The sequence below is a fragment of the Hibiscus syriacus genome, unplaced genomic scaffold (genome assembly GCF_006381635.1).
Source record: "Hibiscus syriacus cultivar Baekdansim isolate YM2019G1 unplaced genomic scaffold, ASM638163v2 tig00001818_pilon, whole genome shotgun sequence".
Lineage (NCBI taxonomy): Eukaryota > Viridiplantae > Streptophyta > Magnoliopsida > Malvales > Malvaceae > Hibiscus > Hibiscus syriacus.
The window spans coordinates 1,438,226-1,510,314 of record NW_024061892.1 but is presented as its reverse complement, the minus strand read 5'-3'; the positions used below and the strand labels follow the sequence as shown (position 1 = coordinate 1,510,314).

The window sequence follows — 72,089 nt, the reverse complement described above, 5'->3', positions numbered from 1 at the left end:
CAAAATATAACCACGGATAAACTCTTTTAACGTTTTTGTTGGTTTTCATTTGAATTTCATGTTCTTAGGAAAATAATATATAAAACTATTACATTGATATATAATTTTTTAATATATTTATTTATTCAATTTTATGAGCTTGTCATCTTAAAAAAATGTATGTAAAGTAATAGAATGATTAGAAAATATTTATTAATTTACTGATTAATAATGGTTTAAACTGAGGATAAATAGTATTACAATATTGATTATATGTGGAAAATAATTCATATTAGTCGATATTCCAAATATATTTATGCCTATATCATCATTAATTTAGTGGAGTGATCTAATTATTTAAATTGGTGTAAAATTCAAGTTTAAAAAATTAATTTGAGATTTATCGTCAATCTTTGTGTTAGGTATGTCAAATACTTAAAAATTATCTTTTAAAATAATTTTTTAACACCTCACGCTACCCAAAATTGATACCAAATCAATTATACATCATTTAAATAATGAAACTTATAAACTGGAGTATACATTTAAAGCATGATCATTTTGATTACTTGAATTTATTTTGATTTGAGTGAAATTTATAAAATAAAAAGGATTTTGACATAGAAAAATGACTCATTCCACTCAAATTTTATTTTCAAACTCATGTCCTTTTAATTCAAAGAATGTGCGATGATTTTGTCATCCAGAAAATTACTATCTCGTTAATTTCCGAATTAAACAACGTTATCGTTAATATATTAAAAAAGAAATCACGATACGTAAAATATATGATGAATGCAATAGTTAAGAAACAATAATTCAATTAACAAAGTAATAATATATACAAAATATATATACATATATACAAAATATATTTATTTAAAATTACTTAAAAAGTATATTCTTTCGATCAAACAAACTTCGAAAATACGCTTATAGAAGGTTAAGATTCATTTCCATAGATTCCAATTACAAAAAGAGTATTATTTTGGTTTTAAATTAAAATAGCATCTAATATATTAAAATACAAATTTACATTGAAAATCATTCAAACAAAAAAAATGCATTTTTCGTTCGAACAATCCTTGAAAACACTATTAATTAAGAGGTGTTTCCACGTATTTTTCTTACAAAAGATCATTGTCTCAGTTTTAAAATTAAAGTATGGGTAAACTACACCAATGGTCAATAATGTTTGAATAAGTTTTCATTTTCCCTACAGAAGTTTAAAAAGTAACAAATTGGTCACTAATATTATCGATTTGTAACAAATCAGTCACTCACCGTTAACTATCCTTATTGTTGGTAGCAAAAAGGCGACATGGTGCGTTAACCGCTGATTTGACACCCTTTGACCATTATTTTGACCAATATCTCTCTTTCATCTCCACACTTTTGTTGTTTCTTGCTCTTCTTCGACTTGGGTTTCAATCCACCTTCTCATTTTTTATCCTCATCATCTTCTTCTTTGAACTATGTTTCTGTTTCATCCCCGTGTTCTAATTGAAGTTGAACCTTAGTTTAAACCTCACCTTTTCTTGCATTCAAAGAGAATATTGAGGTTGACGTGAATTGTACAAAAAATCTTTAAACACCATGGTCATGACTTTTTTAATGATGGCGATAAATTCCTTCAAGAACTCGATTCTTCTTATTTCAGATGCACCAGTATTTAAGGAAGAAGAAAAAGAAAGGCTTCTCAAAAGAGGAGATGATAGACTTTTTAAAGGGTCTATCATAACCAAAAGAAGATCCTACCACGTCATTTATTACATAATTTGTGTTGGTTTATTCCCTTTCCTTTATTGTTTTTCTTCATTTTTCTCCAATTTTAGTTACCCCGGTCTCTTTGTTAATGAAACACAATCCTTGAATTTGAAAGTAATTTGATGTATTTTTTATACAGTGTTTCTGAATTCTGATACTCTCAACAAAGCAGATTAATCTTTTTATGGTTTCCCATGTGCCAATGTAATTACATTCTTATCATAAAGATAAAGAATTACATTGCTTGAATTATATCATTTGTATATATATTTATATTTTTTTATGAAAATTTCTTTTATCATTTTGGATGACAAGTTAGTGTGCTTTCTTGTATGCACTAAGACTATCGAAGATGATATCTTTTGCAAACAATGAATCTTTAATCATTACCGATAACTATACGAGTTTAGATCCTGTTAAAACTGTAACATCCCAAATTTCGGTTAGGTGTTCGAGTTAGTTCGAATTGGGCTTTGAATAAAACCCATAGCTTGTAGGAATGTTTGACCCAAGAATAAGTGAAATTTGGGCTTGGATTGAACCCAATGATGGATAAAAAGGACATTTTTAGTTTGTAACCAAAATCAAGAGGACCAAGAGAGTAATTAGACCATTGTTCAAATTAAAAGCTGAAAATCGTTAAAATTGGATGATATCACATCTGAACCCCCAAGCCCATCTTTCTCATACCAACTCTTGTCTTATTCTCGTCTATTCTCTTCGTCTTCTTCCTTAAGCCAAGGAAAAATATAGAAGCTTTAAAGACTTCTAGGTGTTGCAATAAGGAGTTAAGGAAAGAATCAACATCCTCTCACCTTTAGCTCCATTTCAAGCTCTCATTTGTGAGTTTTGGTGAAGAAAACCAAAAATGGGTTCAGTAGAGGTTTCAGAAACCTAAGTAAAACTAGCTCATTTTAAATGGTTTTGGACCTTTAGGAACATTTTAATTTCCTTCTAAGCTTCCCAACAATGTTAATGACTTTATTGCTTGATTTTGCCTTAGTGAGCGAGGTTGGGGAAAGCTCCAAAGCAAATGAGAAGGAGAAGCTCACCTTGGGTTGAGTTTTAGATGTTTTTAGCAGCATAGATTATCAAGGTAACTCAACTCTAACTCAACTATACCACATGTAGCTCATTTAGGTGAGATGGTAGGTTGCATAAGCTTGAAGCATGTCATAGTGGATTGCATTGTTTGGGTGTTTCCAGCATGTTTATAGACTCTTTATGACCCATAATATCATATAAAACACTTAAATATCAGTTAAGCACCTCACTAGAGCTTTTGGGTAGAAATATAGATTTTTTCATGCCAAGACAAGGCACCCTGTAGCAGTGGTATTGATACTGTAAATATTGTATCGATGCTATTCTTCATTTAGGCAAAAATGAGGGAATTTAAAATGGGAGTATTGATACTAGGGCCATGGTTTCGAGACTGATCATATTAGTATCAAAACCAATAATCCAGTGTACAATTTTGGAACCGATACTACCAAGGCAGGGGGTATCGATACTCAAAGGAAAGTATCGATATTGGGAATATTTTTCAGAAACATCGAACCTAAAATTGGAACGATACTCAGACCAGTATCGATACCCAATTACCAGAGTATCGATACTCAACCATGATTATTAATACTACTTTACCTAAATAGCCTATGTCAGTCAGAGGGTATCGATACCAACGGGTGGGTATCGATACCACAAGTTTAGTATCGATATTATAGGGTTAATATCGATACTGACGGGAAGTTTTGGATAAATAATCCAAAGAATCATAGATCAGACCTAAGGTACCACAAATACATTGGAATAACAACAAATAAGTCTTCAATTTAAAACAATAATTAATATCATAACAATAGTGTAGACACTCATTTTTTACCAGACTTAAAAAATATTATATTATTATTATATTAATATTATTATTATTATTATTATTATTATTATTATTATTAATATTATTAATTACAATTATTACAATGTTTGCAGGCCTCACCCAGAGCCCAATTCATATTACAAATATCCTGAGGCCCAATCCAGATTACATCAACCCAGCAACCCGATTGATGAAGCCCAGTACCATACCCAGGACCCGAAACAGGCCCAGATCTGACCCAACTCTATTAGGGCGTCAAAACCCTAGCCAGCCGCCATCAGTGGAGTTGAACAACTCCGATGATGATTCCATTCCTAAGCCGTCGTTAACACCAGCTCAAGTCGAGCCATCACATCATCATCCACATGATAAATCAAGTCAAAGACAACAAATCACCACAAATCCACCGAAAATCCAAAGTCAAAAGTAAATTAACCTAATCCCAAAAATTTCGGGATCTAATCCTACCAAATCTCACCAAAAATCCGGAGTCAAGCAAACATTAAGGGTATTCGGTGAAAGTAACCAAGGGGGAGGAGTTTCGAACATGAAAAAATACAAGGGTTATTCGAAAGAAAGAAAAATAGAGAAAAAAAAGTGATACAGTGGGGGTCTCGAACAAGGGAAAAAAGAGAGAAAGATTCGGGTTTTGGGAAAACTGAAAAATAGAGAAGGAAAAGAGAGAGCTTACCGAGGGGTGTTGTTTGTCGGAGGATGTGGAACACCAAAAACCGCCGAATATCAACGTTTATTCGAAAGGTAAACGTGTAGATCTGGGAGCCTATAGTGAGTTTTAGGCTAAACTAGGTTGAGATTAAGCTTGAGGTAAGAATGACGAACCTTTTGAGAGGGGTTGGGTTTCTCCAGCCACCGTGCGCCGCCGTGAGTGTCGACGCCGATGAACGGTGGCTCTCCTTCTTCGGTGAAAGAAATCGAGAGAGTTCTATGAACTTTCTCTCCCCCTATTATTTTGAAACTGAGGCAAATGAAGAAGATGAGAAAATTGTTCTTGTTATTGGGCTTAAATACCCATGCGAAAACCTAGTTGTTTTGCCCTTTAAACCCATCCGTGTATTCGAGCTATGGGATAATTACACTTTAAGTCCCTTATGCTTTGAAACCTTATATATTAGCAATTAAATGAAATTATAATTTCTATTTCGAGCCTTAATGTTTCATTATTTATATTTTTTTCATGTTTTATTTATTTTGATATTATTGTTAATATTGGATTTCAACCACAATATTTATCAATGTCTTATTTCAGTCATTGATTTAAAGTTTTGTGTATTTTTATTTTTATTTCGAACTTGGCCATGACATTTATAAATATCTTATTTTAGTCACTGTTGGTATTTGGTTTATTTATTGTTAGGTCCTTCATGTTTCTATTTTAATGTATATCAGTCCTTTATATTATTTATGGGTTATTTTAGTGCATGTAATGTTTAATGTTTTATTTTGGCTCTGTTTTTTATATATATTTGTGTTTTAGCCCTTTACTTTTTATATTATTACTATTTTAGTCATTTAATTTTATACTTTTGCTATTTTACTCCTTTAATTTCATCTTTTTAAAGATTTCTTATATTGTTAAAGGATTTTCATTAATTAGTTAATTTGAAGCAAATTATTTAATATTCAATAAACGGATCATATTTTAACTTGATATTTGATGCAAGATTTCCACCAGTACGACAACGTATAAGCGACACAATACCAATTTTGGGCGATATGGGGGTTTTAATCCTTCCCCACGCATAATCGACTCCTGAACCCGTTGTAATCGAATCTCTGTAAACGCATACCAGTTTTTTGTCTTAAAACGATTTTTCTTAAAATTGTTTTTTAAAAGACATTTTTAGGTATTCGACCTACCTAACCCAAAGGTCGATGGCAACTCTTTTCAATTTAATTCAAACTGATCCAAAATCGTTCATTTTCCAAATTAAAGGTCGTAACCATTTTTTAAAACAATAAATAATTATTCCAACCTAAAGACGGTTATGACAGCTTGACGACTCTGTTGGGGACATTTTAGAGAGTCAGGCTATTAGCCGTTTATGCATTGTCATTGTGGTGGAAATTATGAGTTCGAGTCTTTAGTTAACTTATGATTCGTTTATTGAAGTTTTAATTGCTTCATTTTTTATTGTCATACTAACATTTGAATCTTTGCTTTCAGATCTGTCCAACTTGTAGAGTGGTTTTGATTTCCTTTCGAGTTAAAGGGTTCCTCATCACACACATCATGAGCATTTGTATAACATAAGCTCTATACCCGAGCTCCAAACCCTTTCTAAGTGGGGGTGAAAGCGATGTCTTCGTGAGAATTTATTCTCCGTATAGGCCTAGCAAGTAACCTTCGGGATTCATATACCTTATGTCTTCGTGTGAATTTATTCTCCGCATAGACATAAAGGAATGTATCCTCTCGAATTGAACTCGTTCCACTTAAAACCTGTAATGGATGAGGATCGAGGGTTTGGCAGCCCAAGGGGCACTAACATCAAGGATAATTCGAGTACCATTTTCCATATAGAGTCGAAACCATGCATATAGTTAACCGTAGAAACGGTCACCACATGTATAGTTATATCGAACCTTTGTCCGCCAGTAGGTACCCAAATTAAGTGTACACAAAGGAGGAGCATTTATGAACCTTTTCTTTTGCTTTAAATTTAGTTGAATAACAACATGCGAACTAGATACCATGCGGTTAGGATTAATTTCTTGAAAAATCATTGTGGGTAGAAAGCATGTCTGGTTAGGATCACTATCTAATTAAAACATGTGGGGTAGGATTTTTTTATTTTCATTATTATCTTGATTTACCTCATTAACTCTTTTCATTTTTATTCTCTTCCTTTTTATTTTCATCATTTACAACATTCAAAAGAGGTGTTGGTCCATAAAAACGTGTTCGTTAAACATAAATAATTTGCATTAATGGACAAAGGGGTTATAATACAATAGGTAAAAAGACTCAGAATGGACCGGGATTTACACCGAGCACACCAAAAGTCAATTTTAAAGCTGGTAAAGGTTGCATGGGCAAACAAGAGAAAGGTTACTGACTTGGAGAGACCCTTTAAAAACAACAAGAACAAGATGTCGAAACCCTAGCTGAGTTAGAGGCCATTGTGGACGGATTCAAGAGACAAGCAAATGAATTTCAGATAGTTCCCATCGATGGAGGGCTCCAGTGGTGTTTCCGTTAGGGAACGAAATCAATAGATAGTCAAAACCAGATATGCAACCATTCAAGACTTCTTGGGACAAGTACAAAAAGCATCTCAAAGAGGCTGGAACGGTTCGACAGGTATTCAACCGGTGATAGAAGAAGGCAGAAGACTAGTCAACCTGTCAGAAGATTTCAGTATGTTTTTATCTCTTAAGAAATAACACTTTTGTCCCAATAAAGATTATTTATAATAATAAACATATTTTCGGATCAATGCCTCGAACATTTCATGAATTTTTGCATTTTGCATCTACATTTCATTTTTAAGCATTTACATAAACATGAAATTTTTTCATGGAGGATTCGATACAGTGTTCTTAATCACATGACACCACATGGAAGCAAGATTTTAACAATAAAAGAGAAAATTGAAATTAGTACAGTGGGAGCCTGATCAGCTGATTATAGGACTAAGCCTATCAGGATGATCTGAGAAAAGAGTCCCCATATCCTAAGGACTACGATGTTAAATCTGTGTACAGTTACCACATAGGAAGCTCCAGACATTCCTCTGAGAACTGTAAGGCACTGAAACACAAGAATCAAGATCTGATCGATTCAGAGGCATTAACTTTCAACATGTAATAAGGTATTCTGATCAGAAGTTGATTGGGGCATTCATCAGGAGTTTTGTTGCCTTCTCATACATTTCATCTTGTTTGAAATTGTTTTTCTTTCGTACTTATTATGTGTGAATGTTTGTCATTTGACGTTTAAACATTTTAATTAAGATGCTTCCTTCTGAGGAAATGAGCAGTGAGCAAATTCTAATCTTGAATTCATTGAATATCATCTTAATTAAAATCTATTTAATAATTGAGGTTGTAAATCTTTGACAAATGACAAGATTGAAAGACTGCAAAACAAAGACCCTTTGATCCTAATCTAAAAGATACACCTGAACACATACCTTTCTCTTGTAGGGACCTAGCTAGTTTTCTCTTCTCGTGAAGAGTCCATCAAGTATTTGACATTCAGGTTCGTGTTAGGAGCGAACAAAATGGGGCAACTAGCATATGAGATTGCAAAACTAATTGGTTTATACCTCTGTTTATGACGTTCAATGATGATCATGATCTTTTCAGATGAAACGACCAAGTGGGTGAATTTAGTTTAGGTCAATTGTTTGGGAATTGAACTCTAACGATGAGATTTTCTGACCTTCAACAAACACCTAGACTATAACAGGTTCTCCTCTGCGAGCTTAAGAAATAGAATCCAGTTACCCAACAAAAAAATATAATATATATATACAATAAAGTTGATCTATTCTGCTAAGGAAATTGGTTATAGAGGAAACTCGAAAGCCCTGGCTTTATGAATAGATTATATTCAAACCATGACATTGATCGGGTACCTGGAAATTCAGTGTATGCTCCACTATGATTGTCAAGTCAAAGACTTTGTGACGATATGAATCCCTCAGCTAGCCTGATAAAGGTGATTATAATATATAAACAATAAATCTTGAGATGTCCTTCTAGAGCAATTGGTTAAACGCCCCAGCTTTATGGATAAAATTCAGCTAGCTAGATAATGGCAAATTAAATCAAATTTACTAAATAAGGAGTTTCAGTGAATATGGACTAAGGCAGTTGAGGAACACCTGTTATAGTCAACTTCACACGAGCACTCAGAAATCTCATTTTTAGATTTATATTTCTGCATTACTTTGACTAGGTGAGCCTACGAAGCTTGAACAAATGAAAGATTTCAGAGATCTGAAACAGAAGTGTTCTAAAAGGTCTAGCTATTGATTATGCTAGTTGTGTCATTTTATTCACCTCTGATTACAATGCCAAACCAAGAGAGAGGGGCAAGCCGTGACCGAATTGGGGATACAAACCTTAGAATTTAGGTAGCCCACCTCTAAACTAACTTTTCGACCTTGATATTTGTCAAGGATTAGCAACTATCAAATATTAAAAGAACATTTGTTTCTTTTAATATTCAATGAACTCCTGTTTTATGATTTGCTTCAATTGTGAAACATAGAAAGAGATAATATTTTCAAAATTCATTTTGATAATTTTCAAAATTTTGAAAATAAGAAGAAGGAAAAATTCTCAAACAATATAAGTTCTCTGAAAGCATATCTTGAAAATCAATGAATATCTCTTCGAAGCTCAAGATTGAAGCTGGGGTAAGAGAAACCAAATTTTTAGGGCAAACTTTGATGAGGAAAAGAAAACAAATTGTTTCAAGTAGAGGTTTGCAAGAGTACACCCTGGTGGAAATGAAGACAAACTGAGTCAGGGATAAAATGAAGGTTGCTCATGCAACCATTCCCTTTACAGATCAACATTATGAACATCATATTTAAGCATGTTGAAGAATCCGAGATCATGAATCAAAAATTCAAAATTTCAGAATCAAGAGTCATCAAGACTAACAACCATAGATTTAGATTTCTCTCCAAATCCTAAAATAACATATTTCACATATACATTTTAGGAACACATAAGAACATTGCATTCATAGCATCGCATATGTGCATAATTTTGCATATTCATGCTATAGTCAATTTTAACTTTGCAACAAAGGATATTGGACTCGAAACAAAGCAACTTACTTGAGATTTGATTTCAATTTCACAACGAATGATATCCAACTCAAAACCAATTTGGTGAAACTTACATAAGATTGGATTTCAACTTCATATTGAAGGATATCCAACTTAAAGTCAATTCGGTGAAGAAATACTTGAATTTCAACTTCACAGCGAATGATATCTAACTCAAAGCCGATTTGGTGGAACACAAGATTGGATTTCAACTTCACAACGAAGGATATCCAACTCAAAACCAATTTGGTGAACCAATACTTGGATTTCAACTTCAAGACGAAGGATATCCAACTCAAAGCCAATTTGGTGAAATTTACAAGATTGGATTTCAACTTCACAATGAAGGATATCCAACTTAAAGTCAATTTTGAAGCTATAAAAGACTTAGTGTCACAATAATTTGTCATCCATTGACCAAACCTCCTCATCACGTAGAAATTATGTTAACCTTAGATAACCAGCCGTCCTCATCACTTAGGAGTCGTGTTATCATCCCTAACAATGGCATGATATCCTCATCATGTAGGAACTGTGTCATCCTTCGACCAGATCTCCTCATCACGTAGGAGTCGTGTCAACCTTAGATAATCAGCCGTCGTCATCACGTAGGAACCATGTTATCATCCATAATGATTGCCTGTCATTCTCATCACGTAGGAACTATGTCATCCCACAACCAGATCTCCTCATCATGTAGGAACAGTTTCATTCCAGATAACCAATTGTCCACATCACGTAGGAATAGTGTTATCACCTTTAGATGGCCAGAACTCTTCATCACGTATGGGCAGTGTTGTTCTCTATATCAAACACTATCAAGTCTCAAAACAAAAAAAGACCGGACAAAAACTTTTTATCTTTTTCGTCTTTTCCTATTCTTGTTAACATAAGAATGTGCAAAGAGGGGCAGCTGTAGACACCCGTTTTTTATTGGACTTAAAAAAATATTATATTATTATTATTGTTATCATTATTATTATTATTATTATTATTATTAATTATAATTATTATAATGTTTGCAGGTCTCACCTAGAGCCCAATTCATATTACAAATATCCTAAGGCCCAATCCAGATTACATCAACCCAACAACCCGATTGTTGAAGCCCAGTACTATACTTGGGACCTGAACCAACCCGAAACAGACCCGGATCTGACCTGACTCTATTAGGGTTTCAAAACCCTAGCTAACCGCCATCAGTGGAGTTGAACAGTTCCGATGATGATTTCATTCCCGAGCCGCCGTTAACACCAGCTCAAGTTGAGCCATCACGTCATTATCTCCATGATAAATCATGTCAAAGACAACAAATCACCACAAATCCACTGAAAATCCAAAGTCAAAAGTAAATTAACCTAATCCCAAAAATTTCGGGATCTAATCCTACCAAATCTCACCAAAAATCTGGAGGCAAGCAAACATAAAAGGCATTCGATGAAAGCAACCAAGGGGGAGGAGTTTCGAACAGGAAAAAATACAAGGGCCATTCGAAAGAAAAAAAAAAGGGATAAAAAAAGAGATTATGTGGGGGTCTCGAACAAGGGAAAAAAGAGAGAAAGATTCAGGTTTTGGGAAAACCGAAAAATAAAGAAGGAAAAGAGAGAGCTTACCGAGGGGTGTTGTTCATCGGAGGCTATGGAACACGCCGAATATCAACGTTTCTTCGAAAGGTAAACATGTAGATCTGGGAGCCTATAGTGAGTTTTAGGCTAAACTAGGTTGAGATTAAGCTTGAGGTAAGAAAGATGAACCTTTTGAGAGGGGTTCGGTTTCTCCGACCACCGTGCGCCACCGTGAGTCGACGCCGGTGAACGATGGCTCTCCTTTTAAGTGAAAGAAATCGAGAGAGTTCTATGAACTCTCTCTCTCCCCCTATTATTTTGAAAATGACGCAAATGAAGAATATGAGAAAACTTTTCTGGTTATTGGGCTTAAATACCCACGCGAAAACGCAGCCGTTTTGCCCTCTAAACCCATCCGTGTATTCGAGCTATGGGATAATTACACTTTAAGTCCCTTCTGCTTTGAAACCTCATATATTAGCCATTAAATGAAATTATAATTTCTATTTCCAGCCTTAATGTTTCATTATTTATATTTTTGTCATGTTTTATTTATTTTGATATTATTGTTAATATTGGATTTCAACAACAATATTTATCAATGTTTTATTTTAGTCATTGATTTAAAGTTTTGTGTATTTTTATTTTTATTTCGAACTTGGCCATGACATTTATAAATATCTTATTTTAGTCACTGTTGGTATTTGGTTTATTTATTGTTAGGTCCTTCATGTTTCTATTTTAGTGTATATCAGTCCTTTATATTATTTATGTGTTATTTTTATTTTTAGTGCCTGTAATGTTTAATGTTTTATTTTGGCTATGTTTTTTTATTATTATTTGAGCTTTAGCCCTTTAATTTTTCTATTATTATTATTGTACTCCTTTAATTTTATGCTTTTTCTATTTTACTCCTTTAATTTCATCTTTTTAAAGATTTCTTATCTTATTAAAGGATTTTCATTAATTAGTTAATTTGAAGCAAATTAATTAACATTCAATAAACGGATCATATTTTAACTTGATATTTGATTCAGGATTTCCACCAATACGACAGCGTATAAGCGACAAAGTACCAATTTTGGGCGTTGTAGGGGTGCTAATCCTTCCCCACTCGTAATTGTCTCCCGAACCCGTTTTAATCGAATCTCTGTAAACGCATACCAATTTTTTTGTCTTAAAACGATTTTTCTTAAAATTATTTTTTAAAAGAAATTTTTAGGTATTCGACCTACCTAACCCAAAAGTAGATGGCAAATCTTTTCAATTTAATTCAAATTGATCCAATATCGCCCATTTTCCAAATTAAAGGTCGTAACCATTTTTTAAAACAATAAATAATTGTTCCAACCTAAAGACGATTATGACAAATCGAAAAGTAACAGCTAGGTTTACATAAAACTAGCCTTGTTTGACGCTCGGGACTGAGTTACTCTTTAGTAAAAATATGACAGTTAGTGGACATCCAAGTTAGTGGACATCCAAGTCAGTGCCAAGTCATTTTAGCAGCCGACTGGGCACAAATGCCCCAAGACTCGACGGAGTAAGTTGACGGGTGTACATTTTCGATACAGATTCAAAATCTCACCCTGGTGTACCCGAATATATACCAGTAGGCTAGAGGGGTGTGTGAGCTCTGAGATGCAGAACCCTTAACCGTACCATGATGCCAACCATAACTTAGTAGTTCAGTAGTTGCATGTTTCATACATGTTCCACTTGCCAGTTCATTTAATGAATGCATGTAGTATAGTACAATTATTAGTGAGGCATTGAGCTCATAAGCTCAGCATTCAGAATGTGTTTATGTGCGTATGTTCTTATGGGATAGTTTGTGGGGAGTTATAATCCAGATATTATAGTATAATAGATCAGATCAGCAGAGACTTTTAGAGTATGTCTTGGGTCATTCTTAGAGGGCATGTATTATTTATGGACCATTATGCGTATTTAGTCATAACTTTGATTTGTATTCAATATTTGTATTATTTTGGATATATTTTTTGAGTTCCCCATATTTTGTAAACTCATATTATTATCATGTTTTATTTTAACTGCTATGGATGAACTATTATCAGTTATTTTATAAAATGATTTTCAAAGAAAATTTTGGGTCACTATTTTAGTAGTCTCGTGTAACATTGTAATCCATAGATCTTCGGGTCATAATGGATTATGGTGTTACATTTAGTGGTATCGAAGTATCTAGGTTTAGTCATTCCTAGAACCCGTGGGTTAGAATCAGTCAGTGTCTGTATATGTACATGCCTATAGGGAGTCCAGAGTATTATAATAACTGGAATGACGATAATAACCCCCTTTTCTTTCTAATTTCAGATAGAGCCCATGGAAAACAACTCAGTGTATAGTCAGGATGGCAGATACGAGAGTCATGTCTCGTTAGCATTAGATATTGATAATGAGTTCATCTTGGATATCTCTCAGTAGGAGGTTCCAGTAGATGCGGGGGTTGAGGAGGCGACCTTCTTTAGGGACCTCACCTCCGTACTTAGGAAGATCGCTAGGTCTCTATCTAGTTCTTCAGCTGCACTACCTTCCCCATCAGTACCCCCAGCTCAGCCAATGACAATACCCCATAAGTGCCCAGTAGAGCAACTCCATAGATATAAGGCCATTGAGTTCTTCGATTCAGTGGACGAAGATCCCATAGTAGCGTATCAGTCTCTCAGAGAGAATGGTTCAATCAAACCATTAACCGTTAAATTTTAACGGTGAAGGTGATATGACAGTTAAAATTTAATCGAGAGAATGACCTCTTTAATTAATTTTTTGGTATAATTATATATTTGGACCCCGTTACTTGCCCAAGAAGTTATATTTGGTATAAATTTAATCCTCTAATTATATTTGGTTCCTCCATATATCTTCTAAGCAACACACCTTTTATCGATAGGTTATTGAACTCCAATCGTGTCTCACCATCAGTTCCAGCTCAGCCTACAAAGAAAAACCATGTAAGCTCCGATGATTCGCCCTCTTTAAAATCATCTTCATCTGCCCGGTGCGATCACCAAGTTGGTCTTCACTCTGTTATTTTCCTATATCCTGTTAAGGGACTTAAAATGTCTTTATTTTTGCTATCAGGTAGTGGTATTGAGGATGTGAAGGAAAAGTAAGAAAACAAATCTCAAAAATGGAAGGTGAGTTTCAACATATAGAAAAATGTTCACATTCATTAGTTATTCAAAGAATGAAACACTAACGTGGTTAGTGATATGTAGGTGTGAGATCCTTCAGTAAAGTTTTGGCCACAAAGAAAGTGACAGTAATCGGTGATGTAACTCCCTCAAGTGTGCTAGCAGGCGTTTCCAGGGTGAAGAATGCAGCTATGGCCATCTGCTACACCAGCATTGGCTCCATCTTCTCTAATGTCCAAACCCTCTTTACTGATAAAAAAATAAATTAAAAAAACCTGAGTTTTCCCCCCTTCTTTTTCTTTAAACTAATCAAAATGCAAGCTTTTCTGGGGAATGTTGTCAGAAGTCGGAACAATAGGTTTTGTTTTTTAAAAGAGACATCGGATAAAGATGATGTTTGGTGCTCTTGTGCTTTCTGATCATCTTGGACCAAGCAAAACTGAATCATCTCAAAATATACCCTTTGTCTGAATTTAAAACCTCTAAAGTTGTGTTCATAATTACAATGCTCAATAGTTTCCATAACAAAGGGTGATGAAATTTTTGCAGACAAAAACCTTGCATCACTGTGATTCAAGATTAGATTAAAAAGCCTTTTTGTATATGGAGAGGGACTGGAAAAATAACATAATTTGGGGTGCCCCAAGCATGGGATTGAGTTGCTCGTGTGAACCGGTACTGCAATGATAAGTGCGGTAGAGATTACTTGAAGAGTTCAGGGAGACAAGTAGTGGAAGTGATTAGAGGAAAATAAATTAAAATAAACTTAACCTTCCAATTACAGATTGACTGTGTAACAATTTAATTAGAGGATTAAATTTATTTAATTGAACTAAAATTAGGATCAAATTGACATCTTGGGTAAGTAACAAGGACCAAATATATAATTATACCAAAAAGTTAACTGAGGAGTTATTCTCTCAGTTTAAATTTTAACAGTCACGTCAACTCTACCGTTAAAAGTTAACTGATAGTGGTTTGATTAAACCATTTAAATAGCTGGGTGGCCTGTTTGATCAAATTGAAACATCGGTGGTCAAAATGATTTTTGACCTTAGTTGAGTGGTCACCCGTGTAGTTTACCCTTTACTTTTACTACTGTTTTCAGGTTTCGATCATCCTGCTACCAAATCAGGAAATAAATTCCAAAAGTTGGTTTAGTAAAAAAAAAGTAAAGTTGAGATTCACATGACACAATTTTGAAGTTAGAACATCATGTGATTTTTGCAGCTATCAATGAACACGCTCTTGTTAGGGCATTATCCGAGATGGCGGGGTCACACTTGTTGTCTTTCGGAAGATCCCATGTTCCTTTCGCTTCATTCGCCTACTTCTGAACATTGAGTGTAGTTTTGTCATGCTTTGTTTTTTTGATGTCTTGTACGCAACATTAATGTTGTTTTCTAACCTTGCCTTGAAAGCTCCTTTATCCCTATTCTCGATTCGGGAAAAAAATATGATTATAAACAAAGACAAATGACAAAAGCAAAGCATGTTATGACTAGGTTCTTCAAAGAATATTTTTTTATGTACAAGTCAAACATGGATCTTGTACACAAGCAGATAGAAAAATGGAGTTAGCCGATTCATAAATTTTGGATTAGTTACTATGATAAAACACGATAATAATGAATGTAAAACGATTGCAAAAGAAAAGACAAGGGAAAATTCTTTAAAAAAAACTACATGCAGGAGAAAAAAATTCAAGGCAAGTCATCTAAATTAGTGATTTATAATTTTCTATGAATAAGAGGTTTAATGGAAGGTTTTAGTTGTTAATTCAAAAGAGGTATAAATAGATGAATTTATATACATTATTGCAAAAAATTCAAGAATTACGGGTGTTTTTTTTAAATAATATGTGCTGATTCTATAAGGTAATATATGTTCATAATATTTCTTAATTATTGATAAAGCACCCACATATTGCAAATGCGATTGTTTCAATCCATAACTTAAGGAGAACAATACTCTCTTTAATCACTAAAACCATACGACGAGTTATAAAGATGAAGATTTTAAGTTATTCCAGATACGTGAAGCTAAATATGACATAAAGACAAAATCTTGATACACCACTTTCCTTGTTAACGAATGTAATTTATTTGCAACCAAAATTTTGGAAGGAAAGTGGAATCCAAATCATTAATGGCGATATAATCAAGATTTAAGCGTTGAAGAAGAGGGTTCAATGTTCAAGGTGAAGAACTGGCAATGATGAGTGGTGACCGTTAATTTTCTTTAATTTTTTTCCTTTCTTATTTGGATTTGTTGCCATACCAAGCCTGTTTCTTAAATTAAACTCTATATAAACCAAACGACACCTTGAGAATTCATCTGCCCACAAAAAAATGGCCTCAACTTCAACTCAAAAACTCCTTTTACTTTCTCTTTTTATGCTCTTTTCAGCATTCTATGCTAAACCTTCGAGTTCAAGGCTGGCAAAGTTACAGGCTGAGAAGCTCATAAAAGGACTTAACTTATCACCAAAAGAGGCTGTTAATGGTGGAATCAATGAGGTTGAAGACGAGTCTTCCAGGATTGTTGAAAAGCAATTCAGGTTCCCTGTGGCCGTAGATCCAGGGCCCTCGGTTCAGGAGCTTGGTCACCATGCTGGGTACTTTAAACTTCCACATGCTATTGCTGCAAGGTAACCCCATGTGTTCCATGTATACAAATACTCCGTAAAGTATTGGCTTCTGTGTTTTGGATCTGTAATGTAAAACCAGGGATGACCCAGGGACGGTTGAGAACAGGGATTCAAATAGCGGTTATTATATATCCATAACGTTATCATCCAAACCTGTTATTGTGAAAAATAGGTGTGAAACGAAATCACAATAATAAAGGTATATTACAGTCGTAATTTAATGAGTAACGGTCAATTATGACAATAACATACAACTATTCTGCTATTTTTCTATTTATAAAAAAAAATCAGCTCTTTTATTTTAAAAATCAATTCCTTTAAAAAAAATTCACAATCATAATACTCACTTACCACAATAACATCTATTATGTCCGCAATGCAAGCACAACGCGATCGAAAATATCTAGTTGGGAACACTCATCGCCCTGGGAATTTTAAATTATCATATATTTTATGTATATTCTTTGTATTTTTTATTGATAATTTGTTTTCATGCCTAAAATTGTATAAGTTTCTCATTCCTTAATATTTTAGTTGATTTCTCTGACATAAAAGCATGTGTAAAACCACGTTTCTGCTATTTTATTTTCAATCTACACTAAAGATATCAACTTTATCCAATTCCTTCTTTCATATTATTTAAATTCAGAAACAGGTTGTATATGATGCGAGTGTTCAATGTATTCCTACATGTGAACGCTTCTCTGCTAAATGAAGAACATGCAATTGCAATTACATGAAACTTAGATCTAAAGTTCCAGATTCAGTTGACTTTATAGGCGCATTATATTTAGCTAGTTCTAGGAGCTATAATATGCATGTGAAACTATGAAAATGATTGCACGTCTAAAATTTGTTTACACATGAGGAATTTATTGACATACCTTGGTTTGAAAATGCCTTATTTCTTCTACAGGATGTTTTACTTTTTCTTCGAATCTCGGAACAGCAAAAAGGACCCTGTGGTGATTTGGTTGACTGGAGGTCCAGGATGCAGCAGTGAATTAGCATTGTTCTATGAAAATGGTCCTTTCCATCTTTCCAAAAACTTGTCACTTGTATGGAATGACTACGGTTGGGACAAGGCATCGAACATCTTGTTTGTAGATCAGCCCACCGGAACCGGTTTCAGTTATACGACCGACGATAAGGACATTCGCCACAACGAGACCAGTGTCAGCAACGATTTATACGACTTCTTGCAGGTCTGTTTGTTACATTCCTTTCCATACAAACAGAAGCGTTCAAGATCAGCTAAACTGTCTTTGTGTACTTACAGGAATTTTTCAAGAAGCATCCCGAGTACGTTGAGAACGACTTTTACATAACCGGAGAATCGTATGCCGGACACTATATTCCGGCATTTGCTGTCCGAGTTCACCAGGGAAACAAAGCAAACGAGGGAATCCATGTCAATTTGAAGGTGCATATCCCTTAAACTCCACCCATCCCATTTGATGGAGAATTAATCATTTGAATGTTGGAACAGGGTTTTGCCATTGGAAATGGGCTAACAAACCCTGAAATCCAGTATCAAGCATACCCAGATTACGCTTTGAACACAAGTATAATTACTCGTTCTGATTATGTCAGTATCAAAAAGTCCGTCCCTTCATGCGTGCAGTCAACCAGAAGCTGTGGTACTTAATTCTTTGCAACACTAAAAGATTGAAATCAACGTCTATGCACTTGTTTTTGTGATTTGATATTTATTGGTGTGAACTGCCATTGCAGACTCTAAAGGTGGAGATGCTTGTGAGGATGCTTATGATGTTTGCACCAGCATATTTAATCAGATCATGAGCATCGCTGGTGATTTAAATGTAGGATAGCACATATACCCTTGTTATATATTATGATGGAAAGCGAGAGTAGAAAACACAATTTTGAGTTGTGGAATTTATGATGATGTGCAGTACTATGACATTAGAAAGAAGTGCCAAGGAGATTTGTGCTATGATTTCTCAGCGGTAGAGACGTTCCTCAATCTAAAATCGGTTCGGGATGCTTTAGGGGTCGGAAATAGAGATTTCGTGTCGTGCAGCTCTACGGTATACTACGCCATGGTTACAGACTGGATGAGGAATTATGAAGTTGGCATACCTGCTCTTCTTGAGGATGGTATCAGGGTGCTTTTATATGCAGGAGAATATGATCTCATATGCAACTGGATTGGTGAGGCTCTTCACCTCAAAATTTGAAAGAAAGGATGTACATTGTTCACTCTGCTAAACTCACTTGGGTGCAGGAAATTCGAACTGGGTTCATGCTATGGCGTGGTCGGGACAGAAAGAATTCGGGGTAGCTCCGACGGTTCCATTTGTAGTTGACGGTGTTGAAGCTGGACAACTGAAAAGCCATGGTCCTCTCAGTTTCCTCAAGGTTCAACCAGCCTGCATGCATCTGAACATGCTTCTTTTTGCCCTTTTTAATGCTTACAACTGAAAAACCAAACAAATGATGGCAGGTACATAATGCTGGACACATGGTTCCGATGGATCAACCGAAAGCTTCGTTACAGATGCTGCAGAACTGGATACAGGGGAAACTAACATCGTCCAAGGCGGCAGACAAAGTCTCTCCCAAGTAATGAACCCACAGTTTGCTCTAGCACATTCTAAACATATATTGTGATTTTCTAAGTCCATCATTGTTTCAATACTACACCCCTTTGTGGCTTCTGCAATCATCCAAGAAACCAACGATTGCAGTGTAATAAAATGGGTCCAATTCTACATTCCCCCTTTTATCATGCAATTACTCCTTAACAAGGATCCTGGTATTCGAGTGAGCCACTTAGTCCACGTGTGGTGTAATTTTCTAAAAATACTTTTAATTAAAAAAAAATATCGTTTTGATCAGAAAATTAATTCCAAACTCAAAAAAAAATAAAAAAAAAATGCCGTTGAACCGGTGGTTTCAAACCAATCACAAAAGGTGGGATTTCTAGCTTTTTTAATGTTTAACCTTGTCTTTGAAAGCAAATTATAATTTTACATTTATTAATGCATAAGTTTCATTCAATTATGTATTTACATTTTATTATAGTTTAAGTTGATATATTTTATACATCATAATATTAATAAGAAAAATATAACTTAAATTCTATATTTTATACATTTTATCTTTCCAAATTCACTTTTTAACGGTGATATCAAACAATTAAATTTTAAACTCAACTTTTAAACAATACCTTTAAAATTAACTTTTCAAATGTTCAGCCAAACTAACCCTTAAAAACTCTCCATCATTTAAGGTACACGATCTGTTCTCAATCACTTTCAAAATTACTTTTTAAAAAGTTTTTATAAAAATGCTTTTTATAAAGTTGAGTTTAAAATTTTAATATTTTAACATTGTTGTCAAAAATTACTTTTGAAAAGATAAATTGTCTATTTTAGACATGATATTCTAAATTAAAAATAAGTTAAGCGATATCTAAATTCTTTAATATTGTGATATATGAAATAAATCAATTTAAATCATAATAAAAATATAAAAAAAACTTGACAAATCAGTAATAATTTTTAATATATAATATATAAATTTTAAATATTTCTAAGTAGTTAATTTGAATTATTGACTTAAATGAAAAAAAAATTGACATTTATGCCAAGAAAATAAAAAGGAAGTGTTCACTTAAATAAAAACATCAGTCTCTATATTATGTATTTCTTTTACAAGTATAAATGTTTAAATATTTCTAAGTAATTAATATGCCTTGGGTTATAAATTATGCTTGCCAATATTTGATCCCAACAAATTTTCAATAACAAATTTTGTATAATTATTTACAACGGTATAAATTAGTTGTTTATTGAGCCTATATTATTTGTAAAATTTAATTTAAATATATCAAATATATTTTAAATGTTGAAATTATATACAAAATAATCATTACATGTTCATAATAAATTTAAAATAAAATAAATGTATGCTCAGCATAAATATTATATATATATATATATATAAAGTTCTATCAACTTATACCTAATAGTAAATATAAACATTAATAAACCCTCAAAAATCAATATATAGTTATACATGTATGTGAGGTTGTATGGATGTAGCTGAAGGACTTGACTGCCATTGATATATGTTTGTTAGGTTGTAATAGATGCACGGCTCGGAATCGAGAATCGATCCACATGAATTCCTATTATTTAATTAAGATGTGGTCACTCCGAGTTAACTACCGTTAACAACAGTTAAATATTTTTATATAATCACATATTTGGTCTCTATTATTTATATATTCTCTCAATTTAGTATTAATTTAATATAAATCTTAAAAGTCGAGTTCTCATTTTGTCCCTTTATTATGCTTAATTTCGTGATTGCTTTTTCTAAAAGGTAAAATACATCCTTAAGTATTAAACTTTGACCATATTTTTGTTTTGATCATTGAGCTATAAAAAGTTAAAATTATAGTACTAAAGTTTTCTAATTCATTTTTTAGTCATCAAACCGTTAATATTTTAACGTGCTTTATGATGTATTTTTTTCTTTTGTAAAATGATCTTAAATCCTATCAATTATCATCTACCAACTTACGTGAAATAGATGGTACACCAGTGTTTACCTTTTATCCCTCATTTTTTTCTTAATAATTTTTTTCTCAAAATTCATTCAAAGTCAATGAAAATCAAGTTAAAATTTTAATCTTCTAATGCTCAAATCTATGTCGATAATGGTCCGATGAAGTTAGTTTCATAATATATTATTTTTCTTATTGAAAGCATGCTTCTTAATATTTAAATTTTTGGTTGACCACGTCCAAAACCATTAAATCTAACAAAGTTTTTAACCCTATAAGAAAGAAAGAGATAAGTGTTGAACCATGTTTTATTATATTTTGATATAACAAATTAAGGAAAAATGTTTTTTGACTTTAATTGAATTTGTTCAAAGTTTTCAAAAATAATTGAAAGTCTATTAAACTAGACTTTGAGCAAAAACCAGTTTTTCCGGATATGTAGTATCGATATTGTTCTTACAGTATCGATACTACATGAATAATACCGATATTGTTCATGTGGTATCGATACCAAAGGTAATAGAAGTATCGATACTCTCTAAGTAGTATCGATACTACTAGTTGTTTTCCAAATTGCTCAAATTCCATAATGCAAAATAGATACTGATACTTAAGAGGGTACCGATACTAATTTACATAGTGGTATCGATACCATGAGCATAGTATCGATACCATGAGCATAGTATCGATACTGGTAGGACCTAGCGGCTAGTAACGACTAGTTTATTTAAATATTATAAAGGTTGTACTGATACTCATTAAAGGAGCACTGATACTACCTATCCTGGGCAGTTTTATTTTGCAGAAAAATATTCCCCAATGACTCCAAATCATCGCCAACGGATAGAAACGACCACAAACATATTCCAAACTATAAAAACAAGTTGAGGACACTTAAAGAATGGTTAGAACACCTATCCAAGCAATAAAACACAAGAAAAGAGTTTTTCAATCTTTATTTTTCTTTCTCTTGTAAATATTTGTGTTTTGAGCTTTATTGCAAAGCTTTTATTTGTTTTTAGTGAGCTTAATTTTCTTGTAAACACCCTACCTTAGATAGGTTTTCTTGTTTACATTTTATTCCTTGTGTAAAAGGGGATTGGTTGTAGCTAAGCATGTGAAAAGCTAGGGAGTGTAAAGGTTATCTCTTGATCTTCTAAAAAGAAAGACCAAATTAGTGAATTTGTTAGAAAATCCTTAGTGAGGAGCTAAGGTAGTGGATGTAGACTTGGTTGAGAAGACGAACCACTATAAATCATTGTTCCAATTGTCTATTTTTTAATATCTTTACTCCCTAATCTCAAAAACTGATTTAACCCCTTTTGGCAAATCATTCGGTTTGTCATTGAGCTTCATCTTAAATTCAACAATTGGTATCAGAGCTTGACTTATTAGAAGGTCTAAAAACCTTGAGACAATCCTTGAAGAAGCTCTACTGATTCCCGACGCAACCGATAAAATGGCTTCCACCTATGACTATTCCCACATGAAAGACTCCCAACCGATCAACAAGCCTTCATACTTCAATGGATCCAACTACCATCAATGGAAGAAATTAATCAATATATTCATTCAATCCAATGATCTTTATGCATGGGAGATGATCGAGAACAGTTACTATTCTCCAAAGAAGAAGAAGAAGGAGTGGAGTGCCAAAAACTGAAGAAAACTCAACAAAATGCTAAGGTCATGCACATGTTGATTTGTGCATTTGGTTTCGAAGTATATGGAATTTCTTCTTGTTCAAATTCCAATGAGCTTTGGAATAAGCTCGAAGAGATCCATGGAAGCAAGAAAGAAGAATTAAAAAAGGTGGTGTGCTCAATGGCTCTTGAAGAGCCCGATGTATCTTCTAACTCTAGTGAATCTAATTCATATTGTTTTAATGAGTTACAAGATGCACACGATGAATTATTTTTGGTGTTTGAGACCATAAACTCCAAATATAAGAAAATTATTTCAAAATTTAAAGTTAAAAACGATTTCTTTTGAAAGAAAAAATGGATTTTGAAAATCTTTGAAAAAGGATTTATAGCATTCAAAAGTAAAAATTGAAAATTTTGAAAAAGAATGCTTTGATTTAAAAGTTAATCTTAAATGCTTAACAAAAGAAAAAGAAATCAATTTAAATAATTAATCTAGCTTAATAATTACAAAATGCTCACATTGTCATTATCATGGTCACAAGGAACATACTTGTCCTTTAAAGAAAGGAAACCGATATAAAATTAGACAAGTATGGGTTCCAAAGGGAACAAGGGGCATGAAAACTAACATTAAATGATCCAACGCAATTTGGATACCAAAATCCACATAAATGTCTCTTGTATGTGTGTGGGAGCAATGGTGATGAAAGTAAAGATATTCAAATGCTTTAGCCACACTTGATATGGAATGGGTAACATCTAACCTTAATTTTTTTTTTTAATTTTGTAAATTGGTTGTCTATTGAATTTTAAGCATGCATAAGTTTTTGATCTTAAATGAGCATGCATTGTTTTTCATCTCATGTATGTTGAAAAGTCTATTATGATGGACATTTTAAAGTTTTAATGATTTTTCATAATTTTTAGTTCTTCATAATGAATTTTGATCAAAATTGATTTTAATGCTTTGTTTTTACAAATTTTAATTTTGACCTTAATTTAAATGTTTATGCATGTGATTTATTGCAAATGATATTTCTCTAACAATTGATATCAATTGTTCAAATGCATAACATTTTTGTATAGCTTTATGCACATGCACTTAAATACAAAAATTGGTATTGCATAAAGTACATTAGATTTGAATATATTGAATTTCATGCGGTACTAACATGTTTGTTCATCTTTGTTGAAATTCAATTTTTTTAAGTGTCATGCTTTTAAAGTCAATTTTTTTGTTTGAATGGAGCTTTGATTTTTCAAATGATTTTAAGGTCAAATTTACCACGTACTATCTATTTTTATTTTTGAACTTTAAAGTTGAATTATTTTTTATATAACAAAAAGGGGGAGAAGTATAGGTTTGAAAAATTCAATTTCTCAATAAAAAAAGGGGGAACTTTAATATTTTCCAAATATTTTTCTTGTTCATGAAATGTTTTAGTAAGGGAGAGTTTTGCCAAAAACAATTTTTCAAATGTTTTGTTATATCAAAAAGGGGAAGATTGTTGAACCATGTTTTATAATATTTTGATATAACAAATTAAGGAAAAATGTTTTCGGACTTGAATTGAATTTGTTCAAAGTTTTCAAAAATAATTCAAAGTCCATTAAACTAGAATTTGAGCACAAAACAATTTTTCTGAGTACATAGTACCGATATTGTTCTTACAATATTGATACTACATGAACAATACCAATATTGTTCATGTGGTACCGGTACCAAAGGTAAGAGAAACATTGATACTCTCTAGGTAGTATCGATAATACCAGTTGTTTTTCAAATTGCTTAATTTCCAGAATGCAAAATAAATACAGATACTCAAGTGGGTACCGATACTACTTTAAATAGTGTTATCAATACCATGAGCATAATATCGATACTAGTTAGGCCCAACGGCTAGTAACAGTTAGTTTATTTAAATATTATATAGGTAGTACCAATACTAATTAAAGGAGTGTTGATACTCCCTGTCCTGGGCAGTTTATTTTGCAGAAAAATATTCGCCAATAGCTCCAAATCATCCTCAATGGCTAGAAATGGCCACAAACACATTCCAACCTATAAAAACAAGTTGAGGACACTTAAAGAATGGTTAGAACACCTATCTAAGCAATCAAACACAAGAGAAGAGTTTTTCAATCTTTATTTTTCTTTCTCTTGTAAATATTTGTGTTTTGAGCTTTATTACAAATCTTTTATTTGTTTTTAGTGAGCTTAATTTTCTTGTAAACACCCTACATTAGAGAGGTTTTCTTGTTTACATTTTATTCCTTGTGTAAAAGGGGATTGGTTATAGCTAAGCTTGTGAAAAGCTAGGGAGTGTAAAGGTTATCTCTTGATCATGTAAAAAGAAAAAAAAATTAGTGAATTTGTTAGAAAATCCTTAGTGAGGAGCTAAGATAGTGGGTGTATAGTTGGTTGAGAAGTCGAACCACTATAAATCCTTGTGCCAATTGTCTATCTTTTTAATATCCTTACTCTATAATCTCAAAAACCAATTCAACACTTTTTGGCAAAATCATTCGGTTGATCATTGAGCTTCTTCTTAAATTTAACAATAAGTGTTAAAATTTTGTGAATTTTATAAATATTTTAACAAAATTAAATTAATAAACGATATAAAACAAATTTATAAGTGTCTAGAGTGACCAAATATATAAGAGAATGTGATAAAATGATAGTTGATAAACAACATACTTAAACTTGTTTTATCATATACATCGGTAGAATAAATCTTATAGTTAACAAACTAACATAATATATTTAAAGTAAGACTAAATTAAGAGAATATGTAAATAACAGAGACCAAATGTGTGATTATATCAAAATATTTAACTGCAATAAATGACAGTTAAGTCGGTTGACCACATCTTAATTAAATAAAAACGAAAGTGAGCATATCTTATGTTTTTTGATATCAATAACTAAAAGTGGAGAAAACACAAATACATGTGATCATATGTGTAGTTAACCCCATACTATATTATGTCGACGTTCATTTTCGATCATAATTTATCAAACCATTGCTTTTCTTACTCTCCTCTTTTCTATTCAAATAGAGTTTGCTAGAGAATATTTAGATATTACGAAATCGAGCTTTCCTTCATCACATCTCTGTGCTCGACCATTAAATTGGGATAGGTTTTAAATATATGGTTCTTCAAGGCCTAAAAAAGATTTGTACCATTCAATTCATTAAGATCTCTTCCAAAAATCTGCAATCCTAAATAATTAAAGATCATCTCATCTTAAACAATATTAGCATGTATGTGAATTAGAAAATAAAATAAAAGTTTCAATAATATTAAGTATTGAATTAAATTATAACCATTATTACAGTAAATTATAAAGCTCATAAACAATCAGAGGTCAAATAGAATTAAACAAAGTGTATAAGGCCATAATTGAACAATCCCAAAAAGAAAGGGATTCTAAAGGTATTCTCCATTTTCTTTTTCCGAAGGCGCTGACACATTCTGCTATTCTCATTATCCTTTTTATTTTGGCTTAATGCCCAAATAAATGCCCAAACTATGTCTTTTGTGCCAAATAAGTGCCTATATATTTTTGCCCATCATGTGTCTAACGTTACAAATGTTAGCCTTTATACAGTGCTTTTGAATTCTTATACTCTTCAATAAAGCAACTTAGTCTTATTATGGTTTCCCATGTACCAATGTAATTACATTCTCATAAAGATAAAGAATTCCACTGCTTGAATTATATCATTTGAATAAATATTTATATTTATGTTTATATTTTTTTTGAAAATTTCTTCTATCATTTTTTTGGTAGATGATAAGTTGTACTTTTTTGTATGCACTAAGACTGTTGAAGATGATATCTTTTACAAACAACGAATATTTAATCATTACTGATAACAATATTAGTTTAGTTCCTGTTAAAAATATAACGTCCCGTATTTTGGTTAGGAGTTCCGAGTTAGTTCGAATTAGGCTTTGAATAAAACCCATAGCTTGTAGGAACCTTTGAACCAAGAATAAGTGAAATTTGGGCTTGGATTGAACTCAATGATGGATAAAAAGGACATTTTTAGTTTGTAACCAAAATCAAGAGGACCAAGAGAGTAATTAGACCATTGTTCAAATTAAAAGCTAAAAACCGTTAAAATTAGATGATATCACGTCTGAACCCCAAGCCCCTCTTTCTCATACCAACTCTTGTCTTCTTCTCTTCTCTTTTCTTCATCTTCTTCCTTAAGCAAGGCAAAAACATATAAACTTTATAGACTTCTAGGTGTTGCAAGGAGGATTTCAGGTAAGAATCAACATCCTCTCACATTTAGCTCCATTTCAAGCTCCAATTTATGAGATTTGGTGAAGAAAACCAAAAATGGGTTTAGTAGAGGTTTCAGAGACCTAAGTAAAACCAACCTGTTTTAAATGGTTTTGGACCTTTAGGAACATTTTAATTTACTTCTAACATTCCTAAAAATGGCAGTGACTTGTTTCCTTGATTTTGGCTTAGTGAGAGAGGTTGGGGAAAGCTCCAAAGCAAACAGGAAGGAGAAGCTCACCTTGGGTTGAGTTTTGGACATTTTCAGCATCATAGATAGCAAGGTAACTCACTTCTAACTCAACTATACCACATGTAGCTCAATTAGGTGAGATGGTAGGTTGTTTAAGCTTGTAGCATCTAATGGTGGATTGCATTGTTTTGGTGTTTCCAACATGTTTATAGACTTTATGACCCATAACATCAGATGAAACACTTAAATATCAGTTGGGGACCTCACTAGGGCTTTTGGGGTAGAAAGATAGATTTTTTTCATCCTAAGACAAGGCACCGTATAGCAGTGTTATAGATACTATAAAAACAATATCGATATTATTATTCATTTAGGCAAAAATGAGGGAAATCTAAAAGGGGAGTATTGATACTCATCACAGGAGTATCGATACTAGGGCCACGGTTTTTAGATTGATCATGTTAGTATTGAAACCAATAATCCAGTGTATAATTTTGGTATCGATACTACCAAGGTAGGGGTATCAATACTCCAAGGGAAATATCGATAATGTGGATATTTTTCCAGAAACATAGAACCTAAAATTGGTAATGATACTCATACCAATATCGATACCCCATTACCAGAGTATCGATACTCAGCCAGGATTATTGATACTACCTTACCTAATCAGCCTATGTCAGTCAGTGGGTATCGATACCAATGGGAGGATATCGATACCAGAAGTTTAGTATCGATATTGTAGGGTCAGTATTGGTACTGTCAGGTAGTTTTGGATAAATAATTCAAAGAATCATATATCAGACCTGAGGTACCCCAAATACATTGGAATAACAACAAATAAGACTTCAATTTAAAACAATAATTAATATCATAACAATAGAAACAATAACAATTAAGTTTACACAAAACTAACATTGTTTGACGCTCGGGATTGAGTTATTCTTTAGCAAAATATGGCATTCAGTGGATATCCAAGTCAGTGTCAAGGCATTTCATTAACCGACTGGTGTAGATGCTCCAAGACTCGACGGAGTAAGTTGGCGGGTGTACATTTTCGATGCATATTTCATATCTCACCCTGGTGTACCCGAGGATATACCAGTAGGCTATAGGGGTGTGTGAGCTCTGATATGCAAAACCCTTAACTACACCATGATGCCAGCTCCAACTTAGTAGTTCAATAGTTACATGTTTTAAACTTTTTCCACTATCCAGTTCATTTAATGAATGCATGTAGTATAGAAAATTTATTAGTGAGGCACTGAGCTCATAAGTTCAATGTTCATAATGTGTTTTTGTTTGTAGGTTCTTAGGGGACAGTTCATGGGGAGATATCATCACTAAATATTCTAGTGCAGTAAATCAGATGAGCATAGACTTTCAGAGTACATTTTGAGTCATTCTTAGAGGGCATGCACTATTTATGGACCATTATGTGTATTCAATCGTGACTTTGATTTTTATTCAATATTTGTATTATTTTGGATATATTTTTGGAGCTCCTCATATTTTGTAAACTTAGATTATTATCATGTTTTATTTTAACTATTATCAGTTATTTTATAAAATTATTTTCAAAGAAAATTTTGGGTCACCATTTTAATAGTCTTGTGTAACATTGGAATTTATGGATCTTCGATTCAGAATGGATTAAGGTATTAGATTTAGTGGTATTAGAGTGTCCAAGTTTAGTCATTCCTAGGACCCATGGGTTAGATTCAGTCAGTGCCTTTATATATACATGCCTATAGGGAGTCAAGAGTATTATAAAAATTGGAATGATGATAATAACCCCATTTTCTTTCTAATTTCAGAAAGAGCCCATGGCGGACGACCCAATGTATAGTTAGGATGAGAGAGATGAGAGTCATGCCTCGTTCGCATTAGATACCAATAACGAGTTCATCCTGAATACCTCTCAGCAGGAGATTCTAGTATATGCAGGGTTGAGGAGGCAACCTTCTTTAGGGACCTCACCTCCGTACTTAGGAATATCACTAGGTCTCTACCTAGCTCTTCAGCTGCACCACCTCCCTCATCAGTACCCCCAACACATCCAATGATTATACCCCATAAATGTCCAATAGAGCAACCCCATAAATTGTCTATATTTTATTTCTCCTTACTCCCTAAACAATATTTGCCAATTCACCCCTTTTGTACATTTTTCGGTTGTCAATTTGAGTTTCATCTAAATCCCAACATAAAGTTGAGTTTAAAATTTTGAAAAATATCATTTAAAAGAATTTTGAAAAATATTTAATCAAAAAATTTGAAAAAAAATATTGCCCCTTAATTCAAGCTCACAATTGAAGCAAATCGTAAACATGAGTTCACAAAATATCAAAAGAATCAATTATTCTTTAAATTTTCACAGTTATATTTCTCTGACAAGGTTCAAGACTGATGTGTAATTTTCAGGTTGACTTCCTATTTTCTAAGGTTTTAACTATTGAGATATCATCATTTGTATAAATACCCATGTGAACCTTGTGACACGCCCCATTTTCTCGGCTTGGTATATTAACTGGGTAAAAAATAATGTCGCAACTAGCATAATCAATTGCTACACCTTTTAGAACACTTCTATTTCAGTTCTCTGAAACATTCCATTTGTTCAAGCTTCGTAGACTCCTCTAGCAAAGGCAGTGCAGAAATATCGATCTAAAAATGAAATTCCTTAGTGCTAGTGTGAATTGACTATAACAGGTGTTCCTCAACTCCCTTAGTCCATCTTCACCAAAACTCCTTATTTAGTAAATTCAATTTAATTTACCATTGTGTGGCTAGCTGAATTCAACTTTATTGTACACACATATATATAATTGCCTTTATTTGGCTAACTGAAGGATTCATGTTGTCACAAAGTCTTTAACTTGACAATCACAATGGAGCAAACACTGAATTTCTAAGTACTCGATCAACGTCATGGTTTGAATGTAATCTATTCATAAAGTCAGGGCTTTTGAGTTTCCCCTGACGACCCAATGTATAGTTAGGATGAGAGAGATGAGAGTCATGCCTCGTTAGCATTAGATACCAATAACGAGTTCATCCTGGATACCTCTCAACAGGAGATTCCAGTATATGCAGGGTTGAGGAGGCAACCTTCTTTAGGGACCTCACCTCCGTACTTAGGAATATCACTAGGTCTCTACCTAGCTCTTCAGCTGCACCACCTCCCTCATCAGTACCCCAACACATCCAATGACTATACCCCATAAATGTCCAATAGTGCAACCCCATAAATTGTCTATATTTTATTTCTTCTTACTCCCTAAACAATATTTGCCAATTCACCCCTTTTGTACATTTTTCGGTTGTCAATTTGAGTTTCATCTAAATCCCAACATAAAGTTGAGTTTAAAATTTTGAAAAATATCAATTAAAAGAATTTTGAAAAATATTTAATCAAAAAATTTGAAAAAAATATTGCCCCTTAATTCAAGCTCACAATTGAAGCAAATCATAAAAATGAGTTCACAAAATATCAAAAGAATCAATTGTTCTTTAAATTTTCACAGTTATATTTCTCTGACAAGGTTCAAGACTGATGTGTAAATTTCAGGTTGACTTCCTATTTTCTAAGGTTTTAACTATTTAAATATCATCATTTGTATAAATACCCATATGAACCTTGTGACACGCCCCATTTTCTCGGCTTGGTATATTAACTGGGTGCAAAAAAATGTCGCAACTAGCATAATTAATTGCTACACCTTTTAGAACACTTCTATTTCAATTCTCTGAAACATTCCATTTGTTCAAGCTTCGTAGACTCCTATAGCAAAGGCAGTGCAGAAATATCGATCTAAAAATGAAATTCCTTAGTGCTAGTGTGAAATTGACTATAACACGTGTTCCTCAACTCACTTAGTTCATCTTCACCGAAACTCCTTATTTAGTAAATTCAATTTAATTTACCATTATGTGGCTAGCTGAATTCAACTTTATTGTACACACATATATATAATTGCCTTTATTTGGCTAACTGAAGGATTCATGTTGTCACAAAGTCTTTGACTTGACAATCACAATGGAGCAAACACTGAATTTCTAAGTACTCGATCAACGTCATGGTTTGAATGTAATATATTCATAAAGTCAGGGCTTTTGAGTTTCCCCTATAACCAATTGCTTTAGAGGAATAGCTCAGCTTTATTGTATACATATATAATTATATTCTATTATACGGATTCAATTTCCTAAGATTGTCAAGAAAAACTTGTTATAGTCCAGGTGTTGTTAAAAGTCATAAAACCTCATTGTTAGAGTTCAATTTCCAAGCAACTGGCCTAAACTATATTTACCTAATCTACCATTCCATCTGTAAAGATCATGATCATCATTGAACATCATTAATGAAAGTAGAAACCAATCAGCTTTATAATCTCATGTGCAAGATGCCCCATTTTGTCTACACCCCTACACACCTGAATGCCAAACCCTTAATTATATATTCATACGATGGGAAGGCTATCTTGGTCCCTGCAAGAGAAGGGTATGTATTCTGGTGTATCTTCGGGAGTAAGATTATGGGTTCTTGTTTTACGAGTGTTTAATCTTGTCACTTGCCCAGAGGACATAATTTTAATTCTCAAGATAGCTTTTAAGTCAAATGATATTGAAAGAACTACAAGATTAAAATCCGTTCAATTGTTCATAACCTTATAAGGTAGCATTTTATTTAAAATGATCGAATGTCAAATGATTTATACACATTTAAACGTAAGAAGAAAGAGAGAAAAACAAGTTCAAACAAAATAAAATGCTTTTGATATGGACACAACAAAAATTCCTAATGGATGCCATTGCCCACTCCTGATCAGAATGTCCCATCATTCATCGAACGTCCATGCCCTTAAAACAATAAGATTTTGGACATTGCGATTCAATACCTCATAATTTTCTGTGGTGTGCCCTGAACTTCCTATATGATAGTTGCATATAGCATCAATATCGTAGCCCTCGAGATATGGGGACTCTTTCGGCGTGGACTGAACCAAAGTCATAAGATTCTTCTCAATCTGCTTTAGAAGTAATTCCTCATAGGTCATTGGAATTGGATCAAATTGACTCTTTTCTCGAATCATCCTATAAGGCTCAGCCCTACAACCGACTAAATAGGCTCCCACCATACTGATTTCATCTTCTTCCTTTAATTGTTCGAATCTTGCTTCTATTCTCAATGTGATGACATGTGATTAGGACCACTTTATTGAATCCTCCATGTATTAATTCCATGTTTTTATGAATGATGTATGCGAAAATTTGTAAATAAATAGAATGTAGGTGCAAAATGCAAAGATGCAAATGCGGATGAAAAAATGTTAACCCCAACGATAAATATCATAGAATAATTTTCATCAGAGATAAAAGTCTTCACATTACAAGATAGTCTATTTTACAGACATGATTTCTCTTAGACGCTCAGTCTGAAATGGGTCAATGCTTAATCTCGGATCTTCGTCAATGAAAATTATGCCCCTCAAATACTCTGTAACCTAACTTGGTTAATACCCCGACGGTGCTGAAGTTAGTGTGTCACTCCTTAGTGGTTAGCGATGGAACGATCATAGATAAGATTCTACCACTTGATTACTTCTCGGATCAATGTATCATCTTTCCAGTCTCAAATATTGCATGATCCTCAAGCAAGTTTCGTTCTTGTACTCTCTAAATTTCTTTTAGCCCTCGATGCATGTCTGCGTATACGACTAGTTGATTAAAAACTTTTATCTCTAATTATGAAACTTTTCACTTAAATATTCCGTTACGGATCAACACTTTTGCATTATGTCATGTTGATGAAATGCAATGCAAAAAAAATGTTAAAATGACAAAAAATAGAAAAGAAATGAGTTAGTACAGGCAAGATAGAGTTAAAAGATGATATTTAAAGATAAATATAACACCTACCCAATCATGATATCTACCCAAACATGCTTTTATTAAATACAAATCTACCCAAAATCATTTACTTCAAGAAAATAATCCTAGTCGCATGGTATCTAATTCACATTTTTCATTCAAAAATCTATCTTATGAATTTAAAGTAAAAGGTAAGGTTTAGAGCCGTTCCTCCTTCGTGTGAACTTATTTTGGTACCTATTGACAGACAAAGGTTTGGTATGGCTATACCTAGGGTGACCGTTCTACAGTTACTATATGCATGGTTTTGGCTCTATGAGGAAAGGGTACTTGAATTATCCTTAATGTTGGTGCCCCCTCGGGCTACCAAACCCTCAATCCTAACCCATTATTGGCATAAACAGATCGAGTTCAATTCGAGGGGATTCAATTCCTTATACCTATACGAGGAATAAATTCCTATGAAGGTATAAGACATATGTATCCCAGGGTTTTTTTTACTAAAACTAATACGAAGAATAAATTCTTACGAGAGAAAAGCACTCACCCCTACTAACTTGAAACGAAGCTTGGGTCTAGAGCTTATGTCATTCAAATGCGCGTGATGTGTGTGAGGAGGAACATACAAACCTTTGACTCAAAAACAGAAAAGTAAAAACTCCCAATAGAAGCTTTGACAGAGCTGAAGACAAAAATTAAATCGTTAGTATGAAAAATAAAGAAAATAAAAACTTCAATAAATGGATCATAAGTTAACTATAGACTCAAACCCATAATTTCTACCACAACGACAATGTGTAAGCGACTTACAGCCTGACTCTCTAAAAGTCTCCAGTGGAGTCGCCAAACTGTCATAACCATTTTTTGAAAAAAAAAAACAATTAAGTTTAAAAATAATAACTATGACTTAATTTGAAAAATTGGCGATTTTGAATTAATTTGAACATTTTGAATTGAATTCGTCATTGACCTTTGGGCTAGGTAGGTTGAATACCTAAAAACGTCATTTAGAACAATTTTAAGAAAAAATCATTTTTAAGACAAAAATTGGTATGTGTTTACCAAAAATTCGATTTAACGGGTCCGGGAGTCGGTTACGCGTGGGGAAGGATTAACACCCCACAGTTCCCAAAATTGGTACTTAGTCGTTTATACATTTTCGCGGTAGTGGAAATTATAAATCGAATATAAAGTTAGAAAATGATTCATTTATTAAAGTTTAATTAATTTGCTTCAAATTATTTATTAGGGAAAATCCTTTAATTTGAAAAGAAAATTTGATATTTTCTCATCCTCCGACGGAAACGCTATCTCTTCTATTTCTTGCCTAAAAAGAATATTCCCTCTTCGATTTATTAAAAAAACATAAATCTAATATAATTGAATATCTACATTTTGCATAAAATAAATTACTATATAAAAAAACATTGCATAATTTGAGTTAGAATAAAAATGAATTAATTATCACTTTTAAAAATAAATTTGATTTATTTCGAATTCACATTTCGTTTAAGCGTCGTATCGGATCGCACTAATTTGACCAAGCAATGTTTTCCACGTCCATTCTACAAATAAGTATTCTCGAAAAATTAGAGTAAAATATAAAAGATATGATGAAAATAAATGCAATTTTAGAATAAAGTATCTACAATAAATAGAGCTAATAAGATTTACTTAATATAATACATATAAATATATAATGTGTAAAATATATTCATACATAAAATACTAGAATAAAAACAAGTGAACATTACAAACCAAAATACAATCAACAAAAATAAGTATATTTGGTAATTTAAACAACCAGAATATGACTAATAGAAACTTGAAAGATCAAACAATAATTACAAACAAACCAGAGCCACGATCGAATATATTAAACAATATAGGTGCTGAAAATGAAAATAACCCATAAATAAGATTACAAACTAAAATAAATTAAATTAGAAACAGGGAAGGGTAAAATACAATTCTACCTAAAGCCATATATACTAAAGAGGGACCAAAATAATACATTCATAAACTTTAGGGTCAAATTCAAACATCAACGAAAATGACATAACACATGTGTCCAGTGACTTAAATATAAATGCGAAAGAATGAGTGCCCGAAACAGAACATCACAAAGTTCATCTGATGGCTAAACAGCGAGATTACAAAACACGGGGACCAAACATGTGATTTTCCCCATATTGAATGTGAGGGTTCCCTTTGGCCAAAATGGTGTCGCTTCAAAGATGATATAAATTCATCTTTATGGGGTTATGGAACCCCATAGCATTTTGTTTCAATTGTTTTAAAAAAAAGGAAAATGAGAGAGTTTAGAACTCTCTCGCCAAACTGAACAACCACCACTCACCGACGATAACAATAACCACCTCCGATGGTCGGGGGTCGAGACAAATAGCCCAAAACAAACCCATTTCTCTCTCAAACTCAAAACCTAACTTGCTTTTACCTGAAATCAACCCCAAAGGTCTAGATCTAACAATGAAAATCTAAAAGTCTACCTCCCGTCGCCGCTGAATCTACCATCTGATGGGGCCACCGCCGAGTTATGTTGATCTCCTTACCACCACACGCCTTTTCACTGTTCAGATTTGTCATCCGACCACCGCAACTGATGTCGTCAAAGACCTAAAGGCTTCCCTTTTTTTAATTGTTTTCGATTTTTTAATCTATTTGAATCTCGTTTTTCCATGCTCTTTTTTTAGTTCCCAAAAACTCTTTTTCAAAAATATCTTGCATGCTTGATTTATGGATTATTCTGGGCGAAAATAGTGTGCTCGTTGATAGGGAGATGATTTCCCTAGGTGAACTCCCAGATTTGGTGGGATTTTGATATTTTTAATTTGGTGATTGACTGATAGGGTTGTTGTTTGGTTGATTCTTTCACTATTAAGCCAAAAACATTTCATTGTTTGGTAGGTTTGATGACAAAGACAGCTGTGCGAAGTTTCAGTGGTGACGGCAACATGCTCATGCAATTGTGAAGCTTAAAAGTCGGCGCGTGCATCCCATGCACGAGATCGGACGGCCTAGCTTCTTGTCAGCGGTTGCTGGTAACAAGATATGATATAGGGTTTTGAAACTCTAGTTGAATCGGGTCGGGTCGTCTATAACTGGTTCGGATATTGAGTAATCCATTGCAGTGGTTTGTGGCATTGGGCCATGTTTGGGGTACTGTTGGGTCTGGATGTTGTTTGCTTTGTTGGGGCTTTGTTGTTGGGCTACGGATTGGGCCCTGCGAAATGAAAATAAATAATATTAATAAATAATAATGATTATTATTATTATTATATTAAATTAGAACCCGAACAAAACGGATGTGAAAACAAAGCAAAAGAGGGAATCCATGTCAACCTGATGGTACATATCCCTTAAACTCCATCCATCCCATTTGATGGAGAATTAATCATTTGAATTTTGGAACAGGGTTTTTCCATTGGAAATGGGATAAAAAAACCCCTGAAATCCAGTATCAAGCATACACAGATTACGCTTTGAACACAAGTCTGTCCCTTCATGCGTGCAGTCAACCAGAAGCTGTGGTACTTAATTCTTTGCAGCTCTAAAAGATTGAAATCAACGTCTATGCACTTGTTTTTGTGATTTGATATTTATTGGTGTGAACTGCCATTGCAGACTCTAAAGGTGGAGATGCTTGTGAGGATGCTTATGATGTTTGCACCCGCATATTTAATCAGATCATGAGCATCGCTTGTGATTTAAATGTAAGATAGCACATATACCCTTGTTATCTATTATGATGGAAAGCGAGAGTAGAAAACACAATTCTGAGTTGTGGAATTAATGATGATGTGCAGTACTATGACAATAAAAAGAAGTGCCAAGGAGATTTGTGCTATGATTTCTCAGCGGTAGAGACGTCCCTCAATCTGAAATCGGTTCGGGATGCCTTAGGGGTCGGAAATAGAGATTTCGTGTCGTGCAGCTCTACGGTATACTACGCCATGGTTACGGACTGGATGAGGAATTATGAAGTTGGCATACCTGCTCTTCTTGAGGTTGGTATCAGGCTGCTTGTATATGCAGGAGATTACGATCTCATATGCAACTGGATTGGTGAGGCTCTTCACCTTAAAATTTGAAAGAAAGAATGTACATTGTTCACTCTGCTAAACTCACTTGGGTGCAGGGAACTCGAACTGGGTTCATGCTATGGCGTGGTCGGGACAGAAAGAGTTCGGGGCAGCTCCGATGGTTCCATTTGTAATTGATGGTGTTGAAACTGGACAACTGAAAAGCCATGGCCCTTTAAGTTTCCTCAAGGTTCAACCAGCCTGCTTGCATCTGCACATGCTTCTTTTTGCCTTTTTAATGCTTACAACTGAGAAACCAAACAAATGATGGCAGGTACATAATGCTGGACACATGGTTCCGATGGATCAACTGAAAGCTTCGTTACAGATGCTGCAGAACTGGATGCAGGGGAAACTAACACCGTCCAAGGCGGCAGACAAAGTCTCCCCCAAGTAATGAACCCACAGTTTGCTCTTGCACATTCTAAACATATATTGTGATTTTCGAAGTCCATCATTGTTTCAATACTACAGCCCTTTGTGGCTTCTGCAATCATCCAAGAAACCAACGATTTCAGTGTAATAAAATGGGTCCAATTCTTTTACATTCCCCCTTTTATCATGCAATTACTCCTTAATGAGGATCCTGATATTCGAGTGTGCCACTTAGTCCACGTGTGGTGTAATTTTCTAAAAGTAATTTTAGCTAAAAAGTTGGTTTTGACCACAAAATTAATTCTAAACTCAAAAAATATTGGAAAAAATTGTCGTGGTTTCAAACCAATCACAAAATGTATGATTTCTAGCTTTTTTAATGTTTAAATTTGCATTTGAAAGCAAATTATAATTTTACCTTTACTAATGCATGAGATCTATTCAATTATGTATTTACATTTTATTATAGTTTAAGTTGATATATTTTATATATCATAGTATTAATAAGTAAAAATATAATTTAAAGTATATATTTTTAATTTACAACATATTGTCTACTATAAATATTTTATCTTTTCAAACTCAATTTTTTAACTGTGATATCAAACAGTTAAATTTTAAACTACACATTTAAACAATAACTTTAAACGTCAATTTTCAAAAGTTCTACCAAACTAGCCCTTAAAAACTCCCCTCATTTAATCTATTTTCCATTACTTTCAAAATTACTTTTGAAAAGTGTTTATAAAAAAGTGCTTTTTATAAAGTTAAGTTTAAAATTTTCATGCTTTAACATTGTTGTCAAAAAATACTTTTGAAAAGATAAAATATATATTTTAGACATAATATTCTAAATTAAAAATAAGTTAAGCGATATCTAAATTCTTTAAAATTGTGATATATGAAATAAATCAATTTAAATCATAATAAAAATATAAAAAAACTTGACAAATCAGTAATAATTTTTAATAAATAAAATATAAATTTTAATATTTCCAAGTAGTTAATATGAATTGCTGACTTAAATGAAAAAAAAATTGACATTTATGCCAAGAAAAAAAAGGAATTGTTCACTTGAATAAAAACAAAAGCCTAAATTATGTATTTCTTTTACAAGTATAAATGTTTAAATATTTCTAAGTAATTAATATGCCTTGGGTTATAAATTATGCTTGCCAATATTTGATCCCAACAAATTTTCAAGAACAAATTTTCTATAATTATTTACAACGGAATAAACTAGTTGTTTATTGAGCCTATATTATTTGTAAAATTTAATTTAAATATATCAAATATATTTTAAATGTTGAAATTATATACAAAATAATCATTACATGTTCATAATAAATTTAAAATAAAATAAGTGTATGCTCAGCATAAATATTATAAAAAATATATATATAAATATTATAAAATAAAATAAAATTTAATTTAAATATATCAAATATATTTTAAATGTTGAAATTATATACAAAATAATCATTACATGTTCATAATAAATTTAAAATAAAATAAGTGTATGCTCAGCATAAATTTTATAAAAATATATATATATAAAGTTCTATCAACTTATATATCTAATAGTAAATATAAACATTAATAAACCCCCAAAAATCAATATATAGTTATACATGTATGTGAGGTTGTATGGATGTGGCTGAAGGACTTGACAGCCATTGTCATATGTTTGTGAGTTTGTATTAGATGCACGGCTCAGAATCGAGAATCGATCCACATGGATCCCCAGGAAAGAAATTAGAGGATCAGCTCGAGACTTGTCGATGACAAACTTCAAGTACTGAGACTGAACTGTAGGAAATTGCAGCAACCTTTTATATCCCACTGTTGTGCCATTAATCACATTCTTCCATCTACCTCTACTTAGGATCTCAAGATGGAACTTCATGGTACGTTGTCCCATGTGAATAGGCTCTCGAACTTGTAAAACATTGAAAGTTATGGATTCTCCAAGGTCTAAATATAATTCCCAATCACATTGATCCTCCTCAGGAGCCCAATAAGTGCCAATACCTTCTTCAAGGACATTATACGGACTGAACTGAGAGTTACCATTGCCCCCTCGTATACTGCTAGCATTTAGTAGACCTTTCTCCGCCAGATTATTGGAGAATATAGACCTCCGAAGTTCCTTGGATTCTTGGAGTACCTGTATATCTTCATCAGAAATAAGACCGGAAGAATTCGGGGGCACGTTTAGCAACAAAAGACAATTTCGACCAGCTGATTTGTAGTATATGTCAAGCAGCTTAAATGCCGACTTTGGCACCTGAGATGCATGCCAAAACCAACCCGGCCTGATTGAGACATCACACTCAGCAGGTACCCAGTCGTGACCCCGAGGGTCTCCTCCTTGGGAGTATCTGTTAGAAAATAAAATATAATGTTATAAATCTAGAGATACTAGTCTGGTTCCAAAAAGAACAAAAGAAATTGACTTGTTGATGATCCAAAGCAAGCATGCCCCGACTTCATGGAGAATTTTGTTGTTGGCAAGGACACAATCACGAGGCAGTTTCGGGATAAAAGGCAAGAACTATAAAATGGGAATATATTCTTACTGAGGATCAGTTCCACCAATTACGGCATTGCTTCGATTGAAAATAGACCAACAAGTAGAACCGGCGACACCAGCCTCATCGCCAATAAACCTGGTGTTGGGACCAGCTTCAGAGAAGATGACAGCCCCTGGTTGGAGCTGAGGAATGAAACTAAACCATCTATCGAAATAATATTCCATATCCTTTTCCCCCTCCCCTTTGGCACCATCCAACCATACTTCCTTGATATCTCCATACCTGCTTAAATTCGAAACCGGAAATTTAATACTACTCCCTTCTCAATTCAGACAACCTCAGATGGAAAAACAGAAGTATGAAGGATTCACGTAATGCCATAGTTACTAGAATGACAAAAAATTAACAAGAAATCTTGAAATATGAAAGAAAAGCAAGGTCCAACTAAATTGAAAATTAACCTACACCCTCAGATAATTTACAATGAACAAAACCAACCATGGTGCATATGCAAATAGGGGTGTAAACGAGTATTGCTGAGCTCGACTCGACTCGAAAAATCTGAAATGAACCTCAACTCGATTCGAAAACTAGTGAATTTAAAATTTTCAAGGTCGACTCGAGCTCGAAATCCTGATCTGAAGCTCGTGATCAGCTTGAAAATGCTCGAAATTAAAAAAAATCTTAAACTTAACTCGATTGAAACCTCAAACTCAAACTCGAACATGAACCTTAAATATATGAAAATCTTATTGTATTTAAAAAAAATTAATACATAAATGATAATATTATTAATAATTTTTTTTTTAAAAAAATTAATATATTATATTTTTGAGTCGAATATTAAATAGTTCGTTTTGACTCGTTAAGAACTTGAATCGAGTCGAATACATTTAATCTGAGTATTTATCGAATATTGATCTAGACGATCTCGAGTAACTTACTATCTTTCTTGTCTCATTTACATCCCTTTACGCAAATTACTATATTTCTCGTCTCATTTACATCCTTTTATGCAAACATACTTCATATGAACATAAATCAATGAAAAAAATCAGAGAGAACAATTACCTTACAAGAAGAACCAAAGAAGGCAAAGAGAAAGCTGAAGTCATCCCATATAGTAGAATTCAATAATTAGGATAAGCAAACAAGAGAAGACTCGGTGAGTTACCTAGTCAACAACTCAGTCATCTGCCCCATATAGAATTCATTGTATTCCACAGTCTTCCCATAGCAATACTCATGCCTATCCCATGGAGACAAATAAAGACCCAAAGCAATACTAGCTTCCTTAGCGGCCGACGCCAACTCAGCAACAACATCTCCCTCTCCGTTTCTCCAAGGACTGGCCTTCACAGAGTACTCCGTGTACTCACTCGGCCACAAGCAGAAGCCATCATGGTGCTTTGCAGTGAGGATCAGCGTAGAAAATTCAGCTTCCTTGGCCACGTGCACCCACTGAGAAGCGTTGAGTCGGGTCGGGTTGAATACAGACGGGTTGACATGGCCCGTTCCCCACTCTGAGTCGGTGAATGTGTTGGGTCCAAAGTGTAGAAAGAGTGCCATCGAAGAGAGTTGCCATTCGAGCTGAGGGGATGATGGGATGGGTAAAACGGGCAACGGGGGTGGAATTTTGAGGGCAGAATGGGGAAAGATGGTGAAAAACGGGATCATTAAGATTGGTAAAGCGTGAATTTTGGGGCCATTCGAGCTGCCTTTGTTCATTTTGAAAGACAGCAGAGGCGAGGATGTCTGAAAGTAGGTAAATTTTTTAGTGTTAGAGCTTGGAACCGAAAAGCTTTGAATCTGGGTTGAACAAGGAATCTGGGTTGAAAAAGATGAATCACAACCATTGAAAAGAATAAAAAGACGGGGAGAAAAGAAAACAAGAGAATAAAGACAGTGTCTGCAAAGGATAAAAGGGTAAACTAAGTTAAATTATCCAACTATAACTTAGGTTTCATTTTAAACATCAAACTATTTATTTTTAAAATTATTATTAATGTTTTGATTTATTTTTGATCATTCACTATAAAAAAATTATCGGAATTATTAATGTAGTATTTTATTTTTTAATTATAATATGACATTATCTTATGAAGATACATCAACATCATCGATAATTCTTTTAATGAAAAAAAATTAAAATAAAACCAAGATATAATAATAATAATGATTAAAAAATAATTAAATAATCAAAAAAATTTATATGAATAATTTGATAACTAAATGAGTAATTTACCGAAAGAAAAACAATTGTAGCTTTATATTATATTTAGGGTTAACTACATAGATGATCACTTATGTTTGTAATTTGTTACTTTTGGTCATTGATTTCAAAAAACATAAGATATGATCATTTTTGTTTTTATTTAATTAAGATATGGTCTTTTTCGTTTTGATTTAATTAAGATGTGATCACCCGAGTTAACTACCGCTAACAACGGTTAAATGTTTTGATATAATCAAATATTTGGTCCCTATTATTTACACATTCTCTCAATTTAGTCCTAATTTAATATAAAACTCAAAGGTCAAGTTCTCATTTTGTCCCTTTATTATGCTTAATTTTGTGATTGATTTTTTTAAAAGGTAAAATACATTCTTAAGTATTAAACTTTGACCCTATTTTTGTTTTGATCATTGAGTTATAAAAAGTTAAAATTATAGTACTAAAGTTTCCTAATTCATTTTTTAGTTGTCAAACATTTAGTATTTTAATGCGCTTTATGATGTGGTTTTTTTTCTTTCGTAAAATGATCTTAAATCCTCTCAATTATCATATACCAACATACATGACATAGATGGTACTTTTATCCCCCATTTTCTTCTCAATAATTTTGTTTTACTCAAAATTCATTCAAAGTCAATGAAAATCAAGTTAGAATTTTAATCTTCTAATGCTCAAATCTATGTCGATAATGGTCCGATGAAGTTAGTTTCATAATATATTATTTTTCTTATTGAAAGCATGTTTATTAATATTTAAATTTTTGGTTGACCGCGTTCAAAATCATTAAATCTAACAAAGTTTTTAGGCCTCTAAAAAAGAAAGAGATAAGTGTTAGAGTTTTGTGAATTTTATAAATATTTTAAAAATATGAAATTGGTAAACGATATAAAACAAATTTATAAGTGTCTAGAGTGACCAAAGATATAAGAGAATGTGGTTAAATGATAGTTGATAAACAACATAATTTTACTTATTTTATCATATATATCAGTCGAATAAATCTTATAGTTAACAAACTAACATAATAGATTTAAAAGTAAGATTAAATTAAGAGAATATGTAAATAACAGATACCAAATGTGTTATTATATCAAAATATTTAACTGCAATTAATGACAGTTAAGTCGGTTGACCACATCTATGTGTTCGACCATTAAATGGGGAAAGGTTTTAAATATATGGTTCTTCAAGGCCTAAAAGAGATTTATACCATTCGAATCATTAAGATGTCTTCCAAAACTCTACACCCCTAAATAATTAAAGATCGTCGCATCTTAACTTAAATAATATTAGCATGTATGTGAATTAGAAAATAAAATAAAAGTTTCAATAATATTAAGTATTGAATTAAATTATAACCATTATTACAGTAAATTATAAAGCTCACAAACAATCAAGAGGTCAAATAGAATTAAACAAAGTGTATAAGGCCATAATTGAACAATCCCGAAAAGAAAGGGATTCTAAAGGTATTCTCCATTTTCTTTTTCCGAAGGCACCGACACATTCTGCCATTCTCATTCTCATTCTCATTCTCCTTTTTATTTTATATTAATGCATAAATAAGTGTCTAAGTTATACCTTTTGTGCCAAATAAGTGTTCACATTTTTTTGTCCATCATGTGTCTAACGTTACAAATATTAGCATTTTAGGTGTTAGAGTCGTCAAAGTTGTTAGTTTTTTTCCGTTAAGTGACACGTTTCACAACTTGATAATTTTAAAAAATTTATATAAAATTAAAAAAATAAAATTATATATTTTTAAAAAGAAAACACATAAATTTTGAAATAACCCCTAAACTTTGAAAACCTTCATTTCAACTCCTAAACCATGTCGATCGTCGTCCTTTGCTATCAAAGAAGCTCCACCCGACCTCCCCTACCCCCGACGATCAAAACTCCTATGAAATCGTGACCGATTGACGATCGATCGACGACAAATCTACGTTTTAAATCCCACGAACAGTAGTATGAAAATCGTGATCCCACATGATTCCGATGGTGAATCGGCAACAACTACGGCGACATATAACTAGGATGGTGACAAGGACTACGTCGATGGTAGTGATCGTGGCCGGAGAGGGCAACGATGGTGGATTAAGGTTAGGATTTAGGATTTTGGGGTTGTTTATAATATAAGAAAAGTTAGGGTTTTTTATAAATATAATAATAATTTTAATATTTTTTAAAGAAAATAAATTTCAAAATTACTAGGTTGTGACTTGTGTCACTTAACGGGAAAAACTAACGATGTTGATGGCCCGAGCACCTAAAGTGCTAACGTTTGTAATGTTAGGCACCCGAATAAACAAAAAAATGTAGGCACTTCTTTGATACAAAAGGTATAGTTTGGACACTTATTTAGGTATTAAGCCTTTTATTTTTTCTACAACTCAGTATTAAATACGCATATATATATATATATATATATATATATATATATATAGAATTTTAGCATTATATATATCAAAGGTATAAATATTTATTAATAAATAAATAAATAAATAAATATTATTTTATATTAATCTATTTTTTGTTAAACTAATGTGATTATAAAGTAGTATATGTTTTAAATATTTTTAACCATTTGACAATGAACGACTCAATCACCCTGCTGTAGTCGTTGGTACTCGAACCCTAATCTCAAACCTCTAGGAAGATCAATGATTCCTTTAACCACTGAAATAAGTTGATTCTTACCTTCTATATTAATCTAAACATGTCAAAAATGAAAATAATATACCATACCTTTTTAAATAGAATAAATTTTAAATTTACTCATTAAACTTTATTTTCTCTCTATTTTAGTTATTATAATTTATTTTTTTAGTTTACTCACTAAATTTTATAGATTGATTTTTTTACCACTCAATCGTTTTCTCTCTAAAAACTGAATGATATGAAATAATTTAATATTAAATAAGCCGCGCCAAGTTAATATTCAATAATAATATTAATATTTAATATCAAACCGTATTCTCAAACCTCATCCTAATCCCAACCCCAAATAACCAACGATCGTTCCAAATGACAACCACCCCCACCCCCAAATAATCACCAACGCTCAGGCTTGAAAGTGGCCCCGATCACCACCTCCATGGCTGAAAGAGAGGCCGTGAGGCGTTTGTAAAGAGAATAAGTATTCTTGCAATAGCTTTGTAAAAGAGATTAGCAATAGGTTTAGATAGAGATGGATTTAGGGGGCGGGAAAGGTGTCTTTTTCTAATGTATTTTTTTTGTAAAAAAAGAAGTTTAGGCTCCTCGGTCCAGGGCCAGAGTATACTTAAGTCTCAACTGGAATTTTAATAAGAATTTACAGATTGTTCACCAAGAGTGATGATAGTAGGATTCAAATTTCGCCTTACAAACTTTAATTCCTGAATCTTAATTACTTGTACTAACACTCATTATTATCTTTTCTAATGCAATGGCTACAACTTATATGCATTAAGATAGAGAGAGAGAAAATGAATGAAGAAGAAGAGTGAAAAAGAAATGAGAAAAAATAATTTTTGTAGGAAATCAAAACAAATGTTGTTTTGAATTAAATTTGATTTTATGTAGGAATCTAAAATTGTACTGATCTAGCGTAGGTTGTAATATCATAACGCCTTGATTATTATTTTTTGGATAATTCGTTTCATTACCCAAAAAAGCAGGAAACCTGCTACAAGAAACCAGTTCAATACATAAACAACAAATTAACAACTAGCTATACAACCATAACCCATAAGGCAAGGGAACAAAGATCATCTAAACTCACGAGATACCCCAACTTACACAGAGAGCAACATTTCTCGAGTCTACTCTATTAATAGACCAGTCGTTCAATCGAATCCGGATGGTTTCTCTAATATCCTTTAGTATATCGTCCATCAACCTAGCCTTTCCCCCAAACAGTCTACTATTTCTCTCCTTCCAAATTCTATACGCGTAGGTAGCCAAAGAGAGCTTTAACACTCTCACAATGAGAGACTTACCCTTAAAACAATGGATAGCCCATGCCAATTCACTGTCCCATCTGTTCACTCTGCGATTGACACCACATAGAGAAAGTATAGTCACCCACCCATAAAGCTTTTGCAAAACCACACTCGAAGAAAATACGGTTTCTAGTCTAAGACTCAATGTCACAAAGCAAGCATTTATCATTCTCAATGATTAATCCCATCCGTATTAGACTAACTCGAGTAGGAAGCCTATTTAAGATAGCCATCCATAAGATTATACTATGCTTTGGGATACGCCCAGGGAACCACACCAGATGGTGCCACAAGACCCTTGGAGTCATGGTGCACATGTCTTCCTAGATTTGTCTCGTGCTAAGTTCTTTGACCGGACTAGTAACTAAGTGAGAAATAGTAGGCCTCATTTTCAATAAACACTTAAAACTCCAGCTAGCATTTGTAGGGGGCTCTCTGCCAGAAATCAAAATCCTTAATCACATGAGAATGGATCCAAGCCACCCATAGAGATCCCTCATCTGCCAATAAGTTTCTAATCAGCTTCACAATGCACGTCTTGATTATTTGGAATGATAAAAAAATTTAATATATAAAGTTCAACGAAAAAAATAAAAATACACCAAATAAAATAGAAAAAATAAAATTGTCTTATATTTATAGTTTACACTTCAAAATATAACCACAGATAAACTTTTTTAACGTTTTTGTTGGTTTTTATTTGAATTTCGTGTTCTTAGGAAAATAATATATTAAATTATTGCATTGATATATAATTTTTTAATATATTTATTTATTCAATTTTATGAGCTCATCATCTTAAAAAAATTGTATGTAAAATAATAAAATGATTAGAAAATATTTATTAATTTACTGATTAATAATGGTTTAAAGTGAGTATAAATAGTATTACAATATTGATTATATGTGGAAAATAATTCATATTAGTTGATAATCCAAATATATTAAAATATCATCTAATATATTAAAATACATATTTACATTGAAAATCATTCAAACATAAAAGGACATTTTTCGTTCGAACAATCATTGAAAACACGATTAGTTAAGAGGTGTTTCCACGTATTTCTCTTACAAAAATCATTGTCTCAGTTTTAAAATTAAAGTATGGGTAAACTACACCAATGATCACTAATGTTTGAATAAAATTTCGTTTTTCCTACTGAAGTTTAGAAAGTGACAAATTGATCACAAACGTTATCAATTTATAACAAAACGATCACTCGCCGTTAACTGTCCTTATTGTGGAACATAAAAGTGACATGGCGCGTTAACCGCTGATTTGGCACCCTTTGACCATTATTTTGACCAATATCTCTCTTCCATCTCCACATTTTTGTTGTTTCTTGCTCTTCTTCGACTTGGGTTTCAATCCACCTTCTCATTTTCTATCCTCATCATCCTCTTCTTTGCACTATGTTTATGTTTCATCCTCGCGTTCTAATTGAAGTTAAACCTTAGTTTAAACACCACCTTTTCTTGCATTTAAAGAGAATATTGAGGTTGACATGAATTGTACAAAAAACCTTTAAATTACCATGGTCATGACTTTTTCATTGATGGCGACGAATTCCTTTAAGAATTTGATTATTCTGATTTCAGATGCACCAGTAGACAAGGAAAAAGAAAAAGAAAGGCTTCTCAAAAGAGGAGATGATAGACTTTTTAAATGGTCTATCATGACCAAAAGAAGATCCTACGACGTCATTTATTACATGACTTGCTTGGTTTGTTCCCTTTCCTTTATTGTTTGTTCTTCATTTTTCTCCAATTTTAGTTACCCGGTCTCTTTGTTAATGAAACGCAATCCTCGAATTTGAAAGTAATTTTATGTATTTTTTATACAATGCTTCTGAATTCCGATACTCTTCAACAAAGCAGCTTAATCTTCTTATGGTTTCCCATGTACCAATGTAATTACAGTCTCATAAAGATAAAGAATTCCATTGTCTGAATTATATCATTCGTGTATATATATTTATATTTAGGTTTATATTTTTTTTTGAAAATTTATTTTATCATTTCTTTGGTAGATGACAAGTTAGTGTACTTTCTTGTATGCACTAAGACTGTCGAACATGATATCTTTTGCACGAATCTTTAATCATTATTGAAATTTGGGCTTGGATTGAACCCAATTATGGATAAAAATGACATTTTTAGTTTGCAACCAAAATCAAGAGGACCAAGAGAGTAATTAGACCATTGTTTAAATTAAAAACTAAAAATCATTAAAATTGAATGATGTCACATCTGAACCCCAAGCCCCTCTTTCTCACACCAACTCTTGTCTTCTTCTCTTCTCTTCTCTTTATATTATTCCTCAATCCAAGCAAAAATATAGAGGTGTTGCAAGGAGGAGTTCCATGATTGAATTAAGTCTCTTCAGAACACACCTCGACAATCTAAAATCGATATGAAGTAAATTGGTAGAGAGCAAAGAATCAACTTTATCAACACAATTCTTCTAGCGATGGATAGTGAGGTTGACTTCCACCCTGTTAATTTTTTATAAAACTTTTGAATAACAGGATCCCACAGGGAAACTGGATTTTTCTTCGCCCCAAGAGGTAAACCCAAATAATCCGTTGGGAACAAACCCATTGAGCACCCTATAGTAATAGCCTACTCGCTAATGACCTCGTCATTCACGTTAATACCAAATAATCTGCTCTTCGAAAGATTAATCTGCAGCCCCGACATCAACTCAAAGATCATAAGAACCCTCCTCACATTCTTCAACTCCCCAACTGAAGCATTACAAAAAATTAACAGATCATCAGCGAATTGAAGATGAGAGAGCTCGAAAGAATCTCCTAGACTCCTAATCTGAAAACCTATAAACAAGCCAAACCTCACATCCTTTGAAAACATTAAGCTCAATAGTTCACCAACCGAATTAAATAGAAGTGGAGAAAGAGAGCAACCCTGACGTAGACCCCTCGCAATCTGAAATTCATCCGAAGGAGAACCATTCACCAACACCGAAATGGAAGCCAAAGAAACGTACATATTCATCCACGATCCCTACTTTCGACCAAATCCCTTGAAATCCACTACTTTCAATAGTAAACTCCAATTAATTGAATCATACGCTCTTTTGAAATCAACCTTAAACACAACTCTTTCAAGGTATTTTATCCTCCAACAGTCAATCCCCTCATTTGTGATAAAGGAGCAATCCATAATTTGCCTACACGGGATGAAAATAAATTGGGAAGAACCAACTTAACTCGTTTAGTACCTAAACTACCAATTTTGGTATGTTTTAAGACTTAAACTTTTAATTTTTTTCAAAACTTAACGTTAAATTTTGAACATATACAAAAATAAAACAAAAACTAAATTTTAGATATAATTTTGAAAATGAATAAAGTTTAGATACTAAAATAGACTAAAATTGATAGTTTAGATACTAAACACTTAATTTACCCTAAATTTTAATCTCAATAAACGTAAAATTAGATTTTTTTAATATTTATTTTTGACACAAAAGGAGCAGCACGAACAAAATCGGTTTTTGACACATCTATAAATAGCAATGAAGTGTTGGCTTTTAATTTCCTCTAATTTTTTATTCTTCTTCAAATCGCAGGGCTTTCTCAGCTCTCTAGAACCCTCTATTATTTATATGGTATCTCAAGCCAGCCTCCTCCTTTAAAAATAGCTCAAAGGTACTCCTTTTCTTTGATCGATTTTAATTTTAATGATTCTTAATATTATTTGCTTTTTGAGGGTTTGGGTCGATTTTGAAACGGGTTCTGATTTATGTATTTTGGCTAGATCTTTGAAAGAATCCAGTTGATGGGTTCTCTGTCGGATTGGTTGATGAGAACAATATCTTTGAATGGAGTGTTACAATTATTGGACCGTCTGATACTCTTTAGTAAGTGTCGGAACCGTCTTTCGGGTGGGCCCTAAAATTGGGCTTCAACTTGGATTAAAAGAATTGGAGTCGCCATCGATCATTTCTTTTAAAACAAAAGGGTTGATCGGATACCTTATTTCTTACCTGATCTACATCTTACCAAAGATGTGTCGAATTCGGGGGCCAATTACAGTCAAGGAAGGGTTAGCACCCTTGAACTGCCCTTTTGGTACTACGTAATTTCCAGATGTCCTTAATTAAGAAAATTGTAAGTTAAATTGAAAGATAAAATAACGATCCAAATTACTTACCTCTGATTAATTGAACGTAGACCCTTAAAAATACTCAAATGTTAAGTTTCAAATGAGAAGCTGAATTGGATTATGATATAAAATGTTAAAAATAAGAATCAAAACAAGAAAATGAAGAAAATGATAACAATATAAATAATATAAAGAAAATAAATGAAAAGATAAAACAAATATACATAAAATAAAAGAATAAAAGAATAAAAATAAAAAAGAGAAGAAAACAAAAATGAAACTAAAAAGAAAATAGAAAAGAAACATAAACAAAAATAAAAATAAAAAAATGTAAAATAAAAAAAAGAATATAAATAATATATATATAGTAAGGTATAGTATTTAGTAAAATAATTAAAAACCATAATAAGAAAAATAATAAATATATACACATAAAAATTAGTAAATATATATACATATATAAATAAACATTAGGACAATATATATATATATATATAAAGAAAAAAAAGAAAATAATAATATTAAAAATAATTATAATAATATAAAATAGAAATAAACAAAATAAAAAAATAGTAAAAATAGTAAAAATAATCAAAACGAGTCCAAATTGAAATGAAAACCAAATTATGGGGTCAAATTCTGAGCCAATCGAAGGAAAAAAGTGTTAAACTGCGTGTATTTAAAATCAAAGGGACCAAAATGAGTATTAACCCACTTTAAAGTAGAAACACGTAGATCCTGTGCGTGGGGCGGGTCGGCACGCGGGTTTAACTCGGGTCGACGGATCGAGTATATAAGTTAATTTTTTTTAATCTTAATTTCCTTCTTCTCAAAACATTTTTTTAAAAAATATAAGCCTCGGGGGCTAGATCTACGAATGAAGATCTCAAAAACACCCTCGTTCATCGGCCTTTTCGAAGCAAAAACGGGAAAAAGAAGAGAGACAAGCCACATGCAAGTGAAAACCGAAGCAATATAGGTAAAAAAATACCTCTTTTATTTCTCTTTAACTCGTACAAATGCTTTGATTTGCTTGTATTTCGTTTACCTTTTTTCGTGTCTATTCTCTGTATAATATTGATGTTTACATGCCTATTTATATATAAATAGTGCATGTTATTTTTAGTCTAGTTTGAGTCCTAATCGAACTCTACTGTGTTGGTTGTTGGTGTCCCATACATACACGTCGGTTGGAGGCCGAGAAAGGTGGGATTATTGCATGAGAAGCGACGTACGAAATGGGGACTGCGATGCTAGTGGAGAGATGAGTGAACTAGGGTTCTGGAAACCCTAGTTCTCCAGTTCGGATGTGGGTTCCGGGTGCTAACTGGGTCGGGCTACTCCACCGGGTCTGCTGTAATTTGGTTGGACCACTAGGGAGTTCTGTTAGGCTTGTAGTTCCTCGGGCCAGCTGGATTTATTTATTTGTAATGGCTTTGGGCCACATGTAACATTGAACCTGAAATAATAAATATATATATTATAATTTATAACATTATATAATAATATTATAATTTATAATTTAAGCGGACGAAATTAAGTGTCTTCAGCTGCCCCACTTTGCTCATTATCGTGTATCGAAAATAGAGCAAAGATTAAAAGACACAAATTTTGTCCATATCGAATATCCTCTATCGTAGAGTTGAAATCCGATATTTGGATTAAATCATGAAATGACTCTCTCCTCGTGAGGTCGAGTCAAACTGGAAACTTCTGAGCACGACATCCTTCGTCGCGAAGTTGAAATCAAACTCAATGCTTTGACAAGTAGCCCCTGAATCATCTTCTAACTCAAGATACTTTATCGTGAAGCTGAAACTTGGTCTGAAGACTTCAGTGTTTTTTTGTTACAGATGACTCCTTCATCGTGAAGTTGGGTCAATCTTTTGGGTACGATATTCTTCGTTGTGAAGTTGAAATCGTAAGGTGGCTTCTTCGCTATGAAGTTGAGCTTTAAATTGGATATAATTTGTCATGAAGTTGATATCCAATCCTGTGCGTTGTTTCGAGTCCAATATGCTTTGTCGTGAAGTTGAAATTGACTCTGAATAAGTTTGTTGACAGACACTCCTTCTTTGAGCTGGATATCCTACGTCGTGAAGTTGAAATCCAATCTAGAGATGGATGATGCTTGTGGGCACGATATCATTCATTGTGAAATTGAAATCGTGGATGGCCCCTTCGTTGTGAAGTTGAGCCTTGAATTGGATATCATTCATCGTGAAGTTGAAATCCAAGTATTGTATGTTGCTGGTGGACACGATATCCTTCGTCGTGAAGTTGAAATCGTGGATGGCCCCTTCATTGTGAAGTTGATCCTTGAATTGGATATCCTTCGTCGTGAAGTTGAAATCCAATCTTATGTAAGTTGTATTGTTTTTAGTCCAATACCCTTCGCCGTGAAGTTGAAATTGGCTCTGAATGAAACTGGGAAGCCTCTTCGCTGTGAAGTTGAGCTTTGAATTGGATATCCTTCATCGTGAAGTTGAAATCGAATCTTTTGTAGATGGGCATGATATCCTTCGTCGTGAAGTTGAAATAGTGGATGGCCCATTCGTTGTGAAGTTGAGCCTTGAATTGGATATCCTTCTTCGTGAAGTTGAAATCCAATCTTGTTTGGCTTTGATATGGATATCCTTCATTGTGAAGTTGAAATCCAATCTCGAGTAAATTGTGTCGCTTCAAGTCCAATATCCTTCACCACGAAGTTGAAATTGACTCTAGCTAGAACCTGCAAAATTATGCAGATATGCAATGTTATGGATGCAATGCTCTTAGGTGTGCCTAAAATGCATATGAAAAATCTGTTGTTTTGGGGCTCTGGAGAGAAATCTCGATCTCCGGTTGCCTGCCTTATGGATTCTTGATTCCAAAGTCTGGAAGTTATAATTCCCAATCTTTAATTCTTCAAATGTTTAAGTCTGATGTACATATTTTATTTTATGATCCTCGATTTAGGAAATACTTCTCGACCATCTCAAGTATGTGCATGAGCCTTGATCGGTTTCCAAGCACTTGTACTTTTCAAAGAATCTTTTCACAGTAATATGCAATTATCTTTTGCAAAAGTAAACAAATCATTAGTTTAAATTCAACCCAAGATGCTCAAAAGGAATCGATTTAGAGAAAAGATTGTCTTTATTCATAAGGGAAAAAGAACAAATAATACATGACAAACATTCTGGAAAATGAATACATGATGAAGTGTGAATGAATGTCTTAGATCTCGATAATGTGAACACTGCTGAATTGATAAGCCATTAGGTGACCTTAAACGCAGCCTTTGTCAAGGGATCTTCGGAGATGCAATAACATTTAGGAGAGTGCAACCTTTCTCTACCTCGTTGAGTCTGTAGAAGATTCAGATGTCGGGATGTTTCCACTGTCTGGATTTATTGAATCAATATCCAAATTGCCCTTTTGGATTTTCAACTAGGACCCATCCTTAGTTGCAAGACGCCCTTTGCGGGTTTTCATCTTGAACCCACCTTATTTTTCTTTTTATTTTCTCTTTTTTCTTTTCTTTGTTCTTTTTCTTTTTTTTTAATTTAGGGCGCCCTTTCGGGTTTTCACCCTAAACATTTTTCTTTTTTTTGTTCTTTTCTTTTCTTTTTTCTTTTTATTCTTCGACTTAGAACGCCCTCTTGGGTTTTCATCCTAATTGAAGTATTTTTTGACTGCATCTGAATTGACGGGATGTGGTAGTTATGGTCCGTCCATTTCAGCCAAGACAAGGGCTCCTCTGGAAAAGGTCTTTTTCATGACATAAGGTCTTTCCCAATTTAGGGTCTATTTTTCTCTGAAGTCCTTCTGGATTGGCCAAATTCTCTTTAGAACCAGATCTCATTCGTGGAATATTCTCGGGGACACCTTCTTTTCGTGTGCTCGAATCATTCATTTCTGATAGATTTGACCATGATGAATAACTTTCAATCTCTTTTCATTTATCAGGTTCAGTTGATCATATTGGGATTGTACCCATTCTGCATCACCCAGTTTGACTTCTGTCAAGACCCGGAGTGACGGAATTTCTACTTTAATGGGTAGCACTACTTCCATTCTGTAAGCTAATGAAAATGGAGTTGCCCCAGTCGAGGTTCGTACCGAGGTTTGGTAAGCGAACAAAGAAAAATACAGTTTCTCATGCCAGTCTTTGTAAGTTTCGGTCGTTTTCTCCACTATCTTCTTAATGTTTTTGTTTGCTGCTTCTACTACTCCGTTCATCTTTGGTCTATAAGTAGTAGAGTTATGATGCTTTATGTTGAATTGATCACAAGCAGCATCCATCATTTTGTTGTTCAAGTTTGTAGCATTGTCGGTAATGAATCTTTCAGGTAAACCATACCGGCATATGATCTCTTTCTTCAAAAATTTGCAAATAGTAGCATATGACGTAGTCTCGACCCATTTTGTGAAGTAATCGATTGCCACAAGGATGAATCGGTGACCATTTCAAGCCTTTGGATGGATTTCCCCAATAACATCCATACCCCATATAGAGAAAGGCCATGGTGACGTCATTACATGAAGCAGATGAGGTGGAACATTTATTTTATCTCCGTAAATTGTACATTTATGACATCTTCTAGCATAGTTGATGCAATCACTTTCCAGTGTGGACCAAAAATATACGTATCTTATTATCTGCCTCGACATCATATGTCCATTTGTATGTGTTCCACAAACTCCGTCATGTACTTCTTCCACTATTATATTTGCCTCTTCTGCATCGAAACATCTTAACAGGACTTGATCATGGCTTTCTTGCACAAGACCTCCCCGTCAAGGACGTACCCAGCTGTCATCCTTCTAATGGTTCTTTTATCAGTTTTGATGGCTTCCTCAGGATAACTTTGATTCTTGATGTATTGCAGAATATCATAGTACCAAGGCTTAGTGTCTTTCACTTCTTCAATTTGGTAACAATGAGCCGAGTACTCATATGATTGCATGTCAATTGGCATCATTTTTGACTCCCCGCCAGCCTTGAATACGACTGCCAAGGTAGCTAAAGCGTCAGCCATTTGATTTTCTTTTCTAGGCACGTAGTGGAAGGTGGCTTCATCAAATTCTTCGAGCATATCCAGTATTAGATTATGATATTCTATTAGCTTTGCATACTTGGTTTCCCATTCTCCATTGATCTGATAGATTACTAATTTCGAATCTCTGTATATCCGCAACGTCTTTATTTTTCCCCCAGTACAGCTCGAATTCCCATGACACAGTCTTCATACTCTACCATGTTATTGGTGCAATCGAAGTTCAGTCTGCTAGTAAATGGGTAATGATTCCCTTCCGGGGAGATCAATATTACCCCGATGCCATGTCCTAATGCATTTGATGCATCATCGAAATGCATTCTCCAAGAACCGTCGGTAGAAGTACTTGCCTCTTCTCAGGTGATAGCCATCAGGTCTTTGTCTGGGAAGTCAAAGTCCAATGGCTCGTAATTTTCATCAGTTCTGCTTGCCAAGAAATCCGATATGGCACTTCCCTTTATCGCTTTTTGGCTCACATACTCGATATCAAATTCAGACAATAGCATTTGCCATTGGGCTAACCATCCAGATAGAGCAGGCACACCCATCATGTACTTTAGAGGATCTAACTTGTAAATCAACCAAGTGATGTGATACAACATGTATTATCGAGAGTATTTTTGTAGCCCAGACTAGAGTAGAACAAACTTTTTCGATAGGAATATATCTAGCCTCGCAATCGATGAACTTTATGCTCAAATAGTAAATGGCTCTTTCCTTTTTTCCTGGATTCATCATGTTGACCCATGACACAACCCATTGAGTTCTCGAATATGGATAAATACAAGAACAGAGGTTTGCATGGGATATGGGGACATCAGGATTGGAGTGTGAGACAAGTACTATTTCACTTTCTCGAATGCTATCTGGCAGTTTTCATCCCATGCTCCAGGGTTGTTCTTTCTGAGAAGTCGGAAGATTGGGTCACATTTGTCGGTTAACTGAGATATGAACCGTGTTATGTAGTTCAATCTACCCAGAAAACCTCAGACCTCTTTTTGTGTTAGTGGAGGGGGCAGATTCTGGATAGCCCTAACTTTATCAGGATAAACCTTGATGTATTTCCTGCTGACCACGAAGCCTAACAGCTTCCCGGATGTTACCCCAAAGGTGCACTTGCTAGGGTTCAGTCGTAGATGGAACTTTCTCAATCTCTGGAAGAGCTTTCTCAAATTCTCAACATGTTCATTCTCAGTCTGTACCTTAACAATCACGTCATCGACATAAACCTTGATTCTTTATGCATCATGTCATGGATTAGGGTCACCATAGCTCTTTAATACGTTACCCCAATATTCTTCAATCCAAAGCGCATCACTTTGTAGCATAAAGTTCCCCATATTGTGAAAAACGTGGTCTTCTCTATATCTTCAGGATGCATCTTGATCTGATTATATCCCAAGAATCCATCCATGAATGAAAAGAAAGTGTTCCTGACTGTATTGTCCACCAATGTGTCAAAGTGAGGCAAAGGAAAGTTGTCTTTGGGACTTGCCTTGTTAAGGTCCCGGTAATCGACACACATGTGAACCTTCTTGTATTTCTTTGGAATTAGCACTATGTTGGTCACCCGCTCCAGATACTTGGCCACTTGAAGAAAACCGACATCAAATTGCTTCTTGACTTCCTCTTTGATTTTAAGGAGCATCTTAGGTCACATGCTTCTCAGCTTTTGCTATACGGGTTTGCATTCGGGTTTTATAGGCAATTTGTGAACTACCATGTCAGTGTATAACCCAGGCATGTCTTGATACGACCATGCGAACACATCTCTGTATTCCAGAAGTAAGACTATCAATTTTTATCTTGCTTCAGTCCAAAGAGTTGTGCCGATTTTAACATCATTTCTGTCCTCTTCAGTGCCCAGATTCAAGATTTCGATCGTCTCCTCGTATAGTAGTATTTGTTTTTGTTCTCTTTATACTATTCTCAACAGTTCAGTAGAAAGTTGCACTCCTCTTCACTGTCGCATTCATCAAATTCCCCAAGACAAATAGTCGATTCAAAATCCACCTCCGGATCAGGATCATCAGTGCTTACATTATCGTTATCTGAGGACATGAAGGAAAGAAACTGTGTATGCGTGAGAGGAAAATATCCCACACGGAACAGTCAAAAATTAAATTCAAGAGAGAATAGAATGGAGTATTGAAATGAAGAACATAGAAAATGAATTCAAAAGAAATGAAATAAGAAAACTTATTTGCCATGGAAAGAGAAAAAAATGCATCCTTTATTGAATTTAAAACAATGTTTACTCACCCTTACAAAAGATCACCTATTGCCTTGGGAATAGGCAAATAGGGATAGTTCGAATATTACTCTGAAATACTCTTGTAAACCACATGTAGTTCTTCCACTGACCAGTTTCTAGACACAAACCCAGGTGGCAGAGGGTAGATTCCGGATCTATTGGCGTTGTCAGCATCATATGTGGTCACGGTATTTATGCTCAGATATTCCAGAGCCGTTTCTAAATTAGATGAGGTGGTCTCAAACACATAACACCTGATTTAAATGTGTTATAAAGAGGCGGAAATATCATGGGCTCCCGTTGAAACTCATTTACAGTTAACCTGGCTAGTCTTCTTACCATGTTCTTCTGGATTTCATTCCTCTTTTAATGATGACTGGGCTGAAAACCAACCCCAAACTGATCGAATTTTGAAATAGGAAGGATTGGATTAATCCTTCCTTACAGTAACTTTCCATAGCATCTTCCCGTCTTGGCGCCTCTTCCCAAGGTCTGCTTTATTTCCATCTTGGTGCACATAGAAAGTTAGGGTTTGGAAATCTTCTTTCCTTCAGCCATGAATGTGGTATCCATAAATTCCAAGGAGCAGAACGAATATTCTACCGTCTTCTCGTCTACTTCGATGTTTGAGGACTCCATGGTCACACTTGCCACGATATCTTCCTCAGCATTGATAATTACTAAGGCCCCATCAATAACAAATTTAACTTTTTAATACAGCATGGATGGTACTGCACCTGCTTGATGAATCCATGGTTTTCCTAAAAGACAGTTATAGGAAGCCATGATATCCATCACTAGGAACTCAACATTATAGGTGGCAAGTCTGATGGCAACGATACCTCGATCTTGCCAATTACCTCTCTCTTGGTCCCATCAAATGCTCGGACCACATTTTGGTAGGTTCTTATATGAGATGTATCCATTGGCAGCCTCTTTAGTGTACTAAAGGCATTACGTTTAGGGCTGAACTGTTGTCGATTAAAATACTCGGTAATATGTGCCCCTTACAGTAGGTAGTAATGAGTAATACCTTTTTTCGGCCTCTCCCTCCGGATGGAATCTCATCATCTGAGAACGAGATGAGATTATCAGCTTGAATATTATTTACCAGTCCATCCATCTTGCCGACGGTATATTTTACGGCACGAACGTCTGATTTAGAACTTTCAACAGTGTCTTCCGATGTGCCTCCAAATTTAGCAACAGTGTCAACATTGATGTGCGCACCGACAAGCTGTGGAGTTGTTTTACAATGTTGTACTCATCGTGCTTTAAGAACTTGATGAACTCCTTAGCTTCTTCCTCCTTTATAGGTTCGTTGATAGCTAACACATCTTCTTTGAAGGGCTCAAGTGGTCTCTGCCCTACTTTGCTATCACATTCTTTTGAAGTACTCACCTGACATTCGTACTTCTATGGCACTTTTCAATTGTCCTTGTATTGAAAAGGTTTTGGTGTTATGAGCACCACCTTTGCCTATGTCGTTGTTGTTGTCATCGCTTTAAGGGTAATTATCAATGGGCTACCCCTTCTATATTTTCTCTCTGACGACTCTCCGATAGCACAAACGTCTACTTTCGAAGAATCTTGAACTTCTTGATAAACCTCTAGCTCTTTCATTCCATCATGAGCTGGACTAACGTCTTGAATTCTGGGCAATCTTGCACCTCATACCCTTTTTCGTTATGGTAACAACAGTGGTTACCATCTTTATTCCTTATTGTATCTGGATATGGTACGAGAAGTTCTGCCTTTACCATTTGGCTCCATACCCAAGCCAAAAGAGTTTTTACTTCTGAAACACTCGATTTGACTCTCTTGCCCTTCTCGATAGTGACTGCGTTAATCACAGTCTCCTGATGATTAGGCAAGGGATTTTGTGCGATGTTTGGTTTTCCGGAGCTGAAATGGATCCAATTCTTGTTTCGCATTCATTGTACAAGCCTCTTGATTGCGAGACAATCTTCGATCGAATACCCCTGCACACCACCATGATATTCACAGTGAGCGTTCTCATCAAACCATCTCGGGTAAGGGGGCTTTATTGGCTCCATAGGGTAAGGCGACACCACGTGAGTGTCGAAGAGCTATTGGTATAGCTCCTTGTATTTCATATGAATGGGAACTATTCTCTTTCTCTTTCCCTTTCATTCCTTGGTTCTCTCTGAGTTTGTTTAGAAGTACCATATGGTACAGCTGCAGTGGTTTTTGAGCTTGAGATCGTAATACCTTTGTTGGCATTGTAGGTATTGACATTGTTGATCTCTTTCTCTTTGTTCTTCATGGGAGGCTTCTTACTGGAGTCCTCTCCCTCGATTTTTCATTGATTTATGGCCAACTCGATCATCTCACCAGCCATAACTAGATCTGAGAAACTTCCCGATGTGATTACCACCAGGTGCCCGAAGTAAGGTGCCTGGAGGTCTGTACAAAAAACTTTCTAGTTTTCTTTTCATTCAAGGGTGAATGAACTTGCACAACCAAATCCGTCCATCTCTGTGCATATTGTCGGAAACTCTTGTTATGCTTTTTCTCCAGGCTTTGTAGCATAACCCGGTCTGGTCTCATATCGTTAATATACTTGTACTTCTCCAAGAAAGACTTGGCTAAGTCATTTCATGTCTTGATACGAGTTCGGCTCAGCTGATTGTACCATCAGATAGCTGAACCGGACAGGCTCTCCTGGAAGCAGTGAATCAGGAGTTGGTCATTTCCTGCATATCTTGTCATCTTCCGACAGAACATAGTGATATGGGCTAAGGAGAAACTATTCCCGTTGAATTTACTGAACTCGTGGACTTTAAACTTTGGTGGAAACACCAAATATAGGACCAGGCTTAGCTCCATTGCATCCACTCTGTAGTAGTCGTAGTCCCCTTTGACCACCTTCATCTGGTCTTCAAGCATCTTAATGTTTTATTCCATCTTTTTCATTTTATCCTTCTCATCAAAATCTGAGATATTGTAATTATTCAAATGGTTATCAGGATTGGTTGTAGAAGTTTTCCCCTGTGCAACAGATGAGGCTTTTCCTTTCGTCATAGATAAGTCCCCTTGTAGCCCGGGTAAGATCCCGGGTAAGACAACCACTTGTGGGGTCGGTGGTATAGCTACCCTCTCAAACGCAGCTACCCCTGGTGCACTTGCCTGTTGTAAACCATACAACTTGGTCATGATTTGATCGACCAAGGACTCCTGACTTTTCGTTATGGAATCCAGAGTACTCTGACTATTTTGGGATATCTTGGCTTCCAAATCTTTCTGTAACTTCGCCATATTCTCCTCAATTTTTTCAATTCTGGCTTCCATTTGTCTATTCTTTGTTCGAGTGTTGTGCGGATGATGTGTGTCTAATGCTTACGGAGGTAAACTCAGTGTTTGCTCTTTTTTCTCCTTCTGAGACATGTTCTGTTTGTTAATATGAATGTAAAAACATGGAAAATATAAAAATAAACATGAAATATACAATGCAAAGAATGCAATGCATGATGTGTGTAATTTAAAGGCATTGATCTAGAAAAGTGTCTGTTATTATAGATAATCCTTATTTAAACAAAAGTGTTTTATCTTTTAAGAGACATAAAAATAATCAAAGGTAAATCCGGACTAAATCCTCTAGACCCTGAACATCTTCTAATAAGTTGACAAGTCTTCTTCCTTCATTTTTCACTGGTCGAATGCCTTGTCGAACCACTCCAGCTTCCCTTGCTAGGCCATGTAAATGATGAGTTACCTTCTGTACTTGCTCCAGGAAATTGCGGATGATTGCATCTCTAGCCTTCACCATTTGTTGAGCTTGCTCCCAACAGAAACGCCACTGTAAACCTCATTCAAAGGGCACTATATGAAGCTCGCTTGCTTGCTTCTTGAATCCGTTCACAATAACTTTTAACTCTGATATGGTTTTTCCATCTTGCTCTTGTTGTTTCTAAAGAGATATCTCCAAATCAGTCACCTAGATTCTCAAGCGCTTGTTCTGATGTTGACTGTCTATTAAGCGCTTCTGAGTAGTATGCAACTGTTCTTTCAGAGCTCTCTCATCAGGCCCCTCAAACTTCCTTTTCAGGCTATGAGCTTCGTCTTTCCAGTACTCGGAAGTCCTTTTCAAATTGGAGTTATCCTAGGCTTTCTCAAGTCTTTGAGCTCAAAACGGACTCTCTTCTGTTTTTTCTCCAGTTTGTCTGCCCGATATTTTTGAGTGTCGGCATCTAACTTCCACTGGTATCATTCAGCTTCGAGTTCTCTTACCCTCTTATTCAGCTCATTCTTCACAGCTTCGAACTCTTCCTTTGTAATCTCAAGTTCGGAATGGACATGCCTGAGATTTTCTTCCATGGTCCGGGTGTCCTCACAATCTGGCACCGAGATATCATTTTTTTCTCAATCTTTGCCACTCCAAATAGTCTAGATTAAGTATGTCCTTGGCATCCACGACATCCATCCGAAATACCTTCTTCCATGACTCAGCTACCTCTTTGATCATCTTTTTGTAGTTATCTCCATGGTACATAAACTCCGATCCAGATAATTCGTATATAGCTGGGACAAACTGACGTGCCCTATACTGTCGAAGTTATAAAAGCGGAGAGTGCCCAACTTCTCCCCATAATCCAAGTAGGGTCATAATGTCTGAATCCCCACATCGAAAGAGAATGTCACTGTAGAACAACCAAGGGGCTCTCCAGGTAATATCCCAGTCCTGAAGATGTGTGAAGACTTTCATCCATTTTTCCTTTGAAGCACCCTCATGCCATTTTAGAGTGATGAATTCTCCCAGAGGTGAATAAGTGGTGTTGAATCGACGGTAGGCAACCCCATTAGTCTTCCAGAAGTGGCTGTGAATCCAGACTTAAAGGAACAGAGCACACCCAATGAACCTTAATTCGTCAGTTCTTCTGTAATGGTTGAGAGATCTTAAGGTCTCGGCTAAAATGACCGGTACTGGATTGACTCACCTCAGGAGTTGTTCAAACAGTTCTACCACGGCTGCGTCGATGTACCCCAAGGTCTTCGAGAAGATAATTAAACCGTAAACACCCAATGCAAAAAGGTCTATAGTCTTCTATTCATCAGGGTGATTCTTAATTAGTTACTTGATGTCAGCCCAAGGAATTTCTTCCCCGATACCTATGCGCTGAGTCCGATCAGTTACCCATTTATCGTCTACTCCCTCGACTTTGGCCAACCCATTTTTGAAGGGCTGACTTTTGATATGCTTGATATAGGCTCGCTCCAGTCTGATGCTTTCGCAGTGTAGTATATTCTTCAATCGTGGGCACCATGTCCTCTCGGTTAAAGGTGAAACAACTGTACCCCGGATTCCAGAATTGAATCAAGGCTCTGATCAAGGGTTTATCTATATTAACATGGAGTAGGAGTATGATATCACCATACCACTGGCTGAACTTCTTCTTTCAGTCACCCTTCCAACTGTCCCAAATATCTTGTAGCTCTTGGACATCATTCTACTTCAAGCTGACAGAGGCATAGCTGACCAGTTTTAACACATAGCTTCCCTGAAGACTGTCTCCCTTCCCTTTTTGAGTCTTCTCGGACCATAGTCGTACCTCGGTGTTTTTTTATCTCTTGTATTATAACACATTCGTCCATTAATTCAGATTATTTAGGTGTAACAAACTCTTTTTAGGGATCAATAGCCTCTTTTATGATACAGATGCTAAAAAATACGAAAGCAAAAAGTTAGTAAAAATAAGAATAATAATAATGAAAATAAAGAGTTAAATAAGAAAAAAAAAGTAAACTGCATGGTTAGTGTAAAATGTCATAGGGTTTGAAATGGGGTTTCGAGGTAGGCTCTAATTCTCCATAGTCTCCCGATTTAGGTTCTAAAAAAGGTACCCGAGTTCTCCTTGCTGGTGCCCCCTTGGGCTTGCCAGACCCTTAGTCCTAAGCCCATTACAAGCTTATGTGAACTAAGTTAAACTAGAGAGAAAACATTCCCTTATGCCCATACGGAGAATAAATTCTCACGAGAGCATCGCTTTCACCCCCACTTAAAAACGGTTTTGGAGCTCGGGTTTAGAGCCTTAGATGAAAAATCTTTAAAGGCTGAAATCATTGAAAAAATAGTCAGTACAACTATTTATTTGAAGAAAAAAATAATCAAAAGTAAGTAATAAGGATCGAAAAGTTACCTTAAAATTCAAACTTACCCTTTTCGTTAAAAAGACAACTGGAAATTACCTTAGCCTGACTCACTTACCTGTCCCTAGCAGAGTCGCCAAACTATCGGAACCGTCATTCGGGTGGGCCCCAGAATTGGGCTTCAACTTGGATTAAATGAATTGGAGTAACCACCGATCATTTATTTTAAAACAAAAGGGTTGATCGGATACCTTATATCTTACATGATCTGTATCTTACCAAAGATGTGTCGGATTCGGGAGTTTGTTACAATCAAGGAAGTGTTAGCACCCTTGAACTGCCCTTTCGGTACTACGTAATTTCCAGTTATCTTTAATTAAGAAAATTGTAAGTTAAATTTAAAGATAAAATAACGATCCAAACTGCTTACCTCTGATTGACTGAACGTAGACCCTTAAAAAGACTCAAATGTTAAGTTTGAAATGAGAAACTGAATTGGATTGTGACATAAAATGCTAAAAATAATAAACAAAACAAGAAAAAGATGAAAATGATAACAACATAAATAATATAAGGAAAACAAATGAAAAGATAAAACAAATCTACATAAAATAAAACGAAAAAAATGAAAAAAAAAGAATAAAAATAAAAAAGAGAAGAAAACAAAAATGAAACTAAAAAGAAAATAAAAAAGAAACATAAACAAAAAAAAAAGGTAAAAGAAAATAATAATAAAAAGGAATATAAATAATATATATATATATAGTAAGATATATTATTTAGTAAAATAAGTAAAAACCATAATATGAAAAATAATAAATATATACACATAAAAATAAATAAATATATATACATATATAAAAACATTAGGACAAAAAAAGATATATATATATATAAGGAAAAAAAAGAAAATAATAATTTTAAAAAATAATTATAATAATAGTTATAATAATAATAAATAGAAATAAACAAAATAAAAAATAGTAAAAATAATCAAAACAAGACCAAATTGAAATGAAAACCAAATTGTGGGGTCAAATTCAGAGACAATCGAAGGAAAAGAGTGTGAAACTGTGTGTATTTAAAAATAGAGGGACCGAAATGAGTATTAACCCACTTTAAAGAAGTAACACGCAGATCCTGTGTGTGGGGCGGGTCGGCACGCGGGTCTAACTCAAGTTGGTGGGTCGCGTATATAAGTTAATTTTTTTTTAAAAAAAATCATTTCGCTCTTCTCAAAACACAACCCCCCTTTATTTATTTTCTCTGGTTTGTTCTTCGTGGGAAAGAACACAACTGGGTTCTTGTATGAACCCAGCGAAAAATTTTATTTTTTATTTTTTTTAAAACTTCAAAAAATATTTTTATTCCTACTTCAAAAAATCAAAACATTTTTAAAAAATATAAGCCTCGGGGGCTAGATCTATGAATGAAGATCTCAAAAACGCCCCCGTTCATCGGTCTTTTCGAAGCAAAAACGGGAAAAAGAAGAGTGACAAGCCACATGCAACCGAGAACCGAAGCAATATAGGTAAAAAATACCTCTTTTATTTCTCTTTGACCCGTACAAATGCTTTGATTTGCTTGTATTTCGTTTGCCTTCTTTCGTGTCTATTCTCTGTGCAATATTGATGATTACATGCCTATTTATATATAAAAAGTGCATGCTATTTTTAGTTTAGTTTGAGTCCTAATCAAACTCTACTGTGCTGGTTGTTGGTGTCCCATACATGGACGTCGGTTGGAGGCCGAGAAAGGTGGGATTGTTGCGTGACAAGTGGCGTGCAAAATGGGGATTGCGGTGCTAGTGGAGAGACGAGTGAACTAGGGTTATGGAAACCCTAGTTCTCCAGTTCGAGTGCGGGTTCCGGGTGCCAACTGGGTCGGGCTGCTCCATTGGGTCTGCTGCGGCTGGGTTGGACCACTAGGGCGTTCTGTTGGGCATGTAGTTCCTCGGGGCAGCTGGATTTATTTGTTTGTAATGGCTTTGGGCCACATGTAACATTGGACCTGAAATAATATATATATATATATATATATATATATATTATAGTTTATAACATTATATAATAATATTATAATTTATAATTTAAGCGGACGAAATTAAGTGGCTTCAGTAAGTTTTTTTCTTTTATTTTTTGCTGGTAAAATTTATTTTTATTTTGTTGAAATTTGTTGTTTCTTATGGATTATTTGATTTGGATTTTGTGTGTAACATTAGATAAGGAGATTAATCCATGATAGGGATTAGGGTCTTGAAATTAGATTGGCTTGGCTGGATTTTAATTGATGCCATAGTTGATTTAAGGGTCTTCTATTGAATCCGAATAGAATTATGGGTTCTAAATTGAATCTCTTGCTTGAGCTTTAGGTGGCTGTAAGGTTTGGAATATATGGTTTTGAGTCTACCTTGTGATTGTGTTGCCAATCACCATTCAGTTAGATTTTTGAATTGGTTGCACACGAAAATAGATACAAACAAATTGTTCATTTTCACTTTTTATATGGAATGACTATGGGTAAGGGATGCTGAAGGCTTCTGTATATGCATCATTAAGACCTGATTCTTGTGGATTTCGTCCTTGTGCGTTTGGAATTTGTTTAATTGCATACGCTTCTCAAGAATGATATGTGTTTACTGCTAGAATAAGTTCCTTTCCAATGTGTCTAACTTTCCTCTCTAATGTGTCTTACCTTCCCAATGCTTATTTTCTTTTTAATACTTTGTCTTCAAGTAATCTTGATATGGAATTTAGTTCCTTATGGCATACCATGTGACCATGAGTTTTGTTCATTAATGTTCTTGAACATAAATATTCTAATTTCAGTGAAGGAGGATTTTTTAATGCCATCATGAGCTTTCCACCTAATTATCCAAACAGTCTTCCAACAGTGAAATTTACAACAGAGATTTGGCATCCTAATGGTATACCTTTGTCTGTTCATAATCTTGTGCCTTTGTCTAATGCAAGAATTAATACGATCGTTAATGTTTTTGCAGTTTATCCTGATGAGCGTGTTTGCTTTTCTATTTTTCATCCTCCTGGTGATGATCCAAATGGCTATGAACTTGCAAGTGAGCGCTGGACGCCGGTCCATACAGTATGTTTGTGAAGTTTTGTTACTGTTTGTGGGCTACAATTAAGTGGGTTGGGGTACGGGGGCTTCGCCCATTCGATACAGTACATGGTATTTTTGTAATTGTACCGGAGTTACTCTTATATACTGTAATTGTAACCCAATTTTGGATTATTGCGAATAATAAAGAGAACATCGACTCATTTCTCCCGAGGACGTAGGCACATTGTCGAACCTCATTAAATCTTGTGTTCTTTATTTTCTTTACTGTTTGTTGGTTTCCTAAGTTAATTAGCCCGTTTTTTCCAACAATTGGTATCAATAGCAAGGTTTGAGATGGCTATGTCAAATGCGAAATTTGAAGTGGTGAAGTTTAACAGTCATGGTAACTTTGGATTATGGAAACAAGGGTAAAGGATTTGTTGGCACAACAAGGGACTTTGAAGGCTCTACGACCTTAAAAGCTAGAATCAAGGAAGGACGATGATTGGGAAGAACTGCAATAGCGAGCGGCAAGAACCATACGGTTATGTTTGGCAAATCTAGGTTATGTATCACTTAATGAGTCTATCGTTTCTAGAAGAAATATTGTAACACCCCACTTTCAATGAAATTAGGGACTAAAATGAAAGATTCGAAACCTTGCAGTCTAGATTTGAACTTTTAGGGAGTTCAAGGGCTAAATACCATTTTTACTAGTTAGAGAGAAATAAACCCCTCAGTCAACCAAGAAAAATCCCCAATTTCCCAAACCCTAGCTTCCACCTGCCGCTCCCCGCCTCCACCAAATCCATCGTCGTCCGACTCCATTGAGCGCATCATCACCCTCATCTGAATCACCATCGACCGATGATCAAAACCCGAGCCACTTCACGTTTTTTTGGTCGATTTGATGGCCGTTTCACCTCACCACCCTCACCGTTGCTTTCCATAGGTGAGTTTGACCAAATCCCGGTAAGGATTGTCACCACATCGTCACTGCTTCGTGCGACCACTGTGCTTAAGTGATCGGTCACTTTTATGGTCATTTCAATCATGATTTTGGCTTGGTTTGGAATTAAATTTGTTGTTTTGGATGTATAGATGCTTTTGGAGTAATCGGGCCGCCTCAATAGCCCATGTCGCCGTCGCACATGCCTCCATGCCCCGACAGTGCACGTAGGATTCGTCCGCCGGTCCAGCTGGACCAAATCGATCCAGTCAAACCGGTTTGAATCGGGTCTGTTTGACCCGGCAGAGTCAACTCGTTCGAGTCAACTTCGCTGAGTCAACTTGTCCGAGTCAAACGGTTGACTTTGACGAAAAGTTAAAATTTTTGAAAATTCCTATTTTATGTTTTTCGACGTCCTAAGTCCGAAACTGAAGTCCGTTTTGCAAAATTCACACTCGGTAAGTTGTTTTTCAATGATTTATCTTTGGAATCAAATTTGGTTTTCCGATTAAGTTCAGTTTCTGACGTAAATTCAGTTGCTATGTATCCGAGGAATTATTGAATGTTGAATTCAAGTTCGAGAGTGATCGAATAGAGTTTAAATGTTCGATCGGTGGAGCACGAAAATCGAAATAATACTTTAATACCTCTTTGCATGCTTTATGGAATATGTTGATAATAGATAAATGAATGGATATTATTAATCTATTATGTATGTTTGATTATAGATGGACTATAACCAAATACGGTTTAAGTCATTCGGTTATAGTCCGGATGGACTGCACCATCCGAATTCGCCTTCATCCAACCAACAGGTGATCTTCTCCATGTCCTCGGGTCATCGACATAATGCATATTTGGGCTCTTTCGCTGCTCATTAGCTCAAATTAATTATAATAATTTTGAATAATGAGTTGTAGACATTTTTTTTCTTTTGAAAAATTTATTCATTTCTTGATAAACTTTCGGTTATACTAAATTTCAAAAGATTTAATATTTTTTAAAATAGATACACTGTAACATATCGAAACTAAACTGATAAATATCTCTTTTACTTCCTCTTTATCAAATTATAATGATGTTAAAAAAAATTCACGAGTTTTTAATAAATTGATCATGAATAATGATTTTGGTTTCTAGTTTTTATTATGTTAAAGTCTTCTTCGTTGTTGATTAAATTATTTTTCTTGATTAGCTTACTAGAATATTTTTTAGTATTTAAATATAAGCAATTGAGATTATATGGCATTTGGAAAGAAACTATAGTGTTTCATCACTAATACATGTAAGGAGATGTCAAGATTTAATTATATTATTAATGAAAAAACAAAATAATTGTACCTGCTACTTTTTATAGTTTTCATTATTTTTCTTATTTGTGGTTTTGATGGTGTTCTTTTGATAACTTGATTCATTTTTACATTTCGTTTATCGATGCGATCAGAACTATATGTATCTATCATTGTTCAAGTTTTGGTTAGTTTTTTAATATTTCCTTCTATGGTGGTGATCTTAAGTTATTAATTGTGTCAATAATTTTATAAAAAGTATCCTAATTACATGCTTAATTTACAATAATTATTGTAAATCTCGTTTTTTTTCAATGAAATTAGTGATTTCTATAAAAAAAATACAACTAAATCACTCCTTAAATTCTATTTAAATTACGCGTTTAGTATCTAAATTATTAGTTTTGGTTCGTTTTAATACCTAAACTTTATTTTTTTTAAATCATACATAATGTTTAGTTTTTATTTTATTTTAGTACCCTGCAGTTAAAAAACGGAATGCCTCGTTAAAACCCCTTCATATCTGTCAAGCAACAAAGACTTAACGAACATTAGAAGGAGGAAAAGAGTGCCTTAGAAATTTTATTGCATAAGACCCAGGTACAATAAGATCACAATACCGCCAAAACCCTTGGCAGCCCTCAACACTGTTCAAAGATGCACTACAATTAAGCATAAGAATTACCCTACATAAAACAACCTCCTTATATGACTCAGCCAGGAACAAACTTATACAATAACCTAAGCTGTCAAATATTCCCTAGAAACAAAACAACAACAAAAATAAATCCCCTCCACTTAACCAATCCCTAGTTTGGCGAATTTATTTGTTTCCCAATTAACTGCTCTCACCAAATGACGCAAAATGACACCTTTATCTATCACAATATCTGCAATATCTTTGACTAGGGATAGGAACATCGGGGTGGAACTAGTTGGATTTTTCAACCAATCCACTGTCACCGCACTATCTGATTCCAAAATAAGCCTTCGATTTGCCGACATCCCCAAATCCATAAACAAATTCAAACCTCGACCGCCATCAACTCTGCCATAATAGGAGGTTCGAATCCAATACTTTCAGAGAACGAACCCATCATCACTCCTTTCTCATCTCTAATCATCCCACCAATGCCACCCTTTGACCACCACTTATTCATAGTGTCATCTACATTCGCTTTAACAAAACCGGTGGAGGAGACCAACTAGCTACCTTTAAAGGCCTCTTAACAGAGCACATCACACGATCAGCTAACGCAAGGTCTCCCACAAGGTTGTAATGCCCATAGCTCATATATGTCTCGTAATATGAGCCACATATGTCACATCAACTTAACTGATATCTTTTAAACTTAAATGCTTAAAATGTTTGTTTCATTTAATAATTTGCTTTTTAACTTTAAAAGCTTGTTCATTAATCATAAAAATTTATAAAACATCATTTGATCATTGAAAACTAATATGATTTCAGTTAGTAATTAGGCATTTCAGTGTTGTTTCATATCCAAATACAACTGCCTAACTACGATGCGTTTTAAACCATTTAAAATATAACATTTATAATATTCACTCATAAATACGATTAATACTAAAATTAGACAAAACTAAAGAAAATAACCCTAATTACTATTACAAGCCCTTTTAAAATAAATTAAATAAGGCAATCCAACAAATATAATGTACATGCCACTAATAAGTCAAAGTTAGGATGTCTTACTGATACTGTCGGCATGTTTGAATTTGCATAAGATGCTGACAAGCTCTTACTTCACGACCTCTACTTTATTCGAACCTACGCATGAAAATTATCACGCGCTAAGTAAAACTTAGTTAGTCAGAAATATAATTAAAGTGATATAAAACCATAAATTTCATAAAATATAATAAACAAACTGTAATTTAAATAAAAACATTAAATTTCAAACCGGACTGGTCAAGTTGTTTTTCCTTCTAAAAACCTGAAAAATAATCATCTCGTGATTTTATCAAAAGTCATATAAGTCAACATCGAATATCATAAATAATTTTTGTTTTGTTCATTCAAACATATTTCAAAACTTTCTTTTCAAGTCTATGTTCCTTTCTTTCACATATTGTTATAACTTTCACATTTACTGTTATAGCCCAATGTATATGTAAGAGAATATAAGGTACGCGAGTTTAAGGTGTACACTAGGAACAACACGGTGCCGAATCACAACTGAAACTGAGATATGATACACTTCAGTGCAATCATAACATGTTGGTGTTGAACATTGATACACGAATGTACCAAAGCTGAATTGATAACTGAACATTGATACACGAATGTACCAAAGCTGAAATGATAAGCACTCATTTAATGGCATGCCAAATGTACCTACAACTCTCAATGCAACATACAATGAGCTTATCCTTATTATCATATAATCATTTATTATTCTATATATGATAACTGTGAAATATATGGCCTTATAATTATCTGATAACTATAAATCATCTGATAACTGAAAATCATTTGATAACTATAAACATTTAGAATTCATCATCTTAAATATCATACTTGGGCAGTTGATACCCAAAATCATTCATAAAACCTGATAAAACAAAATATTATAGAAATATTCCATACTGAAATTTTATAAATCATACTAGAAAATAAAACGATGTTGACTTATCGCAAGTCGTCTT

The 72,089-nt window shown here is 34.1% G+C and overlaps 2 protein-coding genes and 1 pseudogene across 2 annotated transcripts; 2 read left to right on the top strand and 1 right to left on the bottom strand.

Moving 5' to 3' along the window:
* The first annotated feature begins 16,482 nt into the window (after positions 1 to 16,482).
* LOC120134755 (serine carboxypeptidase-like 48) lies at positions 16,483 to 19,542 on the top strand. Its single transcript, XM_039151190.1, has 8 exons — positions 16,483 to 16,805; positions 17,722 to 18,010; positions 18,085 to 18,228; positions 18,295 to 18,445; positions 18,540 to 18,628; positions 18,722 to 18,980; positions 19,054 to 19,187; positions 19,273 to 19,542. Exons 1-8 carry the CDS (start codon positions 16,507 to 16,509, stop codon positions 19,393 to 19,395), a joined length of 1,488 nt encoding a protein of 495 aa, XP_039007121.1. The 5' UTR covers positions 16,483 to 16,506; the 3' UTR covers positions 19,396 to 19,542.
* Positions 19,543 to 36,374: 16,832 nt separating this feature from the next.
* Positions 36,375 to 37,860, top strand: LOC120134637 (annotated as a pseudogene).
* Positions 37,861 to 39,397: 1,537 nt separating this feature from the next.
* Positions 39,398 to 42,202, bottom strand: LOC120134627 (alpha-L-fucosidase 1-like). Its single transcript, XM_039151073.1, has 3 exons — positions 41,542 to 42,202; positions 40,413 to 40,649; positions 39,398 to 40,214 (listed from the first exon to the last, which is right to left on the bottom strand). The coding sequence occupies exons 1-3, from the start codon at positions 42,093 to 42,095 to the stop codon at positions 39,398 to 39,400; spliced, it is 1,608 nt and encodes a 535-aa protein (XP_039007004.1). The 5' UTR covers positions 42,096 to 42,202.
* Positions 42,203 to 72,089: the final 29,887 nt, after the last annotated feature.

What these genes read in the sequence shown, in the direction of transcription:
- LOC120134627 (XM_039151073.1), bottom strand. Translation starts at nt 42,095, where the DNA reads ATGAACAAAGGCAGCTCGAATGGCCCCAAAATTCACGCTTTACCAATC. An exon ending in ATGACTGAGTTGTTGACTAG is followed by an intron (nt 40,650 to 41,541) that starts GTAACTCACCGA and finishes GAATTTAAGCAG; the next exon opens with GTATGGAGATATCAAGGAAG. An exon ending in ATTGGTGGAACTGATCCTCA is followed by an intron (nt 40,215 to 40,412) that starts GTAAGAATATAT and finishes ATTTTCTAACAG; the next exon opens with ATACTCCCAAGGAGGAGACC.
- LOC120134755 (XM_039151190.1), top strand. Translation starts at nt 16,507, where the DNA reads ATGGCCTCAACTTCAACTCAAAAACTCCTTTTACTTTCTCTTTTTATG. An exon ending in GCATCGCTGGTGATTTAAAT is followed by an intron (nt 18,629 to 18,721) that starts GTAGGATAGCAC and finishes GATGATGTGCAG; the next exon opens with TACTATGACATTAGAAAGAA. An exon ending in TCTCATATGCAACTGGATTG is followed by an intron (nt 18,981 to 19,053) that starts GTGAGGCTCTTC and finishes ACTTGGGTGCAG; the next exon opens with GAAATTCGAACTGGGTTCAT.